Below are 72089 nucleotides of genomic sequence, written 5' to 3'. Positions count from 1 at the left end.
TTTTGCCTTTGGAGTACTAAATTTGGTGGGGGTGAACAATGCTTTACTCATTCCTTTTGATCTGAGAACAAAATTTCAGTTTTCATCATCAACCATCCACAAAGGAACTTGGATATATATTCATTATAGATTTTCCTCTCATAGAGCTCATCCAGGTAAGTATGAGAGTTCAATAGGAACTGTAGGAAAGGTTCAGAGAGAAGGGAAGTGACAAACTTTTATTTGAAGTCACCTGTGAGCCTAATCAGTCTACCCCAGAGTCTAGATATTAGCCACATTTGTTTTCTAAGTTGACAAATTAACTTATAATTCATTCATTTAATATGTTAGAGAATTGTCTGTTGGACTCTGTGACACAGGGTCATAGTTGACAATTTAAGTGATAGGAATTGTAGTCCAGTTGGATGAAACTGAGGAAGGAATTGGAAGCATAAAATGGTTATTAGAGGGGTATTTCAGTTAAGGGAAGTAGAAAATCAGAATATTTGGTTTGAAAGTAAGTGCTGTAATATACACATTTTTTCAGCTTTTTATGGTGGGATGCATTTGAGCATGTTCTGAATTTATTAGAAAAACCTAGGCTCATGAATGTAGATACTACCTTGTAACAGTGTTCCTGAGACATAAATTTCACAGCATGTTCTCTCACACTGGATATTTATATGAAAAAAAATGTTTTTAACATGAAAAATTGTTATGCTAATGAGCTTTACTTTGTAATTCTTCATTAGGAAAAGGTGGGAAAGCAATAGAGTTATTTGCTAGGGAGAAGAAAAAAACCAAACAAATCTCATCATGAGTGATAGTCATTTACTTAGTAACATGAAAGAATTACACTAAGTTCTTTCCGTATATTGACTGAATTTGTCTACCAACTTAGGAGGGTGGATACAACTATCCCCACTAATAGAATAAGGATATTAACATTTTAGATGGATCTCTAGCCTTCCTGAGTTCAAACAGCTAATATATGATACATGAAAGATTCAAATGGTTTTATGATTCAGAAGTTTTGCATTTAAAATCATTTAGAAATTTATATTATGATTTATGTTTTAAAATCCTCATTTGTTGCTGTGCATTGTATATTTTCTTCTGCAAATTGTGGGTTTAATCCCTTTGCTTGCTTTTCTAGCAGGGTATTTAATCAGTAAGCTGTCATGACATCCTAAAGATATGACTCCTCCTTTCTTCTTTGATAAATTGCTTGAAGCTGCTTTATTACGTGTTCTCAGCATCCATGATATAACTGGAGTTAGACTACTGGCAGAAACAAAGGAACATTCTCCTCATTACAATCTCTCAGGGATCACCTGAGCTTATTAGATCTTGTTTTATAGATGTAAGGATTCAGGATGGGGATGCCTATGGAGTACACCACCTGGGGCATTAGATTTGTTCTAGAGAATGAAGTGTCCACAGAACCGAAGTATACATAACCCAATGCCTGTGACCTAGAACAAGGCAACCACTAAGAGGTGAGACCCACAGGTGGATCTTGTTTTCCTCCACGTGTTCCTTTCTTTTTTCTCTGTTTTTAGAACTGCTTTTTAACTTTTCTTTTAAAACATGGCACAGCATGATCATATTTAATGGAGCCCCAAGTCCTTGGGAGGCGTGCCACTAGAATTTTAGTACTATTTCTACATTCTTTGGGGTAAAGATAATTTGATGTTGACAGCTTGATTTATATCATTTATTTTTTAAAATTATTACAGTGTAGTTAATTCACAATCTTGTGTCAATTTCTTCAGTATGGCAAATTGATCCAGTCATATTCCCTTTCTTATATTATCTTCCTTCATGGTCTATCCCAAGAGACTGGATATAATCCCCTGTGCAATACAGTAGAACCTCATTGCTTATATCAGTGCTTTTCTATTTATGTGGCTGGAAGTGAGAAGAGCCAGAGAGTACACAGCCCAGTGAGGCACAAAGGGATGTACATGGTGTGTGTGTGTGTGTGTGTGTGTGTGTGTGTGTGTGTGTGTGTCTGTCTGTCTGTCCGTTCGTCTGTCTGTGTATGTGTGTGTTGTGTGGAATGAGCAGTTCTCTGGGAAATGGTACTTGGGTTGATATACTCCAAAATGTGACCCTTAAAATACAGAGACCACAATGTTTACAAAGAGATGAAAATAAGGAAGGGAGACCTTTCTATTCACATGAGCATTTGAAACAAAGACATATGAAAGTAACAACATGTGAGTAAGGGACTCCCTGTGTCTTGAAGTTTCAGCTGTAGAACGGAGCCCACTTTGTTCCTCAGCACTCTCTGACACCATCTTCTCCTACTTGCTCATTCCCCTTGATACTTTGGCTTCCTTTTGAGTCTTGGTTATTTGAAGAAAATGCCAAACTCAGAGTCTTTGTACTAAGTCTTCCCACAACAGGGCACATTCATCCCCTGTTGTTTTTACCTTTGTTTTCCTTTAGTTCTCTCTGTTAAAATGTCACCAGGTTTTAGGTCTTCCTGAACTCCAGTAAAATATAACAGCTAAATTTGCTCTATTTTATACCTGCTTTTTTCCCCATAGCACTTGTCACTATAAGAAATGATGTATGTGTAATATCACTTATACATGGGATCTAAAATATGGCACAAAGGAATCTATCTACAAAAAAGAAAGAATCATAGACATAAAGAACAAGGGAGAAGGACAGTGGGATGAACAGGGATTTTGGGTTAGTAGATACAAACAATTACATTTAGAATAGGATAGTATGAGAAAAAGAATGTATATATATATATATATATATATACACACACACACACATATATATATATATATATGACTGTGTGTCTGTGTGCTGTACAGTAGAAATTGGCACAATGCTATAATCAACTATAATAGAAAAATATTTTAAAAATAAAACAGAACCTTCAAAAAAGAAATAGTATATGTTTTAATTAGCTAATGTGTATTTTTTATTCATTATTTGATTGTCGGGAATTTCGTCCTCAGGAGCATGTTCTTTTTCTCTAGAATATGATATTATAACATCTTCAAATGCATCAAATTACTCAAATGCATGAAAGAATTTTGCATCATAATTCTATAATACATCAACTCTTGGGGGAAAATCTGAGTCTGGACAGGACTTTAAAATAACACATCACAGAAGATCCTTTAAAATGACTCCAAAATATAATTTATAGCATTTTACTACGTTAATGCTAATCACATATAAATTCATCATGTTATTTTTTCTTTCCTAGTAGTGGGGACGATTACATGGTTCCAGGCAATGACACACAAATTTCAGCATTTATTCTTCTTGGATTTTCAGAGGACCCACAACTGCTGCCTCTCATATTTGGGCTTTTCCTCTCCATGTACCTGATCACTGTGCTTGGAAACCTGTTCATCATCCTGGCTGTCAGCTCAGACTCCCAACTCCACACACCCATGTACTTCTTCCTCTCCAACCTGTCCTTTGTGGACATCTGTTTCATCTCCACCACCATCCCAAAGATGCTGGTGAATATACAGATTCAAAGCCAAGTCATTTCTTATGAAGGCTGCATGACCCAGATGTATTTTTTCTTACTCTTTATACAATTGGACATCTTCTTTCTGACTGTGATGTCCTATGACCGCTTTGTGGCCATCTGCCACCCGCTGCACTACACAGACATCATGAACCCTATTCTCTGTGGAATTCTGGTGCTAATATCTTGGGTGATAGGTGCACTTAATTCCTTATTACAAAGCTTACTGGCTTTGAGGCTGTCTTTCTGTACATCCTTGGAAATCCCCCACTTTTTCTGTGAATTAAAACAGATGGTCCAAATTGCCAGTGGGGATACCTTTCTTAATAATGCAGTGATGTATTTTGGAGTTGGGCTGTTTGGTGGTGTTCCCCTTGTTGGGATACTTTACTCTTACTCCAGGATAGTTTCTTCCATACATGGAATCTCATCAGCTTGGGGGAAGTATAAAGCATTTTCCACCTGTGCATCGCATCTCTCAGTTGTTTCCTTATTTTATTGTACAGGCTTAGGAGTGTATGTTAGCTCTGCTGCTACCCACAGCCCACAGTCAAGTGCAACAGCCTCGGTAATGTACACTGTGGTCACACCCATGCTGAACCCCTTCATCTACAGTCTGAGAAATAAAGACATAAAGAGGGCTCTAAAAATATTATTTAGGGTAGCAGCAATAAAAGGGCCAATTGTCCTATGACTGAAGAAGTGCCCATGACCACAAGACTCAGCAGGTTAGTGGCAGAAATAGTAATTCTTTGATTTGATAGTAGAAATAGCACTTGCTCTTTATATTTATTGCTGAATATTTCCATTTCTTTGATTTCAGCCTCTCTATATGATTTAGGTAACTCATTTGATTAAACTTTTCATCTGTTTGATATAGGTAGAGTCTCCCATTTTTCTGTTTTCCCAAGTTTTTCCCAACCATGGATGAGAAATATTTGGAAATTTCCATTTCCTTTATGGGACATATTTGCTTTTGTAAAGGTGATTTTTTTTTCTCTGAAATGACATTTATCTTAACAAGTAAGCCTTTATTTTTTTTTTTGCTGAAAGAGTGGTCATGAGTTTTATCACTCACATTGAAAAAACTACATGTGACAGATAAAGCCACTTATATAATTATAATTGCATAGGAAAAATCTGAAACTAATGTTTTCACTTTGGATTTGTAATTCTGTGTCACTACCTTAGTTATTGCAATAATACTGACTTTATTCATATTTATTTATTCATTCATTCATTCATTTATTATTTCATTTTTCTTCCCACTGTACAGCATGGGGCCCCAGTTACACGTACATGTATACATAATTTTTCTCCCATTGTCATGCTCCATTGTATTCATGCTACAGAGTTTTATAACTGGTCTTTTGGTATTATATAATTATTCACCCTGGGTCCCCAATACCCACCACCATCATTGATAAAAATTTATCACCAATCCCAGTGGAGTCTGAATTGAAAGGCAAGTGTGAATAAACAAAATAATATGTTTTTTTGTCAGAGATGACCTTAAACATAGCAAAATTTAAGCCTCACATTTCATAACTGTACAAAATATTTATTTACTCTTTATATCTACTCATCAAAGTATGGAAGATTGGTGTCCACATGTGAGAGGGTTTTTACTTTGAAGTGAATGACTGGTTGGTTTTCTGTTATTTATATGTTATATGTTAACATATGACCAACAGGTAATGAAAAGACGTTCAACATCACTACTCGTCAGGGAAAGGCAAACCAAAGTCACACTGAGATATTCTTACATCTGGTATGAATTGTATTACCCAAGTGACAAAAGATAACAACTGCTTGCTAGGATATGAAGAAAAAAAAATACCTGAACAACGCTGGTGAGAATGTAAACTGGTTTGGTCAACAAAAAAAATAATATAGAGTTTCCTTAAAAAAATTAAAAATAGAACTACCATATGGTTCAGAAATCTTGCACTGGGGTATATACACAGTGGCAACAAAATCACTACCTCAAAGAGATATATGCACCTTCACCTTCATATGTTCATTGAACTATTATTTTATAATAGCCAAGATATATATAAAAACATACTGTCTCCATCAATGAAAGAATGGATAAATAAAATGTGATATATACAATATGTGATGTATATAATTATATATGATATAAATTACATATATAATTAAAATATTCATTTTAACCCTGAATTATTTCAAATATTATTCAGCATTAAAAATAAAGGAAGAATGTCATTTGCAACAACATGTTGAACATAAGGGCATTATAAGAAATGAACTAAATCAGACAAAGAAGGACAAACCTGTACAAGCCCTCTTATATGTGGTTATCTAAAAAAAGCCAGACTTATAGAACAAAGAGAAATGTATAGTTGCCTGGGACTTAAGGAGTAGGGGGAAAAGTGGAGATGTTGATCAAAGTACAAACTTCCAGTTATAAACTATAGAAATTCTGGAGATCTAATGTACAGAATGGGGAATAGGTTCAACAAGACTATATTATGTGTTTGAAAATTACTAAGAAAGTATATATTAAATGTTCTTACCACAAAAAAGGAATTATATGAAGTGGTGGATATATTTACTAATGATATTGTGGCAATAATTTTACAAATTATATCTGTATCCTATCATCATGTTGTGTGCTTTAAAATCGCACAATGTTGTGATTGGCCAGTGTGGACCTGCTGTATAGCACAGAGAACTCTACCCAATATTCTGTGATAATCTGTGTGGGAAAAAGAATCTGAAAGAAAATGGATATGTGTATATGTATGACTGGCACACTTTGTTGTACAGAATAAATTATCACAACATTGTAAATCAACTATACTTCAATAAGACTTTAAAAATTAAAAAAACCAAATACATCAATTATATCTCAATAAAGCTGGAAAATTCATTTAAAGTCTCAAAGCAAGGATTGGTAATGTACAATCTACTTGGGTGTAAAAAAATAAAATTCTATATGGGGCAAGTGGACACACAAGCATTTCCTACTTCTTTTCATAAACACATTTATAAGTTATATGCTATATATAGAAGTAAAACAAGGGAGATACAAAGAGTTAATAGAATAATTTGTTTTTCCAAGAAACAGCAGCTTTGCAGATATTCCCAAGAGTGGAACATAGGAACATAGTAACATAGCCTGAAGATTCTAAAAATTCTTACTGTAGCCCCTTGTACCCAATGTGAGGGGGTCAGAGGTTATATCCCTGAGTGCACCTAATGGTGGCCTCTCAAGCACTCTTCTCCGTGTGTGGGGCCCTGGGGGAGATGTTTCTGCAAGATGATAGCTCATTATCTTCCAGGAACAAGTCAATGTTTGACTCATTTTCAGACCTGAGTGATCCTCTGATGTCATGTAAATCTTAGTAAATGAAGAACTGGGACATAGTCACAATAGTTCTTCTTGATTGAACATCTGTTCTGTTCAAAGTCATTTTTATCAGGTCTAAATTATTACTAACTTTGCACACCAATTCTGTAGCATGGGTGGAATTTCCCTATTTATAGAGAAGGCACCAGAGTCCTAAAAGATTCATTTCCTGTCCTGAAAGAAACACTCAAAAAACACACATAAACTGGAACATGCAGAAACTGAGCCATACTTTGACCAAGGTCAGACCTGAGGTGGACAGGGGGGTTTCTTGCTGGAGAAGGCCTTAAAAAATATGACTGTAATACTGGACCACAGTCTCTACACTGAAAGAATGGTCCATAGGTCTGCAGCCTCAACCTCAAGTAGCAAATGCAGAAAATCTGGGCCCATCTTAGACCTACTGAATCAAAATCTTAATCCAGAAAGAATCCTCAAGTGATTCTTGTACACATTGATGTTGGAGATGTTCTGGTCTAGCATAGTATTTCCCATCTTCCTACTGTTCACATTTGTGCTGGATGATTCTCAGGAGGCCATCCTGAGCATCACAGGATATAGAGAAGCATCCCTGTCCTCAAACCACTAGGTGGCAGTTAGCACCTCCCAGGTTGGGGCAACCATTATTTCTGGACAGTGACAGGTGTTCCTTAGAGGCAACATCACTCCAGTGGATACCTGTTGGCCCAGAGCATGAGGACCGAAAAATTCTTGATGCAGTTCTAATCAAAGCTCATCCCTTACTCAGTTCATATCTTTGGACGTATCCCTTCACCCTTTTCAGACCCATTTCTGGAAATGTAGAATAAGGTACATAACAGTACAGACATCAGAAAAGGTACTTTTGTGAAAATAAAAGAAGACAATGCATATAAGATTCTAAGCTAATTTCATGGTGCATAAAGTATGTAAATATATCTTATAATTAACATTATAAATGAAGCACAGAATGACAGCTTTTAATATGTGTGCTAAGCATGATTCTCCTAATAGACTTGTCAAAATCATCAAGACATGATTATAGTACCTATATACCTATAGCAAAGGAGCACACCTCTACCCCTTGTTGTAAAAGAAAACAGCAATTTTTTGAGCTCTCAGGAGATGTTCCCACTGCAAGATAATACTTTGGGGGTTCATGAGACCTATTTAAAAAGTTTCCTCAGTTTCAGATTTTGAGAAACTATTAACTAAAGATTATGATAAAGCGCAATGTTAGACTTCTGGAAAACATGGAGAAAGTGTAATAAAAACTGAACTCATGTGTCTTCTGAGCTAATCTCCTGGGAACAGAGAACCAATGGGAAAAACTATCTTCTGTCCATACCAGGATCCCAGAGGATAATGATGTGCACAGAAGTGGGAGTAACAATGGAAGCATTGCCTAATAAGCCAACATAAGGATCTGTAAATAGCTCCTCTGCTACAGCCCCACAGCAAGTACAACCTTGGATGGGCAGGACATTGTTACTGCTTTTGGAGTCCTAAGTCTGGTTGGAAAATCAGTGCTTCACTCCTTTCTGCTGCCCTTTCTGGGAACAGACTTCAGTCTCCATCATTAACCATCCAGGGAGGAACTGGGCTTTCACAGTGAGACCTTCCAGTGACTCCATCCAGAAGAATCTGACAGTCCAGTAGGAAGTTCAGGAAGGATTCAGAGAAAATGTAGGTGGAGAACTTAAAGTCACCTGAGAGCCTAACCAGACTAACCCAGAGCCAACAGATTAATTGCCAATAACGGAGAAAGCAAAACCAATGAAGTAAATGCTTGTATGACCGAGGGTTGACAGGGATAAATCCAATAAAGAAAGGGGGTAGATTGTCATGGAATATGCAGGATTTTATAGAGAATGGTCTGAGAGGGTCACTGCCATGTTGGATGAGGGACAGAACCAGGATTAAATTGTGTCCATGGGATTTGTCCAAAAAGAGATCAAAGCCCAAACCACAAAAATAAGAGAGGCAGGAATACTACAAAGAACAGCAAGAGATGGGCCAGGCTTATCCCACTACTGGGACACATAAAAACAAGTGTGGTGATACAAACATGGAACAAGTACAAGACTAACAGATCAGGAGCCTGAGGTGGGTGCTGTGATGATGCTAGTGGAGCCATCAGTGTGTGGTCCCTTGAGCCTGAGGTGCCATCAGTACCTACACTGCTGTCTTTCTCTCTGCAGCCTGCCTCTTTTGATGGGCCCTTCCTTCATATTGCATTTCCCTCAGAGCATAAATATGCCTTCTTTTAAAACAATTTTTTCTTTACTGCAGCAAATTTCTAATTTTATGACTGTATGCAAAATCAAGCATGTCTTTTACATTATTGGCCACCAAGTATACACATGCAAACATACAAATACACATAACTACACACACACACATGATTAAACAAATAGAGTAATCGCCAGTAATATTCATTCATATACTCACAGGAGGGAATTACGTGAAAATTTTCACATATGTTGAATAAACCTATTTACCGCCTTAGGAAGTTGGATACCACTCTTCTCACTATTTCTATAAGTATATGAACATTTAGAATATTCATTGTCTCTATACATTCAAACTGATAATATAAGGTAGATACAAGATTAAAAATTCATTTACTGATTCCAACATGTTGCATTTAATAGCATTCAGAGAAATATTTTTAATGTTCCATCACTATTTTTCTCCATTGTAGGTTTCTTTTTGTAAAATGTGCATGTATTCATTTTTCTCATATTTGCTTTGCTCATATTTCTAGCAGGTGTCCATTTGTTGTCTTGACATAGTAATATATAACTCCTCTCTCTTTCGTATAAATTGTTTTTGCTGCTTTATTAGGTATTCTGGGAATCAAGGAGATATAACTGGGGCTGGAATGATGCCAAAATCAAGGAAGCTTTTTTTCTTTACCATGTTTCAGGGGCTACCTGTGCTAATTAGATCTTTTCTCTGCCCCATGTCCATTTCTTTCCTTTATCTCTATTTTTAAACTGAGTTTTAACATTTATTTAAATGCAGATCAGAAAATGGTCATGTTAAAATGCAGTACCAAGTTCACATGTCCATTGTAGGCTCATCAATTAAAATTTGGACACTATTTCTTCATTCTCTAGAGTAAAGGTAGTTTAACACTGACCACTTGATTTGTATCTTTTCTTTTCTAAGGAATTTGTCTGGGGAGGCAGTGAGAAGAGCCTGGTAGTAACATGGTCCCAGATGAGTGTGTGTGTGTGTGTGGGGGGTGAGGAGCAGTTCTGAGAACTGAGGTAACTGACTCCATATATTCCAAGGTGATCTTAGACAGAAACCAGAAGTACAACCAACACATGAAAATAAGGAGGGGATCCTTGTCTAGTCTCAAGATTCCTTCAAATTAAATTTAATAAATTCTAAGACACAGAATGTGAAGAGGGGGCTTCGTGTGCCTTGAAGTGTCAGCCACCTCTTTCCTCAAAACTCTTCTGACATGACCTCTCACCATTCTCTCTTGCTCATTCTCTTTGTACCCTGGCTATATTTTGAGCCTTGAACATCTGGAATAAGAACCCTCCTCAGGGCCATTGCACTGGCTCTTTCCCCTTCAGAGCACACATTTCCCCAGATAACCTCCTGTCTCCCACTCACTTTTCTCTGAAGTCAATATTCAAATATCCCCTTGTTTTTAGATCATTCTGAACTCCCAGAAAACGAACACAGCTATCCTCTTTCCCTTATACTTGCTTTTTTCCCCCCACAGAGCGTTTTAATTGTAGCATATTACTAGTGCCCACTTATGTAAAAATTAATCATGCTATTATAAACTTTTACTCCTAGTCATTACCACTACCACCACATGGGACCAGGCAATGATACCCGAATTTCAACATTTTTTCTTCTGGGATTGTCAAAGGAGCAAGAATTGCAGCCTCTTGTATTTGGACTTTTCCTCTCCATGTACCTGATCACAGTGTTTGGAAACCTGCTCATCCTCCTGGCCATCAGCTCAGACCCCCACCTCCACACACCCATGTATTTCTTCCTCTCCAACCTGTCCTTTGTGGACATCTGTTTCACTTCCACCACCATCCCAAAGATGCTGGTGAATATACAGACAGAAAACAATCTCATAACCTATGCTGGCTGCATCACGCAGATGTATTTTTCCATACTCTTTGGAGGTTGTGATAACTTTCTTCTTGCTGTGATGGCCTATGACCGTTTCTTGGCCATTTGCCACCCCCTGCACTACACAGTCAAAATGAGCCCCTGGCTCTGTGGACTGCTGGTGCTGGTGTCCTGGATCTTGAGTGTCCTGAACTCCTTGTTACAAAGCCTAATGGTGTTACAACTATCTTTTTGTACAGACTTGGAAATCCCCCACTTCTTCTGTGATCTCAATCAGATGTTCAAGCTTGCCTGTTCTGACACTTTTGTCAATGACACTGTGTTACATGTTTCAACTGGGCTGCTGGCTGGTGGTCCCCTTGCTGGTATCCTTTACTCTTACTTTAAAATAGTTTCCTCTATATGTAGAATCTCATCAGCTCAGGGAAAGCATAAAGCATTTTCCACCTGTGCATCACACCTCTCAGTTGTCTCCCTGTTTTATTGTTCAGTCCTAGGTGTTTACCTTATCTCTGCTGCTACCCACAGCTCAAGCTCAACTGCTGTAGCCTCGGTGATGTACACTGTGGTCACACCAATTTTGAACCCCTTTATCTATAGTCTGAGAAATAAAGACATAAAAGGGACTCTGAAAAGACTCAATGGGATGGTGGGTATGAAAGGGTCAGTTATCCTCGAGGTGAAGAAGTACCCTTGATTGTATGAGTTGAGACCTCGGATCAAGAAATTGTGATTGTTTGATCATTGTGGAATATGTTTTTTCCCATTTATGTCCTGGGACTTATATTTCTTTGAATTAAACCTTTCCATACAATTTCTACACATCACTTTATGATTTCTGCTCTGTCTGATATATAGGCAAGTTTTCTTTTTGTCCATTTTCATACATCCACAAAGTCTTTCTCAACCTTGGATAAGAACTATTTGGAAATTTCCATGTCTTTCATGCGACAACCTCAATGTCTTAAAAATATTTGCTTCTCAAATGACATATATCACGCCATGCATTATTTCCTAGTTTTCCTGAAAGAATAATCATGAGTTTTATTACTAGACGTTTAATTTCATTGTAGGGGAACATATGAAACGACAGGTTTTATTTTGGTTTTGTCACTCTGTTTTATATCACTATATCACTGCCCTTCCTGGTAATGTAGACAGTGTCACTGTCCCCTTTCAGTCCCAGCCAATTGATTCTGATGCTGTCAGATAGGAATGCCTGGGGCATTCACGAGGGTCCATGATACTTGGGATTCTGATCTAAGCCAGCGATTTTTTGTTTTGTTTTTTTCTTTTCTTTTCTTTTTTTTTATTTTTTTCGTTTCTCTTGTATCTTACAAAATAATTTTTTCCCCCGTTGTACAGCATGGGCAGCAAGTTACTCTTACATGTATACATTATTTCCCCCATGCTTTGTTCTGTGGCAATATGAGTATCTCGACATAGTTCTCAATGCTACTCAGCAGGATATACTTGTAAATCTATTCAAAGTTGTATCTGATAACCCCAAGCTCCCGATCCCTCCCACTCCCTCCCTCTCCCATTGGTCAGCCATAGGTGTATTTTCCAAGTCCATGATTTTCTTTTCTGTGGAGATGTTCATTGTGCTGGATATTAGATTCCAGGTATAGGTGATATCATATGGTATTTGTCTTTGTCTTTCTGGCTCATTTCACTCAGTGTGAGAGTCTCTAGTTCCATCCATGTTGCTGCAAATGGCATTATGTCGTTCTTTTTTATGGCTGAGTAGTATTTCATTGTGTATGTATACCACTTTTTCCTAGTGCAATCATCTGTTGATGGACATTGGGTTGTTTCCATGTCCTGGCTATTGTGAATAGGGCTGCAAAGAACATGCGGGTGCACGTGTCTCTTTTAAGTAGAGTTTTGTCTGGATATATGGTCAAGAGTGGGATTGCAGGGTCATATGGAAGTTCTATGTATAGATTTCTAAGGTATCGCCAAACTGTTCTCCATAGTGGCTGTACCAGTTGACATTGCCACCAACAGTGCAGGAGGCTTCCCTTTTCTCCACAGCCCCTCCAGCACTTGTGATTTGTGGATTTATGAATGATGGCCATTCTGACTGGTGTGAGGTGGTATCTCATGGTAGTTTTGATTTGCATTTCTCTTATAATCAGCGATGTTGAGCATTTTTTCATGTGTTTGCTGGCCATCTGTATATCTTCCATGGAGAAATGTCTATTCAGGTCTTTTGCCCATTTTTCCATTGATTGATTGGTTTTTTTGCTGTTGGGTTGTATAAGTTGCTGATATATTCTAGAGATTAAGCCCTTGTCGGTTGCATCATTTGAAACTATTTTCTCCCATTCTGTAAGTTGCCTTTTTGTTTTCTTTTGGGTTTCCTTTGCTGTGCAAAAGATTGTCAGTTTGCTTAGGTCCCATGGGTTTATTTTTGCTCTAATTTCTATTGCTTTGGGAGACTGACCTGAGAAATTATTCATGATGTTGATGTCAGAGAGTGTTTTGCCTACGTTCTCTTCTGGGAGTTTGATGGTGTCCTGTCTTATATTGAAATCTTTCAGCCATTTGGAGTTTATTTGTGCATGGTGTGAGGATGTGTTCTAGTTTCATTGATTTGCATGCAGCTGTCCAGTTTTCCCAGCAATGCTTGCTGAATAGACTTTCTTTTTCCCATTTTATGTTCTTGCCTCCCTTGTCAAAGATTAATTGACCCTAGGTGTCAGGGTTTATTTCCGGGTTCTCTATTCTGTTCCATGGGTCTGTCTGTCTGTTTTGATTCCAGTACCACACTGTTTTGATGACTGTGGCTTTGTAGTATTTGTTGAATTCTGGGAGAGTTATGCCTCCTGCTTGGTTTTTGTTTCTCAGTATTAAGCCAGTGTTTTGACTGGACCAGCCCTTGTGTTGTGCATGTTTCATTTATTGAAATGGAACTGACATAACATACTAGTTTCAGTTGTACAACATAATGATTTGATATTTGTACCTATTACAAAATAATCACCAGCATAAATCAAGTCAACTTTCATCACTATACATAGAAATTTTTTCACATCATGGGAATTTTCAAGATCCTCTCTCTTGGCTAAATTAAAATATGTTACAGTTTTCTAACTATGGTCCCCATGCTGTACATTAAATTTCCATGACTTATTCATTTTATAACTGAAGTTTTTAACTTTTGACACCATTCATCCATGTTGCCCACTCACCATCCCCCACCTCAGGCAGCCATCAACCAGTTCTCTTTCTCCATATGCTTGGAGATTCCAGATAAAAGTGAGATCATACAATATTTATTGTTTTTGTGTCTGAATTATTTCACTTTTCGTAATGCCCTAAAATCTATCCATGTTTTTGGAAATACTAAGATTTCATTCTTTGTTATGTCGGAATCATTGATTATGACATTATATATATATTTATGTATATATGTACGTATGTATACATACATAACACATATGTATACATGCATACATGTGTATTTATATACATACATATGTGTATATTCTTTCTCTTGTTGATTCAGGTGTAAGTTTATTTTGTTTGAGGTTTTTTTGTTTGTTTCCTGAGGTAAGATTGCATCACTATAAACTTCCCTCTTAGCTCTATTGCCCCCAAATGAACCCCATTTGACTCCCACCTCACCAGGACACCCTCCAAGACCCACAGGTAGGTCTAGCCTAGATTCCTGTGGAGTTATTGCTTTGTGCTGGGTCCCAATGCAGGTGACACACTGTGTGCACCCTCCAAGAGTGGAGTATTTGTTTTCCTCATTTATGTGCAGGCTTCTGCACTCAAGGCCCACTTGCCTTCAGAGCCAAATGCCCTGGGAGTTTTTTTTCCTGATCCCAGACCCTCAGACTAGGGAGCCTGATACAGGGTTCAGAACTCTCACTCCTGTGAGGGGATCTCTGCGATAAAATCAGTTTATTGGTCACCCATTCAGTGGGTGTGGGATTCATTTATGTCACAAAAGCACTCCCACTACCATCTCTTTGGGGCTTCTTTTTTCCTTGAAAGAAGAAAGTCTTTTTTGGTAGGATCCAGTCTCTTTTGTCAATGGTTATTCAGCAGTTGTAATTTTGGTGTTTTGTTGAGGTGAGTTCAAATATTTCTACTTTGCCATCTTGTCCTGAATTGAGGGATTGCTTTTAGTTTGGGTGCTTGCTGCCTCTTCCAATATCCATTTGACATGGAGTGTGCATGTGCAATGGCCCTTGTGTGTTCTGGGTCAGAAAGGAGAGGGATCCATGGCCACTGGCATGTCCCCAAAAGGGCAAGTGGCCCCTGCACATTCCCAGGACAATGGGGGAAGGCTGTAGCACTCACTCACATATTTTTTCAGTGATGGCTGGCATTCACTCCCTGGACAGAAGGGGCAGGACTCAGTGCCTGCTAGCAGGTCTCCTAGCAGCCACCAGCCTATGGAGCTTGCAGAGACTTATGAAGTATATACATAAACGTCCCTTGATGGAGAACACTAAACCTATGTACACCTGAAACTAACAGAGGACCGCAGCCTTGCTAGCCAAACTGAGATCTCCAGACCAGGACATGCACCATAAACTATACCTGTGCCTCATTAGATACGCAGTCCCTGGAGTTCCCATCATGGCTCAGTGGGAACTAATCTGACCAGCATCCATGAGCATGCAGATTCAATCCCTGGCCTCACTCAGTGGGTTAAGGATTTAGAACTGCTGTGAGTTGAGGTATAGGTCACAAACGTGGCTTGGATCTCACGTTGAGGTGGCTGGGACGAAGGCCAGAGGCTACAGCTCCAATTCGACCCTCAGCCTGGCAACCTACATATACCGCGGGTGTGGCCATGAAAAGACAAAAAAAAAAAAAGGAAGAAAAAAAAAGAAAAAGAAAGAAAGAAATGAGGTCCCTGGGCCCTCCAGAGGCCTGATGCATCAGAATTTGTATTTAAACACAAGTCAGAATTTGCATTTAGACCTTTGTCATTTGTATGCACATGTAATTTATGGATTTTCTCCTCTAGAATAGGTTTTCTCAAAATCTTATTCTTGAGGAGTTCCTGTCGTGGCACAGTGGTTAACGAATCTGACTAGGAACCATGAGGTTGCAGGTTCGATCCCTGGCCTTGCTCAGTGGGTTAGCAATCTGGCGTTTCCCTGAGCTGTGGTGTAGGTTGCAGATGCAGCTTGAATCCAGCATTGCTGTGGCTCTGGTGTAGGCCAGCGTCTACCGCTCTGATTAGACCCCTAGCCTGGGAACCTCCATATGCCACAGGAGTGGCTCTAGAAAAGGCAAAAACACAAAAAAAATCTTATTCTTGACTTTGGGGAAGAATAAATATGCATATTGGATGCTATTCTGTGGTTTATAGGAGATTAGTACCACCCCTTCAGATATTTCCAAATATCCCCAAAGACATAATCATCTCAGGTTGCCCTAGAGTTCAAGAACTAAGAGCACCCTGACAGATTCCAATCAAGACTCCATCCTTTCTTGGGTTACCACTTTCAGGAGAACATTAAATCTCTCTGAGTCCCATTTTTGCAATGGAGAATGAGTTCATAAAAGCACTACCTCATAGAATCCATTGCTGTAAAAATTTGAAATTTGACAGTGTCTATGGAATGCTGGCTGGTGGTGCATAACAATATTTGCATCTTTTAAAGTTACAAAAGTGTGTCATGAGGGAAAATATTACAGCTTGAAACTTCTGATATAAGTGGGAAAAAATTCTAATAGTCTTGGAAAAATTATCATGAATCTAAGGAGTATAATACTCATGATTTTATATTAGAAGGGCAACTTATCTCCCCTTTGAAGAAGTGAATAGTATTTTTTAGAGATATCAGTGCCCTTATACAATGCACATTGAAGTTTTGATGACCCATGGACTGATTTAAGATAATTCCTCAATATCATACTTTTGAGAAAATTTGAATTCAGGGATGTGATGAGGTGCTGGGGGGCTTAGAGCTTTGGAAGCAAGAGAGTTAAAGGAAAAGGAGCAATAAAATGAATTCACCTGACTTGTAATCTCCTAGGAATAGAAAATCAGCCGGAAAAAAATCCATTCTGTCCATACCAGTGTCTCCGAGGGAAATCATGTAATTAGAGGTTTAAAGTAACAAGAAGGAAAATAGGCCTAATAAGTAGACATAGGACACTAGATTCTCTTCTGCTTCAGTCCCTCCTCATGTGCAAATTTTGGTTGGACATAGTCCTTGCTGTTGCAGTCCTAAGTCGGGAAGGGAGACCAGTGCTTGATCTTTTCCTATTTTCTTTTTTAAGAGAAAACTTTAGTCAGAGTCACCAATCATTTAGGGAGGAATTTTGACTTCTGCAAGGACGGCTTCCTCTCAGACTACGTCCATAGGTAAGTCTGAGAGCTGAACAGACACTGTAGGAGAGGATCTGAGAAGATGGAATCTGAGAACATGTACCTGAGGTCATCTGAGAACCAACTTCACACTGCCCACATGCCAAAGTTCACTGGGGTTGTTTGCTGGCTTTCCTGATAACACATTTATTTATGATGCTGAAGACTGAACACTGCACTCAACAATGAAGTGCTGGTATTGACAATTAAATGTTATTTGTGGAAGCTCAATTTGAGAAAGGAGTGAGAGGCATAAACTGCTTCCTGTAAAAGTAGGACATAAGTCCATGAATCTTATTAATTAACAGGATTAGACAAATAGAGAAATGTATCAGGAAAAATGTCATCTACTGCTTCATAGACAATACACCCAAGTTAGTCATATGTTATATATTTCCATTTTCTTAAATCTTTTGTTTATGGCCCTCTTTATTTTTCTTCAGGATATTTGATCTATAAAGTGTTTCACATCATTAAGATACTGCTGTTTTGGTCCCAAATAATTTTCTTCATTATTTTTCCTTAGCACCAAGAAGAAGTCACTGGAATTGGAATGTTGTTGAACTATGCAGACTCATTGTCATCACAATGTGTCAGGGGCCATATGAGCTTATTAGATCTTTCTCCTCTAATGTCCATATATATGTCCACTTCGTGTCTCTCTGTCTCTCTTTCTCTCTGTTTCTGCTACTCCCCTTTCTATTACTATTTTTTATTTTTAAAATACTGAGCAGAAGGTGGACTTACCAAAGTAGAACCTTGAGCTGATTTGTCCATGGGAAGCTTATAAACTGGAATTTCTGAGTACCATTTAAACGTTCTTTATGGGAAAGGTAATCTGATTTGAACGGCTTGAGCTCTAACTACTCATGGCCTAAGGAAGGTGTTTCTGGGTAAAAAATGGACGGTAATAAAGCAGCCAAGGAGGAGGCCATGGGGTGTGTGTGTGTGTGTGGGTGTGTGTGTGTGTGTGTGTGGGTGTGGGTGTGTGTGTGTGTGTTCCTGCCTGTGCCTTGTGGAGTGAGCACAATTCTCAAAGCAGAGCCACCTGGACTGTATAATAAGGTAACATAATATAGAGGCCAGAATTCAATCAAAACAGATGGTACAATGAAGGGGATCTTCTTTAATTTAAAGGACACCTTTGCAAAAAAAGAATAAAATGGTAGGAGCAGGATATGAATGGGGGATTTTCTGTCTACTGAAGTTGTATCTTAAACAGAGAGGCCACTTTGTTCTTCAGCATCCTCTGACACCATCTCTCATCACTCCTTCTCTTGCTCATTCCTCTGCCCAACTAGCTTCCTTGTTTGGATTTGTACATATCAAACCAGCATTCTCCTTAGGTCTTTTGCAGTGGCCCTTCCCTTTACCAGGCATACACTTCTGATAACATACTAAATCTTTCTCTCTTTCTTGAAGTCTGTGTTCAAATATAACTTTGCAGACTTTGAACATTCTTCACATATTTCACTTTCTGACTCATTATGGAATATTTTTATTTGAATATTTGCAATCCTTGGATTGTGGGAAAGCTGTTTTTCACCACTCTCTGTTTATTCCTTATTTGTGCTTGGAACCTGGTTGGCATCAAAGTATGTTTCTCAAATGCATGAAATAATTTCTCATTAAAAATGTGTAATAAAAACCTCTTAGGAAATATGCCAATAATGGGACAAAAATTCACAGTCAGAAATGAAATGAGGAATAACCTCAAGGAGATCTTTTCTGTACATAAAATGTTAGCATCATTTTTTTTCCCAGCAAAATAGAAATTGAAGTATTTCAGTTATGTGAGCTATACCAGTTTGTGTGAAAATTGGTCATGTTATTTTCCTTTTTTCCCAATAGTCTCCTCTACATCATGGAACCAGGGAACAGTACACAAATTGAAAAATTTCTCCTTCTGGGACTTTCAGAGGATCCAGAACAGCAACCCCTCATATTTGGGCTCTTCCTCTCCATGTACCTGATCACTGTGTTTGGAAACCTGCTCATCATTCTGGCTGTCAGCTCTGACTCCCACCTCCACACACCCATGTACTTTTTTCTCTCCAACCTGTCCATTGTAGACATTTGTTTCACCTCCACCACCATCCCAAAGATGCTGTGGAACATTCAGACCCAGAACAAAGTCATAACCTACAAAGGCTGTATCACCCAGATATATTTTTACATACTCTTTGCAGGATTAGACGATCTTCTCCTGAGTGTGATGGCCTATGACAGGTTTGTGGCCATCTGCCACCCCCTGCACTACATGGATATAATGAACCCTGGATTCTGTGGACTGCTGGTTCTGCTGTCCTGGATAATGATGGTCATGTATTCCTTGTTACACAGCTTAATGGTGTTGCGACTGTCTTTCTGTCCAGATTTGGAAATCCCCCACTTTTTCTGTGAACTCAGTCAGGTGGTACAACTTGCCAGTTCTGACAACTTTCTTAATAACCTGGTGATGTATTTTGCAGCTGTCCTCATGGGTGTTGGTCCTTTTGCTAGTATCCTTTATTCTTACTCTAAAATAGTTGCTTGCATTCTTGGAATCTCATCAGCTCAAGGGACGTATAAAGCATTTTCCACCTGTGGGTCTCACATCTCAGTTGTCTCCTTATTTTATTGTACACTCTTAGGCACATATCTTAGCTCTGCTGCTACCCACAGCTCGCACTCAAGTTCAGTCACCTCAGTGATGTACACTGTGGTCATGCCCATGCTGAACCCCTTCATCTACAGTCTAAGAAATAAAGATATAAAGAGGGGTCTGAAGAGATTCTACTTGATGCCATGTATAAAATCGCCAATTATCCTGGGGGTGATGAAATCCCCTTAGTTGAACAACTCAAATTCTCAGAACTAGAAGTAGGGATACTTTTATCTTTGTATAATAAAGTTTTCTACTTCTATTTATTTTCTGGGATTTCTATTTTTTGGATTGGCCTCTCTATATAATTTCAGTGCATCCTTTATTAAGCTTTTCCTCCCTCTGGTATATAGGTGGTTTTAATTTTTTCCCACTTCAAAATTTTCATACCTTTGAATCAGAAATATTTGGAAATTCCACTTCTTAATTGGGGCATCCTAGAACTATTAAAATAATTACTTCTCAGATTATATGTGTTCATCCCAAGTAATTTTTCTCTTGCCTCTCTAAAAGAATACTCATCAATTGCATTACTCTATAAAAAATATAGTTGACAATGAAGGCAATTTACATTATTTTAATAAGGTTGGTTGAATCTGTGGATATGGAGAAGTGACTCTAAAGTTATATGAGGATTTTTGACTTAGCAAAGGGTGTGTGCCCATAATCCTCATGTTGATGAAGGGTAATTTGTACATACATATCTAAATACATATATGTGTCCTCATCATTGAAGGATGGATGATGAGAGAGCTCAAAGGCCTGTGCACTCATGTGATTCTTTTATTTCTGTAGCTATACAAGATGATAGAGGTTAACTAAACTTGTGATAATAATTTCACAAAATATATGTCACATCATTATGCTGTTTGTATACTTTAAACTTAAACAGTGCTGTATGTCACGTACATCTTTTTAAAATATAAATAAAGCACATGCACTGTTTGTTTGCTTTTATCTTCTCTTTTCAGCCAACATTAAGTCCATCAGAAGAGTCCCACTAACTCAATATTTGCAATATGTCCAGAATTTGTGCATTATATCTTGAAAAATCTGGAATAAAAAGAGAGCTCTGAAAAAATTCTTTGGAATGGCAACTGTAAAGAGACATACTTTGACAGATATATAGGGCTGAAAAAGTGCCCATTTTTGCAGGATGCAAAGCTTTGGGGACATAATTTGACATTATTTGATGGGATTGTGAAGGTAGAACTTGCTCCTTTTTATTTCCTGTAAGTTTCATTTCTTTGATTCAACTCATCCTTCGATTTGAAGTACCTCACTTTTTTGAGTTTGATAGGGACAGTGTTAGCTGTTTGATAGGACAGTTTTCTCACATGTCCATTTCCTACTTTCTTAATATTTTCTCCAAATCTCATTCAAAATATTTAAAATGTACAATGATTTCATGGATTAATATAGATTTCTTTTTTTTAATAATGATTTTTTATTTTTTCCATTATAGATGATTTACAAAGTTCTGTCATTTTTTACTGTACAGCATGGTAACCCAGTTACACATATACGTATACATTATTTTTTTTCACGTTATCATGCTCCATCACAAGTGAGCAGTTACCAGTGCTATACAGCAGGATCTCATTGCTTATCCATTCCAAAGGCAATAGTTTTCATTTATTAACCCCAAATTCCCAATCCATCTCACTGCCTCCCCCTCCCCCTTGGCAACCACAAGCCTGTTCTCCATGTCCATGACTTTCTTTTCTGGAAAGGTTCATTCATGCCATATATTAGATTCCAGATATAAGTGATATCATATGGTATTTGTCTTTCTCTCTCTGACTTACTTCACTCAGGATGAGAGTCTCTAGTTCCATCCATGTTGCTGCAAGTGGCATTATTTTGTTCTTATTTATGGCTGAGCAGTATTCCATTGTGTATATATACCACATCTTCTTAATCCATTCATCTGATGTTGGACATCTTGGTTGTTTCCAGGTCTTGACTATTGTGAATAGTGCTGAATTGTTTTAATTTAATGTGACTACTTGGATATCCACAAATGAAACTTTGCTTTTCCCAGTTAGAAGAGATATCTCATACCCCAATTTGGTGTGACTCAGCTGTGTGCTCCATGTAATACCCTGGCATGCACCCTAGAGTTTTAACATCCTAATATATTTAATAAAGCTTAATAGTAAACAATAAATTGTGCTCATTGAAGTGTAGAAATTGAAGAATTTTTAAAGTCATAAAAATTTACAGTACACACTGACTGGTTCGATTTGTATGTAAACCAAAAATGTGTACAATAAATTTTCTGCCTTGTTTGGTAATTGTTATAAATGTCATTCCCATAGATTTACTTTTGAAGACAATGCAGAATAATAAACACAGCTTCTGCAGTATGTTTTGAGAAAAAAATGAAATTCGTAAAAATACTTGTATAGTCCAAAGAATGCACTCAAGTGTAATGGGTATGTGTGCCTGTGTGTGTATTATTTTTATATATTTGATCTTAAAAACACATTCAGACACATATTTGTATATGCACACAGACCCATTTATAATTCTATAATCTTTATAGAAAATTGTAAATAAGAAAATAAAAATGTCTTTATTAATATGAAATTCAAGGAATGTGTACATTTAGATAATCAGATATCAAATAGAATGTGAGACCTTACTTTTGAGATGAGTTAATTTTCCTATCTTATGTCCTCAAAGTAGAATAACATTTATATTCATGCAATGAGGAATTTAACAAACCAGAAAATAAGTCAAATACCTCTAAACTGCTTCTAATTTTCATCTTTTTTTTTAAAGTGAGGTTCTAACACAACACCTTTATCCAGGGGAAACTAAATATTTGAATTTAGAAGGCTAAACTTAGCTATTCCAAACCATTTTTATGGGTTAAATGTGTGTATTACATTCCTATTGCACATCACTACACTAGCGGCTTTAAGAAAATTAAAGTTCTAGGGATCAAATATTCCTGTCATTGGGATGAATTTAAGATGTCTGGCAAAAACTGCGATCTACTTGGACACTCTAGAGAAGAATGCATTTCCTTCCTAGATTAGTTTCTAGTAGGCACCTGCACTCCTTGTCTCATGGTCCTTCCTCCACCTTCAAACCAGTGGTTTAGCATCCTCAAATCTCTCTATAATTCCAATTCTTCTTCCTCTCTCCACATTAGAAATTCATTGAAATTATTTATACCAACCTGGGTAATCCAAGTTAATCTTGTAACCTTAAAGACAGAGATTAGTTTATTCATTTTATCTGCTAGCTTTATTCCTTTCTATGGAAGCTAACATAGTCAAAATTTTGAATACTTCATCAGAACCTTAAACGCCTCTAAGTCCAGTTTTAAAATGGAGAATGTAGTGCATAATAGTCCTACCTCACAGAATGAATTTATTTAAAATTCAAGCAGATAATCCCTAAAATGTGCTAAGGTAGGTTATGGAGCTTAAATATTAAATATATCTATTGTAACTTAACAAGCATTTTATATTGAGGGGCTAAATAACAGCTCTTAACTTCAGATATAACTATGGAGTTTGTAATATTTTAGCAGAAGTGTCAGGAAACCAGGTATTGCATTGTGTAATCATTAAAGAAATATAGTAGTTCCTCTTATAAAGATGGGAATAAAAATCTTCCTAAGGTGTGGTGAGATGTGTCCCCACAAAAAGTCAAGGCATGGACAGTTCCAGAGACCTAGTCAAGACAGCTGCCTCAGCCTCGATCTGGAGAAAACTTAAAATCAAGTTAGGGATAAGATATTGATGGTTTAGACCTTTAAGGAAAGAGAGTTAATGGAGAAGGATTAATAAAAACTGAATTCACCTTACAGCCTGGTCTCCTGAGAACAGAGAATCAGCAAGAAAAATATCTCTTTTTTTGTCCAGACAAGTATCCACAGGGAAATAATGTGCTTATGGGTCATTATAACATGAGGGAAATGTACCTATTGAGTAGACATAGAGAGCTGTAAATATCTCCTCAGCTGTATTCTTGAGCTTGTACAACCTGGGCATGGACAAGTCAGGTTGTCTTTTGGAGTCCTAAGTCTCCACTTAGGTGGTGAAAGGGCAAGTGCTTGACCCCTACCTGTTTTCTCTTCTGAGGACAGCTCTTCAGTCTCCATCATAAACCATCTAGGAAGAGATTCAGATTTTCACAGGGAGCACTTACTTGCAGAGTTCTCATGCAGGTGAGTTCCAAGAGCCAAAAAGACACTGCAGAAAATTATCAGATAAAATGAAATAAAAAAAATATTTATCAGATGTCACCTGAGAATCAATTCAGCCAAACTTAGAGCTTAGAGACCACTGTGGTTGTTTACTTGCTTTATTAAAATATCAGTGTATTTTAATGTTGCTAGAGATAAATCAGTAAGGCAATGTTCAATGATGCTAATAAATGATAGGAATGGAGGCAAATATGAAAGAGGGATGAGAGGCATAAAGTGCTTTCAGTAAAAATAGAATATGTGTCCAGATAGCTTATTAAGTAACAGGAGTAGAGAAGTAGGGTATAAGCTGGACAGATATAAAATGACATAAAAGAGTTTCTTAAAGACTGGGCACATTTGACTGTGTTTTCATATTAATGGGAAATATGTACATCAAGGAATATATGCAAATCTCTTGAAACAGCAGTTACAGGGGAAATATTTTCCACAATATCTTCTGAGAATAAAATTAAAAATTTAAATGTGAAAAGGGGTATGCTAATGAGCTTTCTTTACAATTACTTCAGTATCTCTGAGGCTGAATATGTATATGGATGTGTGAGCCATTTACTTCTCTGTCTCGAACTATCTGTGAGTCCTTTGCTTTTCTTTAGAAAAGTACTGGAGAAAGTGAATTCCTATTTTAGACTGTAATCTTTCAAACAATGAGTTTTTTTCACAAACTAACCATTTGCCATCTCATTCTGTTATTATGTATAGACATATTTGAGGGGAATTGTGAATCTATATAAATTTTGTATAGTTAAATCTCTCAATCGGTCATAGTGTGCTTTCTCCACTGCTTTTCTGTTTTATTTTTTTGGCTGAAAGAATTGAACTCTCACATTATTGTTCTTCACTTGCAAGTTATTTCTAAGCAAAAAGATAGTGAAAGTCCTGCATCTTTAGTCCTAATAAATCACCCTATATACTTTCTACAAGAAGTTTTACATCTTGATCTGATATTCCTTTATTTCACCTTTTGTTATTAAATCTATATCTGAAAGTTGAAACACACGTGGCAATCACTTAGAAGGCATTCTTCTTCACCCTTTGACTCAAGATCTCCTGTACCATTTTGAGCATATTGAAAACAACAAATCTTTATGTAAAATGAAATTATAACTTAGGTATGTTTTTCACCCAATGTTATAAAAACTCTTCTTTTATATCCTTTTCTTTCCAAGTCATTGACAATTTAATATTATATTACTGACCCATGCTGATATCATTAAATTATTACTATTTCACATTTCATGTAACTTACAGATTATTATTTAATTTTGTTACATACTGTTGTTTTGAAACCACTGAACTTAGCCTAATTTCATTCTAACTGAGGTTTTTGTCCCAAAAGATGTTAATGTCTTTTTTTCTTTCTTTCTTTTTTTGGCTGCACCTGCAACATGTGGAAGTTCCTACACCAGGGATCGAATTTGAGCTGTAGCCATGACCTATACCACAGCTGAGGCAAAACATGATCCTTAATCCATTGCAACACAGTAGGAACTCCAAGATCCTAATTTTTTTTTTTTTTTTAATTCTCTTCTCTGGAGTTTCCTGGTGGCCTAGGGGTTAAGGGTTCAGTGTTGTCACTGCTGTGGTTCAGTCCCTGGCCTAGGAACTTCCACATGACATGAGCATGGCTGGAAAACAAAACAAAACAAAATTTATCTTTCTATATCATACATACATACATAATCAAACACTTTTATGCAAATGCATGAATAGGATCCTGTACACATGGTAAATGCTCTTATGTTGTAGCATTATCACTTTTCCTACCTTTTCCCCCCTTATCTTTTTACTTAATAATTCCTCATGTATTTTCCTGCAATCATTAGTATAATTTTTTAAAATTTTTTTGACTGTTTAACATGTTATGATGTGCCTGCACTCCTCTAATTCTGACAGTCTTATAGTTTATCATTAAGTTACTTTATACCAAATGTACAAAAATGTGTTGAGACACTGAAGTTCAAACCATGGTTCTAACTGTGAATGATTTTTTCCCTCAGGGTATATTAAACAATATCCAGGGGAGTTTAGCTGTCACACAGGAAGGGATCAGTAGGTGGCAGAGATGCTCTAGACCCATACAATGCACAGGAGAGAGACTCCACCAAAAACAATCATCTGACCCAGAATGTCAGTTATGCCAACACTGAAGAATACGAGTAAAAGAATATTTGACTACTTATATTTATCTTCAGATTTTTCCCTACAATATTGTAACACTTCACATTTCTGCCAGAAAAATCTAAGAGTACTCCCTTGCTACTAGTTCAAAAGTACTCAGTCTAAATTTGACAGATTTTTAAGTGTTTCCACTGGGTGATGGTATGAAAGTGATTCCTTATTTTCTTAAACTATATACTGAATTAGTACACTTTGGTCACCCAATTTGATTTTTCTGTCATTATTATATACCCATATAATATATGCCCATTTTTCTATGGTAAACAGACTTTCAAATAATTTTTATAAGTGATTGTTTTTTTCAACTGACATCAAGGGCATATTTTTGGGCACAAATTTTATTTTAGTTAAATCTGTTTATCTCCTTATTTCTGAGCTTCTTGCCTTATTTAAGATGATTTTGCCTACTCACAGATGATTTCAAAATGTCCATCTAACATATTGGTTACTCTTACACTGAGGTTATAATCTCTCTTATTTTGTGTAACATGTTTGAGGGAGGTGGAAACTTCATGTTCTTGCAAGACAGACAGATATTCATACCACCTTTTATCAATGATTCTCTTTCCAAGTAAATTGAAGTCAAACCTTACCATGTGTTAAACATCCGTATATCATGAGACCAAATCCTGATCTCCTCAGCAATGATAATTTAGTATGTTCTCCTATCAGAACATTCTAGGAACACAATTTATTATATTATTTATTTTTAAATTTTTTTATTGTTATTTCCCCAACACAATTTTTTTCCACTGTACAGCATAGGGACATATATTACATTATTTTATCTATATGTCATTATATTATATTATTTTATCTAGAAGTCATTGTTACCTTCATTAATCCATACTGATATCATAAAGTATTGTTATTTTACTCTTGTTTAAGTAGTTTTCAATGCTTCAGTTAATTCTTTTTATTATGCTTTTTTAAAAATTGTACTGTTTAACCTGGTTTAATTTTCTTTGTCTTTCTTTTCATTTCCCAACTTTACATTTTTCTAAATTTATTTTTGTAGAAGTTCATATATATTCACATACTTGGTTAGAACACATAGCTGAAAAAAAAAACAAAAAACAAAACAGGTGATGTACCCACTTGTTTGGATTGAGCATTTTAATTGAGAAGACAAAATACAGTGAGAGAAATGTGTGTATAATACAATGTCCTTAGACAGGTAACATGAAGAAAGTTATTCAGCAAAAAGTTTGGAATTGTCACAGCATGTATAGGTGTTATGTGTATAGACCACATAGATTATTGATAATACGGCAACTATCAGAACTAGGACTAGAGTTTGCCTATGGCTAATAAAACAAGCAGTCGAAACTCAAGAATAGCAAAGAGTAGATGCCACGTATAAAAAAGGAGATAGAGGCTTACCTCCTCTGCTATCAGACCATGTAAAACCAATCATTTGAATAAATATTGCACAGGCATGGGAAAAACAAGTTTTGCTGCCTGATCTTAAAAATTACAAACTTTCATTTTCCATTCATTGTACTTTATATACACCCTTTTATGAAGCATTGGTTTATTTCCTTGCTCATTTTTTCTCTTAGACTGTACAACTTTGTGTTTTAAAACATGGAGATATTGCTACTTTTTCCTTTGGATGTATTTATTTTTGCTTTTTAATTGTTTTTTTTTTCTGGAAATCACAGAAGGATAACAGCACATGAAATGTCACCAGAACCAAAGGAGCTTTTCTTTCCAGTCTCTCAAGGACCATTTGAGCTTATTAGGTCTTTATTCTCTCTCTTGTGTCCATTCTATCTCTCTCTCTCTCAATATATGCATATGTCTTAAAGTCCATTTTTGAGAAAGGTTATAGATATGTACATGTATAAATATACACACATCTAATCACTGAACATATTTTTATGTATCTTAAATACAGGAATAAGTTGGTCATACTCAAACTGAGCACCAAGTTTACTGATACTTGGGAAATTTATAAGCTGGAATTTCTGGATACTACTCGTACATTATCTGATGTAACCAACTCAAGATTTATCAACCTCTAACTTAATCAAGTGTTTATGTGTGAAAAAGACGTAGAATTAGCACAGCCTAGGAAGCCAAGTTCTACTCTATGTGTATGTGTCTTTGTTTTCATGCCTTGGATATATGAGAAGTCATCAGAACAGCATATGAGCCTGTTATATTCCAAGGTGACTCTAATGCATAGAGGTCAGAATGCAATCAATATAAGAGATCCATTATACATACAGGCTACCTTGCAACGATTTCATAAAGTGCTAGAAGAACATAATATGGACCAGCGACTCCTGTGAGTTGAAGTTTAGCAGCAGCAGGGAGACCAGCAGCAATCTCTGACAACATCTCTCCTCATTCCCCTCCTGCCTATTGCCCTCCCCAAACTGAATATCTTAAACAAGTACCTTCCGAGGGCATTTGCAAGGGCTCTTCTCCCCACTTGGCACACATTTCCCCTGATATGACCACAGTTCTTGCTCTCTCTTCCTTGAAGTCTCTGTTCAAATGTTACCTTCCTTTCATGTCTTGCCTGAATACCAATAAAAAATAGCAACCTCTATTTTTTCTTTCCTGATAGCTGCTTTCAAATTTCTTCACTGCATCTGTCATACCCGCGAATATATATGTGTGTGTGTGTGTGTGTGTGTGTATAGGCAGATATTATATATATTATCTATATATCTGTTATTTATGCATAATATATGCCTATATATTTTTTCTCAATGACTAGATTATAGAAGTGTTGTTTATTTCTTGCTTTTCTTTTTTTTCATGGCTGCACCCATGGCATATGGAAGTTCCCTTGCTAGAGATTGAATCAGAGCCACAGCTGCAACATACTTCACAATCATGGCAATGCTGGATCCTTTAACTCACTGTGCTCAGCCAAGGATTGAATCCACACCTCAATAGCAACCTGAGTTGCTGCAGTATGATTCTTAACCCACTGTGCCACAGTGGAACTCCCTAGGAGATTTTGTTTTTTACACCTGATAGTCACCTAACTACCACCCGATGTTGTTTTTTAGCACCTGACTTAGCACCTAAACAGCACCTGGAACATTGATGGCACTCAATTTATATTCCCCAATAGAATGAAAGAATTATGCCAGGGATGCAGACAACAAATTTGCAAAGCATTTTTAAAGATTACTTTAAAACATTATTTTTAATGTTTTAGGAATTTTAAGAAGTGCATAATTTTCAGGTGTCTGGAATTCTATCTTCATTCCTAGAAACTGACTAGGAGATCTAATAAAACTAAGATAAAAGCTATAATTCTCATTTCAGATGTCCACGTGGAACATTTAGTAAGCTTATACCAGTGTTTTAACTTCTTTAAAATAAAGATTAAGGTAGATTGCAGCAATGAACACAAGTCTTCTGTGTCCATTCCCCTTGCATTTCTCATTAAATGTGTGACATACATGACAATATAAGACAACTTGAGAAAAACACTAAAAGTGGAACAAGTTTACTGATTAGAGATATATAGGTAATTCCCAAAGGGAACAAAATCCATGAACAAAATATTGAAATTAATTAAGCAAATATAATCAAATATAATTAAATATATCTAAGGAAAATGTAAAGAGTCATTTTTTAACAATGTGAGCATTGTCCATTTTGTGGAAAATTTATCATTGTATTTGGCTCTTTCTTTGTAGTCACCTCCACCACAGGCACCAAGGAACCTAACAAATGTTTCAGAATTGCTTCTTCTGGGATTTTCAGAAGAACCAGAACTGCAGCCCCTCATATTTGGAATTTTTCTCTCCATGTACCTGATCACTGTGTTTGGGAACCTACTCATCATCCTGGCCATTGGCTCTGACTCCCACCTTCACACACCCATGTACTTCTTCCTCTCCAACTTGTCCTTTGTAGATGTCTGTTTCATCTCCACCACCATCCCAAAGATGCTGTGGAACATCCAGACCCAGAGAAAGGACATCAGCTACAAAGGCTGCATCATACAGATGTACTTTTTCCTACTCTTTGCAGGGTTGGATGACTTCCTGCTGACAGTGATGGCCTATGACCGCTTTGTAGCTATATGCTATCCTCTGCACTACACGGTCATCATGAATCCCCAGCTCTGTGGAATTCTGGTTCTGGTTAGTTGGATCATCAGTGTCCTAGATTCCTTGCTACAAAGCCTAATGACCTTAAGGCTGTCCTTCTGTAGACAGTTGAAAATCCCTCATTATTTCTGTGAACTCAAACAGTTAATTCAACTTGCCTATTCTGACAAACATCTTAATAACATGATGATGAATTTTGCAGCTGGGCTGCTGGGTGGTGTTCCCCTTGCTGGTATCATTTACTCTTACTATAAGATAGTTACTTCCATATGTGGAATCTCATCAAGACAGGGGAAGTGTAAAGCTTTTTCCACCTGTGTATCTCACCTCTCAGTTGTCTCCTTATTTTATTGTACCTGCTTAGGTGTGTACCTCCATTCTGCAGGGACCCACAACTCACATTCAACTGCAGTGACCTCAGTGATGTACACTGTGGTCACACCCATGCTGAACCCCTTCATCTATAGTCTGAGGAACAAGGACATAAAGAGGGCTCTGCAAGCATTCTTTTAAATTGTAGCCAGAAATAGGCCAATTTGGGAGCTCCTATTGTGGCTCAGCAGATTATAAACCCAACTAGTATCCGTGAGGATGTGTGTTGATCTCTGGCCTTGCTCAGTGGGTTAAGGATACAGCATTGCTGTGAGCTGTGGTGTAGACTGGCTGCTGCAGCTCCGATTTGACCCCTAGTCTGGAACTCCCCTATGCAGATGGTGCAGCCCTAAAATACCAGGTTGACTCACCAGGGCCTTGGCTGGGACATTCAGGCTCTGCTCCACAGGTCCTTCCATCCTCTGAATGGCTCACCTGTATCTGTTTACACATCTGATCATATTTCCAGAAGAAATAAACAGAAATGGACAAAATGCTCTTAGGAAACATCACCATTTTCTTCATATGAGTTTTACAGATTCAGGTCTTATGTTCAACTGAGTTGAGTCTTTTATATAATGTGATATAATGGTCTAGTTTTGTTTAATTTTATAAGGCTTTCCAAGTTTCTCAGCAGCATTTATTGAAAAGGCTATCCTTTCTCTTTTGTATGTTCTTTGCTCCTTTATGTAAATTAATTATCCATTTATTTGTATTTATATCTGGGCTTTCAATACTGTTCCATTCATCTATGCATCTATTTTTTCTGACAATGCCATAATGTTTCCTTACTATGGCTTTGTAATATAGTTTGAAATCAGGGAATGAGAAACTTCCAGCTTTGTTGTTTTTCCTCAGGATTGTTTTGAATATTTGGGTTTTCTTGTGGTTTCATGCTAATTTTAGATTTTTTATTTCATTTTTGTGAAAAATGTCCCAGGAGTCTTGATAGGAGTTGCACTGAATACATGGATTGCTTTCAGTGATATGTGCATTTTAACACCATTAATTCTTGCCATCCATGAGCAGGGAATATCTTTCTATTTCTTTGTGTCTTCTCCAGTTTACTTCAGAATGTCTCCTAACTTTTAGTTTACACGTTTTTCATCTCCTTAATTAAGTTTTTTTCTAGGTATTATATTCCCTTTGTTGCAATTGCAATTTCTTTTCTTCTTTCTTTCTTTCTTTCTCTCTCTCTCTCACTCTCTCTTTCTTACTTTCTTTCTTTTTTGTCTTTTTAGGGCCACACTCATGGCATATGCAGGTTCACAGGCTTGGGGTCTGATCTGAGTTGTAGCTGCCAGCCTACACCATAGCCACAGCAATGCCAGATTTGAACCACATCTATGACCTGCACCACAGCTCATGTCAATGCTGGATATTTAACTCACTGAGTGAAGCCAGGAATTTAACCTATGTCCTCAAGGATACTAGTCAGGTTTGTTAACTGCTAAGCCATGACGGGAACTCCAGGATTGCTTTTCTTAATTTCCTTCCTTTTGGCTCATGGTTAGCATACAGAAATTGAAGTCATTTTTGCATGTTGACTTTGTACCCTGAAACTTTACTATGTTTGTTTACTATTTATAAGACTTTTTGGAGAAATCTTTAGGATTTTTAAATATAAAAGTTTGTAGGAGTTCCCGTCGTGGCGCAGTGGTTAACGAATCCGACTAGGAACCATGAGGTTGCGGGTTCGGTCCCTGCCCTTGCTCAGTGGGTTGACGATCTGGCGTTGCCCTGAGCTGTGGTGTAGGTTGCAGACGCGGCTCGGATCCCGCGTTGCTGTGGCTCTGGCGTAGGCCGGTGGCTACAGCTCCGATTTGACCCCTAGCCTGGGAACCTCCATATGCCGCGAGAGCGGCCCAAGAAATAGCAAAAAGACAAAAAAAATAAAATAAAATAAAAGTTTGTAATCTGCAAATAGTGCCAGTTTTACTTCTTTCCAATTTGAATGAATTTTACTTTGTTTTCTCCCTAATTGCTCTTGGTAAGACTTCCAATGATATGATAAATGAGTGAAGAGATTGGGTATCCTTGCCTTATTCCTAATTTTAGAGAGATAGCTTTCAGTGTTTTAGCATTGAGTATTCGATGCCATATTTTCATTTTTATTTATTAGCTGTGAGTTTGTCATATACAACCTTTATTGTGCTGTATATCTTCCTTCTAACCACCTTGTTGGGAATTATTATTATTATTTTTTACTTATTTCATAAATTGCTACTGAATCTTGTCAAATGCTTTTAGTGAATCTGTTGAAATAATCATGTTTTTTTTATCCTTCATATTTGAATGTGGTGTATCACATTGACATTTGCAGATGTTGAACCATTCTTGCAGGCCTGGTATAAATTCCACTTGATCGTAATAGTCGATTCTTGTCTTTAGCTTTATAACATTTTCTTAAGGATTTTTGCATATTTGTTCATAAGAGATATTGTCCTACAATTTTAATTTTGTGTGTTGCTTTTGTCTGGCTTTAGTATCAGAATAATGTTAGACTACTAAAATTCATTAGAAAGCATTATGTCATCCTCAATTTTTTTCAAATTTTGAGAAAGATAAGTATTAAATCTTCTTTGAATTTTAATCAAATTCACCTATGAAGACATTTGGTTCTATACTTTTATTTTTCTAGAGCTTTCTGATTACTGTTCCAACTTTTGCTTTAGTGTTCATCTCTTCAGAATTTCTATTACTTCATGGTTCAGTCTTAAACACTGTATGATTCTAAGAATTTATCTATTGCTCTGTTTTTTTCTATATATTATCGTATAGCTGTTTATAACATCATCTTATAATCTTTAGTGTTTTGTGGTACTTTAGTATTTCTTCTCTTTCATTTCTAATCTTATTTATCAGAGCCTTCTCTCATTTTTTTTTAGTGAGTCTAGCAGAATAGTTTCAATTTTATTTATCTTTTCAAAGAACAGCTTTTATTTTCATGAATCTGTTCTTTTGTACTTTAGTCTCTGTTTCATTTATTTCTGCTCTGATCTTAGTATGTCCTTCCTCTTACTGATTTTAGGCTTCATTTTTCCTAGTTATTTTAGGTTAAACCATAGATTATTAGGAATTTTTTTTAGTTCCAGTTTTGCCATTTCCCATGTATTTTTCGATGCCATATTTTAATTTTTATTTGTCTTCAGGTAATTTTATGTTTCTTTTTTGGTTTCTTTGTTGACCCAAAACTTTTCGAGTAGCATGGTGGTCAGTCTACACATATTTGGATTTTCTCAGCTTTTTTCCTGGAATTAATTTTTAGTTTCACTTTTATGATCAGAGGGGATGCATGATTTGATTTCAAGCTTCTAAAATTTATTGAAACTTGTTTCATGTCCTAACATATGGTCTCTCTTTGAGAAAATTTCATGTGCACCTCAGCAGACTGTATACTCTGCTGCATTGTTCTGAATTTTCTACACAATCTATGAAATCTCTCTGATCTAATGTTTTATTTAGCTGCTGTTTCTTTGCTGAATTTCTGTCTGGATAATTTATCCATTGATGTAAGTGGGGTGTTAAAGTCCAAAACTGTTATTTTGTTGCTGTCAATTTCTCCCTTTAGGTCTGTTAATTATCATTTCATGTTTTAATGCTCCTAAGTTAGGTACTTATATCTATAACTATTGCATCTTCTTGATGAACTGTCTCTTTTAAGTATTGTCTGTCTTTGTCTTTTTTTCTCTTTTAGGCACGCAATCTATTTTTTTTTTTTCTGATATGAGTATGGCTATACCCTCTTTTGGTTGCCATTTTCTTGGAAAATTCTTTTTCTATCACTTCAGTTTAAGCCTGTGTTTGTCTTTAGAACTTAAGTGAGTCTCTTTGAGGCAGGATGTATTTGAGTCTTGTTTTTTAATCCATCCGGGCACGCTGTGACATGTGATTTTTGTGTTCAACCCCTTTATGTTTAGGATGGTTATTGATATTGATATTGAGAGGACTTAGTAATGCCATTTTATCTTTTGTGTTCTGGTTTATCTTTTGTATTCTGGTTGCTCTATATCTGCATTTTTTCTTTTTCATTGTGTTTCTGTCTGGCACTAATTTGGTGAATTTCTACAGTGTGTTTTTCAGTTTCCTCTTTCTAATTATTTAGTCTAGATTTATGTTTTGTTATTGCCCTGGGTTAGTGTAAGATATCTCATAGATTAAAAAATAATCCTTTTTCACACCGATAGGAGCTTATTTTCCTTCTTTTATGTGGGTTCCATTATTTTCCTCTTCCTCTTTGTGTTTTCATTGCCTCAATCATCCCATTTTACGTTGAGAGTTTGTTACCTAATTGAAGGAGTCATAATTATATTTTCTGCATTTTCTCCCTTTTATATTTTAAATTATAAACCTATTCTCCTAGTATTTTCCAATTTTCTGATTCTGTTTGGTTATTTATCACCTTACTCAATGTTTTTTGAGCTTTTGCCCTTTTGTTTCTGTAGAATAGCTCCTTTCAATAGATTTTGTTTTTTTTGCAGGTCTAGGGTTGATAAGCTCCCTCAGCTTTTGTTTGTCTGGAAAAAGTCTTTATTTCTCTTATATCTTAATGATAAGTTTTCTAAATAGGATATTCTTGGGTGACAGTTGTTGTCTTTCAGTATTTTGTGAATGGCATTCTACTCTCTCTCGGCCTCTAGGTTTTCTCTCTGAAATCTACCGACGGCCTAACGGGAGTTTCATGTATGTTTTCATCGCTTTCTCGCTGTCATCCTATAAATTCTTTTTTCTATTGATCTTTGACAATTTTAATGTAATAGGTCTCGTAAAAGGTCTTTGAACACTGAGGTAATTAGATAATGTTTAGCTTCACAGAATTGTATGTCCAGTTACTCCCCAGGTTTGGGGAATTCTCAGTTATTTTTTATTTAAATAAACTCTCTGTTCCCCTCTCCTTCTCTCCTCTTTCTGGTATACCTACTTGTTATCCCAAGGTTGCCCTTCATAAAACATTCACATGGGTCCTGTTGAATTTCCTTATTTTATTTTATTATTTATTTATTTATTTATTTTTGGCCACACTTGAGGCATGCAAAATTTCCCAGTTCAGGGATAGAACCAACACAACATTAGTGATAATGCTGGATCCTTAACCTGCTGAGCCACCAATGAACTCCAATTTCCTGATTTTAAATATCTAATTTCTCTTTCCTCTTTTACGTATCACTTTGGATTTCTGTCTTCAACCTTGCTAATTCTCTCTGCTTTATTTCCAATGATTTCTAGTGCTTTAATGTTTTCTTCATCTTTGTTTTTTTATTTCTTCTTTTTTTTGTTTTGTTTTGATTTTTTTTTGAACTTTTGAATTTTTGTTTTGTTGGATTTTAAAGTTTTAATCATTTAGGTAAAGTATTCCTTCTGTTCATTAATTTTATTTCTAAGACATTAACCGACTTCCTGAGTTTTCTTATAGCTCATTAGCTTTCTATATGAAGGCTACCTTGAATTCTGTATCAGTTAGATAGTAATAATCCAAACTTTGAAGTTTTGCTTCTGGATGATTTTATTTTCTTTTATTTAATTAGTATTTGGCCAAGCCTGTGGCATGTGAAATTTCCCAGGCCAGGGATTGAATTGGTTCCATGACGGTGACCCAAGCCACAGCAATAACAATGTGACATCCTCAACCACTAGGCTAACAGGAAATTTCTGTTATATTCTCTTTTTTCTGTTGTTGCTGTCATGTTTTTGTGCTTCTTCTTAGTATTTGATGATTTGTTCCTCTACTGGTGCAACCTGAGGCAGGAAACACTTTTCTCTGTTTTAAAGGATTCTATGGATTAGAAACTTGATGCATTTCTTTCATTTTCCAGTAGGTGACGACATAGCAATCAAAAATTGTTATACCTAAACTGTCTCTGGCTATGAGTCTGCACTTTTCCACTCCATCACCTCTGTCAGAGGTATCACTGTGAGCCCTAGTTATTTCTTCTCGTGCTTCTAGGGTCACTGACTATCTGTTGCCAGTATTGCTGATGTGCTGCCTGGAGCACTGGGTTAGGAGCTTTCCTGATGCATCTGGGATTCCTGAGTCACAGGCTTTGCTGCCATAGGGGTAAGGTGATGGTGAGTGGTGGGGCTGGGGCTGTGGGAATGCCTGTGCTATGTCCAGTGTGGTAAGGTCCACCAACTCTGCAACTGCAAGTGTGGAGCTGGGGTGGGAAGAGTAATGGGCACCTAAATGGCTAGAGGAACAGGGTCTCATGCCCCACTGCCACCTCTGCTCAGTTGCCTATGGCTGCAGGCACCACACAGAATTGTGTCTGCCACCTCCCCTGCTGATACCAGGTTCTTTGGGGCTGAATCCATAAAACTCTAGAAAAAAACAGACAATTTTGACATTGGTTTTAGCAATATCTTTCTAGATCTGTCTCCTCAGTCAAGAGAAACAAAAACAAAAATAAACAAATGTTACTACATCATACTTAAGAGTTTTGCACAGGAAAAAAATAACAAAATGAAAAGAGAGCTTACCAAAAGGGAGAAGATATTTGCAAATGATCCGTCAGTTATGAGGTTCATATTAAAAATATACAAATAACTCATACAACTTAAAAACAACAAAAACGGCAACAAAACAACAGATTTTAAAATGGGCAGAGGAACTTAATAGATTTTTTTCCAACAAGACACACAAATGGCCAACAGACACAGGAAAAAAATGTTCAACATCACTAACTATTAAGGAAATGCAAATCAAAACCACAATGAGATATCACCTCATGCTTGCTCCAGTGGTATTATCAAAAATGCAAGAAATAAGTTCTGCCAAGAAAGTAGGGAAAAGGGAAACTTATTGAAGAGACTGTCATTTTTCCATTGTGAATTCTTTTGTCTTTGCTGTAAAATAATTGTCCATATATGTGTGTGATGTTGGTGGGAATGTAAACTGGTACAGCCACTATGAAAAACAGATTAGAGATTCCTCAAAAATTTAAGAATGAGACTACCATAGGACTCAGCCATCCCACTTCTGTGTATCTATCTCCAAAATACAAAAGCACTGATTTTTTAACTCAATGAATTTTATCCCATTTATAGGTGTACAATGATCATTTCAACTCAATTTTATAGAATTTCAACCCCCAACCCCTCAGACTGTCTCCTTTAGAAACCATAAGTTTTTCAAAATCTGTGAGTCAGTATATGTTCTGAAAAGAAGTTCATTGTGTCCTTTTTTTAGATTCCACATGTAAGTGATAGATAGCATATGACATTGGTGTCTCACTGTCTGACTAACGTCACTTAGCATGATAATTTCTATGTCCATTCATGTTGCTGCAAATGCCATTTTTTCTTTCCTTTTAATGGCTAAGTAATATTCCATTGCATATATGTACCTCCTCTTCTTTATACACACCTATGTTGATAGACATTTAGGTTGCTTCCATGTCTTGGCTATTGTATATAGTGCTGCAATGAACATTGGAGTACCTGTATCTTTTTGAGTCATGGTTTTCTCTGGAGAGATGCCAAAGAGTGGGATTGCTGGATCAAATGGTAATTCTATTTTTAGTTTTCTGAGGACTCTTCATACTGTTTTCCACAGTGGTTGCACCAATTTACATTCCCACCAACTGTGTAATAAGGTTCCCTTTTCTCCACACCCTCTCCAGCACTTATTGTTTGTAGACATTTTGATGATGGCCATTATGACTGGTGTAAGGTGGTACCTCATAGTAGTTTTGATTTACATTTCTCTAATAATTAATGATATTGAACATCTCTTCATATGTTTTTTGGCCATCTGTTTGTCTTCTTTGGAGAACTGTCTGTTTAGATCATCTGCCCATTTTTCAATGTGGTTGTTTGTTGTTTTGAAATTGAGCTGTTGGAGGTGTTTATATATTTTGGAGATTAATCCCTTGTCAGTCACTTTCTTTGCAAATATTTTCTCCCATTCTATGTGTTGCCTTTTCCCTTTTATTTAGGGTGTTTCCTTTGCTGTGCAGAAGCTTTTAGAAAACATTGATTTTTAAAGATGCATGAACCGCTAATTCATCACAATATTATTCTCAATGGCCAAAATATGGAAAAAAACCTAAGGCCTATCAACAAATGAATGGGTAAAAGGGATATGACATGTATATTTGTAAAAAGTATATGCATATTGAATTTGCAATTACATGGGTGGAATTTGAGGTTATTGCATTAGGTGAAATAAATCAGATGGAGAAAGACATATACCATGTGGTTTCACTGAAATGTGGAATAGAATCAACAAATCAGCAAACCAAACAAATGAACAAACCAAATGAAACAAAAGAGAACATGTATACACAGAGAAGAATTCTCTACCCAAGGGAAAGGTGCCTGAAAGGAGAGTGAAGTGGGTAAGGTATCAAATATATGGTGATAGATACAAACTTAAACTTTTGGTTATGAAGCTGCTCTCCTGTACCCAGAAGTATAAATATAAGTTTGGACACACAAAATTACTTAATGTAATAAACCAACGATATCTCACTAAAAATAATTAAAAAAAAAACAGGAGTTCCCATTGTGTCACAGCGGGAATGAATCCAACTAGGAACCATGAGGTTGCAGGTTCTATCCCTGGCCTTGTTCAGTGGGTTAAGGATCCAGCGTTGTGGTGAGCTGTGGTGTAGGTCACAGATGCAGCTTGGATCTGGCATTGCTGTGGCTGTGGCGTAGGCCAGAAGCTACAGCTCTAATGAGACCTCCAGCCTGGGAACCTCCATATGCTGTGGTTGCGGCTCTAAAAAGACAAAAATAAATAAATAAATAAAAATTTAAAAACATGAAAAAAAACAAAAACGAAAACACATGTTCATCAGTCTCACTCTCCTTCCTAAGATCACTCATCTGCTGAAAATAGAAGTGGAAATAAAATGTTACTGAATTGAAATTTATTCTTCTGTGAGATCATTTGTAGACTTGGCCCCAATTCACCACCTTTTGCTGTGTCCATGTTTGCAATGTGACAGCGAAACCTTCCATCAGGGCAAGGAGTTTATTGTTCTACCTTTGTAGCTGTTCTGGACTTAGGGTTTTTTATTTGTTTTCACCCATGGAATGTGGTGGAAATTCTGATGTGCCTTCAGATGACTTGGCACATTTCAACTGATCTCTCTGGGTACTCTACTCTAGAAATGTGAGCAAATTCAGGTAGGCCACTCAGAGGATGAGAGAACTTATGGAGCAGAGCCTGACTGTCTTTGCTAAGGCCACAATACATTAGACTTCAGCTAGCTGAGTGTCCAGTATGTTAGAATGCTCAGCCAAGATCAACAGAGCCTCCTCAGCTGACTTTCAGCTGAGGTTCCTAGAAGAGATCTGAACAATTCACAACATACAATTTCATTTTAGTAAAACAAACATATCGTTAAAGCATTGGCTTTCAGACTGGCTTGCTGTACAGCAACAGCTTACTGATACAACAATTAAAATGAGTAGAAGGGAGGGCAATTATAAAAAATTCCTTTTTTAAAAATTTCTGACATTAGCTTTGGTATTGAGACAATATTAGTGATCATTCCATTATTCAAGCTTGCCTCAGAAAACTGTACTAAGATGTGACTCCACTGAACATCCATTTCAGGTAACCACAGTTGATTGGAAGGAAACAGATGTTTATGGAGGAAAAAAAAATGTGACTCTGAATCACAGGATGAGGCAGGAATTGAACCTCTCTTGTGAGTCACTTGTTGATTATAAGGATGAAGATATTTCTGATCAGAAAGAGAATATAGAGTGGATAAAATTTATATTATACTTCCATTGCTCCTTAAATTATTATGACTAACTTTAGGAAAGATGAAAATGTTTCATTTAAAGCAGGAACAATTCATGTGTTAATAGCACTAGAGTTTTTCAAGCAGAAACAATAAGATAATCTGATAAAAACCATGTAAAACAAGCCATCAACTCCTTAATTCCAATGTAAAAACATCGCCCACATGAAAATATGTCTTCCAAAACTCAAGTAATAGATGTCCAACATGGAAATCATATATATATATATATATATATTTTGCACAGTAATATGAGGTATATTGTAACATTTTGCTTCATAATATTTTGCATATTTATAACATCAAATGATTTATTCAAATGTGTGTTTTCTTGGAAACTCCATAAGGAGACATGTATAGGATAGTGTGGTCTTGACAGTGCCTATGGTAGTTATTGTCGGAACAAAAGTGAATAAGACAATAGAATCCTAATGAGGAGAATAAAATTCAATGACACCTTGCAAAGCACTAAATGTTAAAGTCCAGAATATTATGAAGAGCCGTTAATCTAGTGGTGCTCAAAGGAAGGATGTACACAAAAGTCAAATTCTGTGGTCTGAGATTTTCCTTGTTATAAACACATGAATGGCCATGCAGTCCTAGACTAAGTAGTTTTCCTCTCCCCACATGACTCAGTAGAACACATAACTACTCTCTTTTAAAAAGAAAAAAAATTGGTACTATAGGTTTTATTTGAGAATGATTTGTTTTAAGAAATCCATCTAGTCATATTATAAACAGTAATTCCCAAATTGTTCAGACTCAAGTTTAAGAACAAATTTAAGAGTGGGAAATCCTAAAGGAGAACAACTATTGAATATGAGAGAAAATACTAAGCTTAATTATGTGAGTTACAGCAATTGTATGGTAATTGCATTTCTTTGACTTCAAAGAAGAAAATCCCAAAAAGTCAGAGTCAAAGAAATGAAAATAAATAGAAAGAGCAAGCTCTACTTCCACAAAGACTGGCAATTTTGGCTCTGAGGCTTTGGAGTTTTCAAAAAATGACACTTCTTCAGCTCCAAACAATTGGCCTTTTTATGGCCATATTAAAGAATGCTTGCAGAGTCCTCTTTATGTCTTTGTGCCTCAGACTGTAGATGAAGGGGTTCAGCATGGGTGTAACTACAGTGTACATCACTGAGGTGATTGCCCTTGAATGTGGGCTGTGGGTAGCTGTAGAGCTGAGGTACATGCCTTAACAGGTACAATAAAATGAGGAGACAACTTAGAGGTGAGATGTGCAGGTGGGAAAGGCTTTATACTTCCCTTGAGATGATGAGATTCCATGTATGGTATAAACTATCCTGAAGTAAGAGTAAAGGATACCAGCTAAGGGACCACCACCCAGCAGCACAGCTGAAAAATTCATAATAACATCATTACGAAAGCTGTCAGAACAGGCAAGTTGGACCAGTTGCTTTAGTTCACAGAAATAGTGTGGCATTTTCACCACTCTACAGAAGGACAGCTGCAATGCCATTAAGGTTTGTAAGAAAGAATCTAGGACACTGATGATCCAGCTAACCAGAACCAGAAATCCACAGACTTGAGTGTTCATGATGACTGTGTAGTGCAGGGGTGGCAGATGGCTGCAAAGTGGTCATAGGACATCACAGTCAGGAGAAAGTCATCCAACCCTGCAAACAGTGTGAAAAAATACATTTGTGTGATGCATTCTTCATAGGCAATATCTTTTCTCTGGGTGTGGATGCTCTGGAGCATCTTTGGGATGGTGGTAGAGATAAAACAGACATCTACAAAGGACAGGATGGATAGAAAGAAGTACATGGGGGTGTGGAGGTGGGAGTCTGAGCTGATGGCCAGGATGAGGAACAAGTTTCCAAACAGTGATCAAATACATGGAGAGGAAAAGCCCAAATATGAGGGGTTGAAGTTTTGGTTCCTCTGATAATCCCAGAAGAAAAAATTCTGAAACATTTGTTAACTTCCTTGGTGCCATGTGGTAGAGGTGCCTTCAAAGAAAGGGCCAAATAAAATGACCTATTTTCACAAAAGCAGACATTGCTCACTCACATTGTTGGAAAAAATTATTTATATTTTGCTTAATTACATTTTCTCAGTTAATTTCAATATTGTATTTATGAGGTCAGTTCCCTTTAGGGGAGTCCCCATGTCATCTATAATTCATAAACTTCTTCCACCTGTAATTTTTTTTCCCAAGATGTCGTGTATTCCAGAGTTTTAGTGTGAAATTATTTCATTCATTGGGGGAACATAAAGTTGTCCCAACAGGAGTTCTTGTTGGTGGCACAGCAGAACCAATTCCGACTAGGAATCATGAGGCTGTGGGTTCAATCCCTGGCCTTTCTCAGTGAGTTAAGGATCTGGCATTGCCATGAGCTCTGGTGTAGGTTGCAGATGCAGCTCAGATCCTGTGCTGCTGTGGCTGTGGTGTAGGCCAGTGACTACAGCTCCGATTTGATCCCTAGCCTGGGAAACTCCATATGCCACAGGTGTGGCCCTAAAAAGCTAAATAAATAAATATAAATAAATTAAAAATAAATTAATTTTAAAAATTTCCCAAAAATGTTTCAAGTGCTGTCTAGACTATGGATATAGGGTTCCAAAAAATAAGAGCACCAAAAATTCAGTCATGGTGACAGAAGCTTTGGATAAATTTAAAAGCATCTATAAGGGAAAGAGTAAAGATCAAGTGCTGCTTCTTACCATTATTTAGGCAAAACATGGAAATAAAGTGATTTGAACTTTGATCTCAAGAACGAGAGAGCAGGAGCCATGAGCATTCAGGCAATGTGTGCCTTGTAGGGAGAAAAGACCTTGCAAAGGCTCTGAGGCATTTGTTTAAGATATTCAGGGTGAGGAGAGTAAAGTGCAGGCAGGAAGTGAGGAAAGAAGGTGTCAGAGATTATTTAGGAAGATGACCTCCCTGCTTCTGCTAAACTGCAAGACACAAGGAATCCCTCATAGACATGATGTTTCTCTAGCACTTTATGGAACCATTGCAAAGGTGGCCCATATGTTTCAATGAATCACTTCTGTTATAAAATTATGACCTCTGTATGATTCACCTTGGAAAATATGAGTTCATTACCCCTGCTATGAGGACTTAGCACACCTCACAAGGCATGAACCAAACACACACACCCCTCCCCCCCCCACACTAGACCCTGGCTTCCGGGGTTGTGTTACTTCCATGCATTTTTTTACCCTTAACCACCCTGATTGAGTTAGAGGCTCAAATGGATCAAGTAAGATAATGTACAAATGGCATCGAGAAATTCTAGTATAAATATATGTAAATGAATATGTACACATTCTTTTTTATTACCTTGGTTTTAAGATATATGTATATACTGGAGGAGAGAGAGAGAGTGGTGGTGGGGGGAGAAAGATACGAGAGTGAATATAAAGACCTAATAATATTGAATGGTTCCTGAGAGACTATGGTAACCAAAAAAATTTCTTTGGTTCCTGTGACATTTCATGTGCTGTTATTTGTTCCCTTGATTTCCAGGAAACATAATTAAAAATTGAAAATAAATGTAACTAAAGGAAGACATAGAAATGAAGCACTTGCAGATTGGATAGCCTGAGAGAAACATGAGAAAACAGAGTACACCAACACTTCACAGAAGGATGATTATCAAGTGCAATGAATGGAAAATGAGAGTTGGTCATCATTAAGATCACACAGCAAAACTTAATTTACCTGTGTCTTGTAGACAGTTATTTGACTAATTGGTTGTACATGGTCTGATAGCAGAGGAAGCAAGCCTCTGTCTACTTTTTCATAGGTCAAATCTTCTCTTTGTTATTTTTGGGTTTTATCATTTTCCTGATTAGCACTATGAGCACGTTTTTGTCACAGTTCTGATCTTTGTCCAACCGTCAATGATCTGTACAGTCTACACACATAGAACCTACTCAAACTATGACAATTCTAAATTTTGCTGAGTAACTTTCTTCTTGTTAGTTATTTGGGGACATTGTATTATACACGTTTCTTTCAATGCACTCTGTATTATCAATTATAATGCTAGATCCAATCAGGCAGTTAGTTCATCTGTTTTTTTTTTTTTTTAACCTGTGCTATCTTAACCAAGTATGTAAATATATGTGCACTTGTATAAAAATAAAAACAGACTTGTGGTTGCCAAGGGGAGAGAGGAGGAAGTGGGGTGGACAGGAAGTTTGGGATGGTAGATGCAAACTATCACATTTAGAATGGCTAAGCAATGAGGTCCTACTGTACAGCAAAGGGAACTATATCTAATCTCTTGGAATACAACATGATGGAAGATAGCATGCAAAAAAGAATGTATATATGTGAATAACTGGGTCATTATGCTGAGCAGAAATTGGCACAATACTGTAAATCAACAATACTTAAATTAAAAAAAAGAAAAATGGAAAATAAAGACAAGGAAAATGAAACCAGATTAAATAGTATGGTTACAAAACAAGTGTAGTAAAAAGAATTAAATGAAATTGAAAACTGATTGAACAATATATAAAATGACAATTTTGACATCATACAGACTAATTAAACTGACAATGACCTTGAGATAAAATAATATAATTTTATATTATAGGAATATATTATGTTCCTAGAATGTTCCCCCATGTAGCCCATGCTCAGCTGTTATTATTGAATAAATAAGGAATATGTCTAATTACATGTAGTTGTTTAACATACAGTGAGGTTGTATTTTATAGAAAGATAAAATTGTTGATAAAAGCTGTATCTATCTTGAAACAAAAGGAAGTTTCACCCTCCCTCAAACATCTTACAAACAAAATTAGATGATGACCTCAGTGTTAGAGTAGCGAATACATTATAAATGAACAACTTGAAGTCTATATATGAGATCTATGAGTGAGCAAATCATCTTAAGGCAAGAAGCTCAGAAGTAAGAAAACAGACATGTTTAATTAAAACATTTTGTTAAGTCTGTGGCCAAAATATACCCTTGAAGTCAACTGAAAAGTAATCATTTGTAAATATTATTTGAAATTCAGTTTATGGTAGAAAAATGGGCATATAATATATAGGTGTTTAATAATAACAGGCAAATCAAAATGGTGACCAATTACATAAAATTTTGCACAACTCAGTATATGGTATGAAAAATTAGCAAGGAATCTCTTTCTTCAATATTGTCCTGTGGAAAAACCCAAGAATCTGTCAAATTTGGACCAATGACTAGTAGCAAGGGAGTGCTCTCTGATTTTTCTGGCAGAAATGTGAAGTGTTACAACATTTTAGGGGAAAATCCAAAAGCAGCTATAAATATTCAAAGTATTCTTTTACTCAGGTTCTTCAGTGTTGGCACGAATGACATTCTGGGTTAGATCACTGGTTTTGGTGGAGTCTGTCCCGTGCATTGTAAGGGGTTTAGAGCATTTCTGCCATCTACTGAGCCCTTCCTGTGTGATAGCTAAAAATCTAGACATTGTTCAATATCCCCTGAGGGACAAAATTATTCACAGTTAGAACCACAGTTTGAACTTCACTATCTCAACACATTTTTGTAGCTTTGCTGTAATAATAACTTAAGGATAAAGAATATGAAAGACCATCAAAGTTAGACTAGCACAGGCACACCATAGTGTGTTAAACAGTCAAAAATAATAAATCATTATACTGGTAGATGGCAGAAGATACATGAGGAATTACTAAGTAAGAAGCACAATGGGGCAAAAGTAGGAAAAACGACTATGCTGCAACATGAAGAGAATTTACCTTGTGTACAGGATCTTATTCATGCATTTGCATAAAGTGTTTTGAGTATGTATGTGTGCATAATATGGAATGAGAAATTTTATTTTGTTTTTGTTTTCCAGCCATGCCCATGGTATGTGGAAATTTCCAGGTCAGGGGTCTGACCCCAAGCCACAGCAGTGACAACATCATATCCTTAACCTCTAAGCCATTAGAAAAGTCCAAACAAGAAAATTTTTAAAGAAACTAAGGGAGTTCCCGTCATGGCTCAGTGGTTAACAAATCTGACTAGGAACCATGAGGTTGCAGGTTCGATCCCTGGCATCACTCAGTGGGTTAGAGACCCAGCACTGCAGTGAACTGTGGTGTAGGTCACAGATGGGCTCAGATCTGGCATAGGCCGGCAGCTACAGCTCCGATTAGACCCCTGGCCTGGGAACCTCCATATGTTGCGGGTGCAGCCCTAGAAAAGGCAAAAAAGACCAAAAAAAAAAAAAAAAAAAAAAAAGAAAGAAAGTAGGAAACTAATATCTTGGAGTTCCTTCTGTGGTGCAGTGGATTAAGGATCCTGTGTTGCCACAGCTGTGTGTAGGTCATGGCTGCAGCTCATATTTGATCGCTGGCCTAGGAACTTCCACATAGTGAAGATACAGCCAAAACAAAAAATGAAGAAAGAAATAAATTAAGATCTTATGGGACAAAATGTCAATTAGAATAAAATTATGTTAAATGTAGTAGCTTCAAAACAACTGTATGTAACATAATTAAATGAAAATATGTAAGTCATATAAAATATGAAATAGTAATAATTGAATGATATCAACAGGGGTCATTAATATAAAATTAAATTGCCAGAGACTTGGAAATAAAAGGATATAAGAGAAGAGTTTTTAAAACATTGGGCAAAAACCACACCTAAGTTATAATTCATCTGACATGAAGATTTGTGTTTTTCAATATGCTTAAAAAAGGTACAGGAGCTCTTTAGTCAAATGGTAAAGAAGAATGCCTTCTAAGTGACTGCCACATGTGTAGCAACTCTTAGATATGGATCTAATAACAAAAGGAAAAATGAAGGAATATCAGAGATATAAAAAATTATTGGAGAAAATATATGGGGTGTTTTATTAGGATTAAAGATGCAGAACATTCATGATTTTATTAAAAAGACTTGGCAGACTATTGTAATTGCTGAATGCTTTCAGATAAAACAAAAACATAGAAAAGCAGTGGAGAAAGCACAATATGACTGATAGTTTTGACCATAAAAAATTTATATAGACTCACAATTCCCCTATACATAATAAGAGAACTTGATGGAAAATGGATAGTTTGTGAAACACAAAACAAAACAAAAAAAAACTCCATTGTTTGAAGAATTGCATCTAAAATAGGAATTAACACTCTCCAATCCTACAATAGGAAAGTGAAGGACTCACACAGATAGTTGGAGATAGAGAGGTAAATGGCTCACACATCCACATGTATATTCAGCCTCACAGGTAATGAAGTAATTGCAAAGGAAAATCTAAGTAACTATTGAAAATACTCCTTTTTAAATTTTTAAAAGTATAGTTGATTTACAATGTTGTGCCAATTTATGTTATATTGAATATATTTACTAGTCTAAAATCAAAATAGTTAAATTAAATTCCATTTTGTGTCTTCGTTATAGAGGTAGAAATGCAGCAATTACAAACACTTTGTGTGTATTATGGAGTTGAACAAATGAGAAATAATTGTTGATAAGCCAGGCTCCCACTGAGAGAATGAAGATAGAAGTACGGATTGAGCAAAGGCAAAAAAGAACCCTTCACCATTGGATTGGAACTAGAGGTCAGTATAAACACATAATTTAATATATCATTAAATCATTAAATCATTAAAATAACTCATTAGCATACTCTTTTTCACCTCTAAATTGTTTTTATTTTTTTCACAGAAGATATTGTGAAAAATATTTATCTGGAAACTGCTGTTTCAAGATATTTGCATACATTCTTTGCAGACATATACCTTTCTCATAAATATGGAAATAAGGTCAAATATGCCCAGTATTAACAGTAAGAAAGAAATTCATTTTATATTCATCCATCCTATCATTTAATTAGCGTCACTAAACATTGACTTACTGAGTTCAATATTCATTTCTCTCTAGTATCATTAAAGTGCATTGATATTTGGAGTTCCCGTCATGGCGCAGTGGAAATGAATCTGATTAGGATCCATGAGGACCCAGGTTCGATCCCTGGCTTCACTCAGTGGGTAAGGATCTGGCATTGCCATGAGCTGTGGTGTAGGTTGCAGACATGATTCGGATCTGGTGTTGCAGTGGCTGTGGGATAGGCCGGTGGCTACAGCTGCAATTCAACCCCTAGCCTGGGAACCTCCATGTGCCATGGGTGCAGGCCAAAAAAGCAAAAAAAATAAAAAAAGGTTTTTTATAAAGCAAGTAAACAATCATGGTGGTCTCTATGCTCTTATATAGGCTAAGTTGGTTCTTAGGTGACCTCAGATTAATATTTTTTAATTTCATTTTATCTCACCTTTTTTCACAATGTCTTTTTGGCTCCTGGGCTCACTTACATGGGAGCTCTGAGTGGACGGTCTCCCTATGAAAATATGAATCTCTTTCTAGATGTTTGATGATGGAGACTGAAGCTCTGTCCCCAGATAAAACAACAGGAAGGTGTCAAACATTGATTCTTTAGCCAGACTCAGGACTCCAAAAGATACAACCTGTGTCACTCATGTCCACATCGTACAAGCTCAGAGATTGCAGCAGAGGATACATTTACAGGTCTCTATATCTGCTCATTAGGTACATTTCCCTCGTGTTACAATGACCTATAAGAACATGATTTCCCTGTGGACACTACTCTGGACAAAAAGGATGTTTTTCCTGATGATTCTCTGTTCCTAAGAGACCAGGTTATAAGACAGGAGAATACAGTATCTTATCCCAACCCTGATTTTAAGTTTTCTTCAGCATGTGAGACTGAGACAACCATTGACTAGGTGTCTTGGAATGTCCATGCATTGTTTTTGTGCAGATACAGCAATGATACCCTAGGGAAATATGTATTCCCCTCTTTTTAAGTTTTATTCTTATCTCTATTTCTTTAATGTAAAATATATAGGAGTGCAGTGCTTGATTTCCTGACACTTCTGCTAAAATTTTACAAATTTCCTACTTATATTTAAGGTTAAGAACTGTCGTTTAGCACCTCATTATAAAATGTTGTAAGTTATAAGATTTATTTAATATTTTAAATGCTGTAATATACCTTAGCACTTTATAGGGGTTATCTGTTTGAATTTTGTAACTTTAATTATGTTTTTTTTATTAAAATACTGTTGGTTTACAATGTTGTGTCAATTTCTGCTGTACAGCAATTGTAGGGAAGTTCTTTCTGTGAGGTAGTGCTATTATGCCCTCCATTCCCCAATTTAGAGATGAGTCTTAGAGGTACTTAATGTTCCACTGAAAATTTTAAACTTTTGAATATGTTAGCTTCCATAAAAAGGAATGAACCTATCAAATAAATTAAATTAGCTACTCAATGTCTATAATATGAGGTGATTAACTTGGATGACCCAGATTTACATAAGTAATGGCAACAACGCTCTAATATGGAGGAGAGAGGAAGAAGAATTGGAGTCAGATATTTGAAGATGCTGTGCTACTGGATTTGAAGATGAAGAAATAACCATGAGATAAGAAATGTAGGTGGACCCTAGAAAGTGATTTAGGAAAACATTGCATTCTTCTCTGGAGTGTCTAGGTGGCATTTACCAGGCATCTTAAATTCAGGCCAATGAGAGGAATATAGACTTCTGATCTCTAGAACTTTAATTTTCTCAAAGCCATTAGTGTAGTGATGTGCAAAAGGAATGTAGTACACACATTTACCTAATCAAATGTAGTTTGCAGGAGCAGAGTTTAAGCTTCTCAATTCAGTCATCCTGGATACGCTGGATAAAGATGTTTTATGTTGCAACCTCACTTTAATAGAAGAAGAAAATGAGAGGCAATGCAGAGATATTTGCCTCATTTATTGGTTCATTGAATTTTTCACTTCATAAATATAAATGCAGTTCTATTTTGAGGACTTAAAATAGGAAAATTAATTCATAGTGAAAGTAATGTCTAACATTCTATTTTAAATTTTATAGTCTAAATTCTATAGCCTTTGAATTATGTGTTAGTACAAACATTCATTATTTTAATTTCTTTACCCTCCAACTTTCTACAAGGTTACTTTCAAAATAATAGATTGAATTCTAAAGGAGTCTGTGTGAAGGTTCATGTACATGTTCAAATGTGTCTTAAGATAAAATATATACAAATAACACACACACACCTTACCTTTGAATTTTCTTTGGACTGCACAAGTATTTTTACAGATTTCATTTTTTCTCACAACATCCTTCAGAAGTTATGTTTATTATTTTGCATTGCCATCTGAAGTAAATCTATGAAGGCTAAATTTATAATAATTACAAAACAAGGCAGAAAACCTTACTGCATACCTTCTCTAGTTACATAAAAATAGAACCAGACAGTATGTATTATAAATTGTTATGAATTTTAAATTTCTTCAATGTATACACTTTCATTTGCACAGTTTATTATTTGTACTTATGCTTTAGTAAATATATTAGAATTTTAAAAGCCAGGGTATTACATGGAGCACAGGCAGCTGAATCCCACCTAAAATGGTGTGAGGTAACTCTTCTAATTGGGAAAAATCAAAGTTTTATATGTGGATATCCAAGTAGCCACATTAAATTAAATGATTCATATTGAATTAACTCAAAAAAGGGAGTTCCCTGTGGGGCCTAGTGGAAATGAATCTGACTAGGATCCATGAGGAAGCAGGTTCAGTCCCTGGCCTTACTCAGTGGGTGAAGGATCTAGCTTTGCCATGAGTTGTGGTGTAGTTCACAGATATGTCTCAGGTCTGGTGTTGCTGTGGCTGTGGCATAGTCCAGTGGCTACAGCTCTGATTTGACCCCTAGCCTGGGAACCTCCATATGCTGCAGGTGTGGCCCTAAAAAAAAAACCAAAAACATGAATTAACTCATTTACCCCTGAAAACTAGAAGATTAGCCTACTGTATAAAAGAGGTAAAATGACAAACATTAGTTCAAGCACAAGAGCCATGAGCCTCTCATGGATGAACCTTCAAAACACAATGGAGAGATTCATTTCTGACAACAGATTCATAAGAATCCTTGCAGATATCAGAACAGCTTTCCCCACAACATCACATTTGATAAGACAGAGGTCACACTAATGAATTTTTATCTCAGGAAAGACTGTATGAATCAACACGTGATTCAATTATTGAATTGGACGGAACTGAGAAAAATTGTAATAATCTGATTTGACTTATTCTAGGCATTTGTTCTGATATTTAAAGAAAGTATTCATGATTAGTCTGTTATTCAAGTTTATTCTGTATAATTGTGTGTGAAAGTGGCTACACTGATGCTCCATTGATTTTCCTTTCAGGTCACATAAAGAGGTTGGAAAGACATGGATATTTGAGCAGTATTTGTGACCCTGAATCATACACCTGAACAGGCATTCAAGATTTGAAATGTGTCATCCTTTGATGAGGAGGATGATATATGAGAAATATTGACATTGAGTTTTTGCTATCCCTTTAATGGTTATGACAAAACTTTGAATGGTGGCAGATATTCAATTTAGAGAAGTAAAAGAAATAAAATTTTCCAGAAGCAAAATTTCTAGAAATTTTCAAACAGAAACAAGAAAATAATTTAATGACAAACCAAACTATGCATCCAGTCATTCAGCTCAACGAATGCAATGTACAAATGGACATTGATATTCCACACTTCAATGAGAGGAGCTGGCTGAAAATTAAATATTTTGCTTAGTAATAAATGCATGATTTAATACATTGCTCTGTGATACTTAAGGTCATCTCATTCTAAAGCCTTATGTCAATATATTTTTTTATATTTGTTTTTCTATGTAGATTCCTCTGAGAGATACATATTTTATTATCAATGTTTTCCAGTAACTATGGTAGACATATTAGACACAAGCTCTATAACAGACTGAGATCCTAATGAGAAGAAAGATATCCCACATCAGTGAAAACAACCAGTATGTTAAGATTTGGACTATCAGAAAGAGCAATTAAGGTAGTGATATGCAAAGGAGTGATATTCACAAAAGTGAAAAACACTGTTCTCATAGTTTTCTCTTTAATAGCCTTATATAAATAGGTGTGGTTGTCAAGAAGCGTTTTTTTCTCTTCCCCATAGGAGTACAAATCATCACTATTCTTTTAGGCAAACAAAAGAATACAATCATAAGATTCATTTCAATTGATAAGAAATTATTCTGAAGAGATCCATTTACTCCCTTGAGATAAAGGAGCATTTATAGATACTTCACAGCCAAGACTGGGATTACATTTGGGAGAGAAGGAAAATGATGAAGGGGAAAACATCTTGGATGTCATAGATATTAAAAACCTTAAACGTCAGTCACATAAATTGTGTAAGAAATCAAAATAAAAATAGAAATTTTGATAAGAAGCAGAAGAGGCACATTCTACTTCTACAGTTTTGTCAAAAACTGACAACATTTGGCTCAGGCTTAAAGCTTTGTAATCATGGGCATTCCTTAAGCTCTAGGGACAATTGTACATTTTATAGATGACTTTCCAATGAGTATTTTCAGACCCCTCTTTATATCTTTATTTCTCAGACTATAGATAAAGGGGTTCAGCATGGGTGTGACCACAGCGTACATCACTGAGGCTATTGCACTTGAGTGTGAGCTGTAGGCAGCAGAAGAGTTAATATATTCTCCTAAGCATGTACAATAAAATAAGGAGAAAACTGAGAGGTGAGATGCACAGGTATAAAATGCTTTATATTTCCCTTGAGATGATATTTCATGTATGGAGGAAACTATCTTCCAGTAAGAGTAAAAGATACATATGAAGGAATCACCAGCCAGCAACATAGCTACATGTTATTGAGAAAGGTGTTGGAATGAGCAAGTTGGATCATCTGATTGTGTTCACAGAAAAAGTGGGGGGTTTTGAAGATTCTACAGAAGGTCAGTCTCAATACCATTAAGCTTTCTTTCTAACAAGGAATGCGGGGCACTGGTTGTCCAAGACACCAGAATCAGCAGTCCACAGAGCCAGGGGTTCATGAAGACTGTGTAGTGAAGGGGATGACAGATGGCCACAAAGCATTCATAGGCCATCATGATCAGAGGAAGGATGTCCAATCCTGCAAAAGGTAGACAAAAAATATATTTGTGTGCAGCAGTATTCGTAGGCTATGACTTTGCTCTGGGTCTGTGTATTTATCAGCATCTTTGGGATGGTGGTAGAGGTGAAACAGATGTCCACAAAGGACAGGTTGCAAAGAAAGTAGTACATGGCTGTGAGGAGGTGGGAGTCATAGATGGTGACATGAATGATGAGCAGGTATCCAAATGAGATACCTTTAGAGAAAAATAACAAATAAGAGGGGTTGCAGCTCTGGTTCCTCTGAAAATCCCATAAGAAGAAATTCTGTAACTTCTGTTAAGTTCCGTGTTGCCATATGGTGGTGATAACTAAGAAGAAAAGGGAAAATAGCATAACAAATTTTTCCATAAATTGAGGGTTATAACATTGTTGAAATGCTACTATTTTTATCTTGCCATAAACATGTAAGTCCAATATTTTGTTCATTGATTCCATGCTTTTTAGGGAGTGTCCTGTGTCATCCCTAATTAGCAACCTTCCCAACTGTTACCATTTTCCCCCAGATGTCATGTATTTACAGTTCTAGTCAGAAATTCTTTCACAAATTAAAAAAATGAATTGGGACAATTTTTCAGGTGCTTTCTATGCAGAGAGCTTAGGGTGCTGAAACATAAACACTCTTAAAATCCATTTATAAAGATAGAATATAAGCAAATAAAAATCATATAGCATGTCAGATGGTTACAGGTGTTATGAAATAAAACAAGGCAGATATAAGGAGAGAGTAAAGAGGTAGTACTATGTTGTTCAGGTTTGGGCAAGAAATGTTAACAAGATGATATTTGAACAAATACCTCAAGCAAGGAGTCAGGGCCATGAGAAAACCTGGGGAAGTCTGTGCCTGGCAAGGGAACAGTTAGTGCAAAGTCCTCAAGGTCAGTGCTTAAGATGTTCCAGTCCAAGAAAAGGCCAGTCTAGTGAGGGATGTGAACAGGAGATAAAGGGAGGAAACATAGTGTCAGAGAATATTGAAGAAGGAAGTTCCCCCCACGATATTGCTGAAAATTCAAGGCACAAGAGGTAACTTGTCCATAGTAGATATCTTTGGCACTTTGGAAAAATCAATATAAAAAGACTATCTGAAAGAAAACAGAAGGAAAATTCAAAAAATAAGCTCTAAAAGAAAAGATATACAATAGTCAGATATTTCAAAGACATTAGTGTGTGTCCTTAATTCAATTTTAGACTACCAAAGTTTTGGATGTAAAAGAATATGACAGAGATTCTTTTAAAATGAGACGAGGAAACTGTACTTGAGTTATACTTTTCTCTTTCATAGAGGCATATGTATTGAAATATACATATGTGTGATAAAAATTATCTTTAGTTAACTATAAAGAAGAGTACCTTCCAGATAGTGGTTGAAAATGATGCAACTTTTATAAATAGATCTAATTATAATAGAATAAATTAAACAATGAGGGATAAGCTATATGGAAAGTAAATATAAATATGTATAGAACATGATTTATTAACAGAAAACACTCATGTTCAATTCTCTTTAAGGCAAAGATTTGCAAGTAAAGAATATTTAAGTGACAACTCTATTTCTTAAGTTAAAAAAAAATTAGAGCAATGGAGAAAACATAAGATGATTGACACAGATTTCACCACATAAAATTTATAAACTCTCCGACATTCTGCACAAATACTTGTACCCACACATAAAATGACTCAGTGGCAAACAGCACACTTGAAAAAATTACAGTTCTTATTTGAAAGAGCACATTTTAAAAGAGGAGTGCAAACATGCTGGATTCACCATACAAAAATAAAGGAATTCAACAGGAAAGTCTCTATGTTTTGGTTTGAGCTACTGCACAGACAACGCCAGATCCTTAACTGCTGTGTCACAAGGGAGTGCTAAATCTCTACTTTTTGATAGAGAAATCTGAAAATATATTCAGCTTTACAAGAAATAAAACAATTTCAGATTAAATTCATTAACACACCTCTTTTTACACAATAAATATTTTTTCACTTGAGTGCTGAGAGAGGAATTAGTGTGAAATGTATATATCACGAACTGCTGTTGCTAGGAAATGTTTCCAGCATTCCTTGGTCTGGATATTCACATCAGATTCAAACATGCTCCACATTAGGAAAAAAAAAAGATCTTATGTCTCTTACATTCCTTCACAGCTAATAGACTATATCTCTGCTCCAGTTAATTGCGAAGTCCTTGGACATAGGTTCTACTTTTGGTGGAAGCATTTAACACCTCCTGTCCCCTTTTCTAATTGGGCTTCCATGTCTTTCATTTGACAATTGACAGTGATCTTTGCATTGCTGAGTTCAATATTCACTTCTATTTTGGGCATTAAATTAATAAATTAAGTAATTAATCAAGCAAACAAACAGCTGCATTGATCATGGCTCTGGCTTAGCCTGGACTGGCTCTCGGGTGAACACAGGTAAATGTCTTTGCTGTCATTTTCTTTGTCCTTCCAAAGTATTTACTGGGCTCTTGGAACTCACCTGGGTGGAGTCCCTGAGAGGAAACTCTCAATGTAGATGTCCAAATCTTCTTGGGTGGTTGATGATGGGGTAAAAGCTCTGTTATTGGACAAGACAGTGGGATGGAGTTAAGCATTGGTCCCCCAGACAGAATTATGACTCCAAAAGAAACAAGTGTGTCCTGTCCACACCGAGGTTGCACAGGCTGAGGGACTACAGAAGAGCTATTTATAGGTCCTTATATCTGCTCCTTGGCAGGTTTACCTCTTTTTACTACAACCTCTAATAATCGATTCCCCTTAGAGACACTGGTCTGGGTAGATAGGAAATTTTCTGGCTCATTCTTTGTGTCCAGAAGGCAATGCTACCAACCAGAGAAATTCAGTGTTTATTAATCCTGTTCCATAATCTCTCCTGTGTTTCATAGGAATAAACCTTAAGGTCCCAGTCCTTTATATCAACCAGGAGTTCAAGTTTTTACTGAAGTCTAAAATTGAGGATTTTTTTCTGAATTAAATCCTTATGAAAGCATTGATTCCTTGTGTGTCACAGCTTCTCCTAGCTCTAGAAAATTGCTTTACCATATTCAAAAGTGGAACAACTTTGTTCCTTTAATATGAAGCCTTAGGCTGTGCACTGCTTGGATTCATCACAATATTACCCAAATAATTGGGAATTTCATAATTCTAGCATGAATTAAGACTGGCTGTTTATTCCCTCATTAGAACATATTTGTTACTTATAAAAGTTATTTTTAGATCATAGGATCTTATGGGGATTGTACTATTTAATTTTTAGAAAACTCCATTCTATGAGAGGGTACTATAAAGAACTCCATTTTCCATTGCAGTAATGGGGTTTGTGTGGATTAGTGACTTGCCAGTTTTAATCTGAATAAGGCATGAGACCTTTATTGGAATTCTGTCAGGTTGTTTCCAGTTTTCAAATTCTGGGCCAGTGGTTCTCAATCAGAGATGTCTTTGCCCTGGGTGATATTCAGTCATGTCTTAAGGGAAGTTGTTTAGGGCCACACACATGGCATATGGAAGTTCTCAGGGTAGGGGTCGGATAGGAGCTGTAGCTGCTGGCCTATGCCAGAACCACAGCAATGCAAGATTCTGAGCCTCTTCTGTGACCTACACCACAGCTCATGGAAACACCTGATCCTTAATCCACTGAGTGAGGCCAGGGATTGAACCTGTCCTCATGGATAATAGTCAAGTTCATTACCACTGAACCACAATGGGAACTTCCAGTGTGCGTATTTTTGTTTTGCTTGTTCATTTATTTATTTTTATACCACATGAAATTGAAATGATATGTTATTTGTCTTTTCTCATCTTATTAATTTCAATAAGCACAATACTGTCAATGTCTATCCATATCATATCAAATGGCAAGATTTTACATTTTTATAGCTAAGTAGTATTCCATTGTATAGATAGAACCCATCACCTATATCCATTCTTCTGTCAATAAGCATTTAGGCTGTATTCATATCTTGGCTGTTGTAAATGTGTGTCAATTAACATAGAGATACTTCTTAATTTTTGTTTTCATTTACTTCTGAGAAATACTAGAATTGCTAGATCATATGCTAGTTATATTGTTAATTTTTGAGGAAACTCCACTCTATATATTGTAGTGCACTAATTTACATTCCCATCAACAGTGTGCAAGAGTTCCCTTTTCTAAACATCCCCTCGAACGTTTGTTATTTGTAAATGTTTAGATGACTATCATCCTGGCAAGTGCAAGGAGGTGATATCTCATTCTTGTTTTGACTAGTATTTCTCTAAAATTTAACAACATTGCACAACTTTTCATATGATTGTTAGCTATCTGCATGTCTTCTTTAGAAAAAGTATCTATTTAGTTCTTCTGCTCATTTTTTGGTTGAGTTTCCTTTTTATATTAAAGCATAGTTGATTTACAATGTTGTGCCAAATTCTGTTGTACAGCATAGTGACTCAGTCGTATATGTATATATGGCATATATATGTGTGTATGTGTCTATTATTATTCTAATATTATCTTCCATTATGTTTTGTCCCAAGTGATTGTATAAAGTTCTTTGTATTATGAGGTAGGACCCCATTTCTTATCCATTCTAAATGTAAATGTTGCATCTACTAAACCCCAAACTCCCAGTCCAGCACAATCCCCCCTGCCTTGGCAACCACAAGTCTGTTCTCTATGTCTCTACATATGTTTCTGTTTTGGAGATAGGTTCTTTTGTGCCATATTTGAGATTACACATATAAGTGATATCATATGGTATTGCTTTTTTCTTTCTGACTTACTTCACTTAGTATGAGAATCTCTATTTGCATCCATGTTACTGCAAAACTAACCCTATCACTAATATAATTTGCAAATATTTTCTGTCAACTCATAGATGATCATTTCACTTCTCAGATGGTTTCCTTTGCTATGAAAATTCTTTTGAGTTTAATTAGGTCCTTTTATTTACCTTTGTTTTTATTTCATTTGCCTCAGACACAGATGCCAAATAATATTGGTATGATTTATGTTAACAAATATTCTCAATATGTCCTCTTCCAGGAGTTTTATGATTCAGGTCTTACATTTAGGTCCATAATTGACTTTGAGTTTATTCTTTATATGGTGTGAAGGAATATCCTAATTTCATTGCTTTACATGTACCTGTCAATTTTTCCCAGCACCACTTGTTGAAAAGACTGTTCTCTATTGTATATGCTTGCCTACTTTGTAATTGATTACCATAGAATGGATTGCTTTATTTCTGGGACCTCTAATCTATTCCATTAACTTATGGGTCTATTTTTGTGCCTGAACCATGCAGTGTTTTTTTAATATATAATGATTTTTACTTTTTCCCAATATACCTGGTTTAGAGTGTTGCATCAATTTTCTACTGTACAGCATGCTGACCCAGTTACACATAAATGTACACATTCTTTTTTCTCACATTATCATGCTCCATTATAAGTAGAAATACCATATGATCCAGCAATCCCATTCTTGGGTGTATACGCAGACAAGACTTTCCTTGAAGAAGACACATGCACCTGCATGTTCATTGCAGCTCTATTCACAATAGCCAAGACATGGAAACAACCAAGATGTCCATCAACAGATGATTGGATTAGGAAAATGTGGTGTATATATACACAATGGAATACTACTCAGCCATAAAAAAACCAAAATAATGTCATTTGCAGCAACATGGATGGAACTAGAGACCCTCATCCTGAGTGAAGTAAGTCAGAGAGAGAAAGACAAATACCATATGATATCACATATCTGGAATCTAATATACAGCACAAATGAACCTTTTCACAGAAATGAACCATGCAGTTTTGATTACTGTAGCATTGTACAATATTTTGAAGTATGAAATATTGTTCTTGCCCCCCTACCTTTGTTCTTTTTTCCCAAGGTTGCTTTATCTATTCTAGGTCTTTTGTAGTTCCATGTGATTTTTAGGATTTTATGCTCTAGTTCGGTGAATAATATAATGGGTATTTTGATGTGGATTGTATTAAATTTTCAGATTGCTTTTGGTAGTGTGGCCATTTTAACTGTATGAATTCTTCCAATCTAAGAGTATAAGATATCTTTTCATTTTTCATATCATCTTGATTTTCTTCATCAATGTTCTACATGTTTTGGAGTATTGGACTTTCACTTTTTTTGGTTAAGGTTATTTGTAAGTATTATATATATTTTTTTAATTTAAATGATTTTTAATTTTTCCATTATAGCTGTTTTACAGTGTTCTTCCAGTTTTCTACTATACAGCAAAGTGACTCAGACACACATATATTCTTTTTCCCTCATTATCCTCCATCATGTTCCCTCATAAGTGGCTAGATATAGTTACCAGTGCTATACAGCAGGATCTCAATGCTTATCCACTCCAAAGGCAATAGTTTTCATCTATTAACCCCAGACTACCAGTCCATCCTACTCCCTCCTCCTCCCCCTTGGCAACCACAAATCTGTTCTCCAAGTCCATGAGTTCCTTTTCTATGGAAAGGTTCATTTGTGCTATATATTAGATTCCAGATATAAGTGATATCATATGGTATTTGTCTTTCTCTCTCTGACTTACTTCACTCAGGATGAGGGTCTCTAGTTCCATCCATGTTGCTGCAAATGACATTATTTTGGTTTTTTTATGGCTGAGTAGTATTCCATTGTGTATATATACACCACATTTTCCTAATCCAATCATCTGTTGATGGACATCTTGGTTGTTTCCATGTCTTGGCTATTGTGAATAGAGCTGCAATGAACATGCAGGTGCATGTGTCTTCTTCAAGGAAAGTCTTGTCTGCGTATACACCCAAGAATGGGATTGCTAGATCATATGGTAGTTCTAAATTTAGTTTTCTGAGGTACCTCCATAATGTTTTCCATATCAGTTTTATCAATTTACATTCCCACCAGCAGTGTAGGAGGGTTCCCTTTTCTCCATACCCCCTCCAGTATTTGTTATTTGTGGACTTACTGATGATGGCCATTCTGACTGGAGTGAGGTGGTATCCCATAGGCATTTTTATTTGCATTTCTCTAATAATTAATGATGTTGAGCATTTCTTCATGTGCTTTTTGGCCATCTGTTTTGTTCTTTTTCAGACGATCTTAACTAGATTTTTTTTTTAACTTTCTCTTTCTGATCATTTTTTGTGTCTAGAAAAACAATAGATTTCTGTGCATTAATCTTTTGTCACCTTTCTGAATTCATTGACTAGTTCTAATTTATTTTTGGTGGAGACTTTAGATATTTCTTTTTTCTTTTTATGGCCACACCTGAGGCATATGGAAGTTTCAAGGCAAGGAGTCAAATTGGAAATGCAGCTGCCAGCCTGTACCACAGCCATGGCAATGTGGGATGTGAGCTACATCTGTGACCTACATCTGGTGAGCTTGCAGCAACACCAGATCCTTAAACATTGAGAGAGGCCAGGGATTGAACACACATCCTCATGGATACCAGTTGGGTTTTTAACCCATGGAGCCACAATTGGAAATCCTAGATTTTTCTATATAAAGTATTTTGTCTTCTGAATTATGGCTTAATGAAATGCTCCTTTCATCTCACCTCTTCAACTGACAACCAAGAAAACACCCACAGCACAACCAAGGTGCCTTGGCACAACACGCTAGGACAACAGAAATCCACATGTGTATACCTCTAAGGAGGGTGAACTGGAACACATAAAGGAGGTGGAACTGGGAGGAACATCAGAGGCACCTCTGTGACCTCAGCTCCTCCACTTGCTCACCCCCTACAGGAGAGCACCATAGCAACCACAGAGGCATAAGAAATTATAAATATGGTACAGGGCGACATCTCTGACAGAGACAGTGGAAGGTGGGAAATTCAGACGCTTGAATATAAGCAGTGAAGCTCTGGTAAGAGAAACTGAAAACAGGCTATCTTGCAACCCATTGATCAATGAAAGAAAGGTATCAAAATTTAAGCCTAATGAATAGTTTGAAGAAAATATAAAGCTGTTACATATTTCAAAAGCACTAATTGAGGAACAACTCATCAAACTCTGGGAAGAACCAGTCTAAGTGTTCTCTGCTCATGAATAGATTTTTAAAAAATAGTTTCTTCTATAAAAAAGAAGGAAATACTGCTGTTTGTGACAAAATGGATGGATTTTGACAACATTATGCAAAGAGAAATAATTTAGACACTGAAAAACTAATGCTGTATTGTATACATATACATAGAATCTAAAAAAGCCAAATTTTTAGATCAGATAATAGAATGGTGGTTGCTAGGACATGGGGCATTGGAATACTGCATAGTAACACTACCACAAAGAAAGAAAATAACGGTTGTTCAGAAAGTAAACTTCCATCATGCAGTATTTCAATCTAACTGATATAGAATTCAAAAGAGCTTTCATGGCATTCCCATCGTGGTGCAGGGGTTAACGAATCTGACTAGGAACCATGAGGTTGCAGGTTTGATCCCTGGCCTTGCTCAGTGGGTTAAGGATCCAGTGTTTCTGTGAGCTGAGGTATAGTTTGCAGATGCAGCTCAGATCCCGCATTGCTATGGCTCTGGTGTAGGCTGGTGGCTACAGCTCCGATTAGATCCCTAGCCTGGGAATCTCCACATATGCCATGGGAGTGGCCCTAGAAAAGGCAAAAAAAAAAAAGAAAAGAAAAGAAAAGAAAAAGAGGTTTCATGAAAAAACTCAATTAAAGAAAACTAAGAAGGGCAGTTCCATGACTTAGGGAAAAAATTAATGAACAGAGAAATGCTTTACCAAAATACTGATACTTTAAGATTGAACCAAAGTGAAATTCTGTAACTGAAAAAAAAAATCAGTAAGACAGATGAAGAATGCATTAGAAATCACTGGCAAAAGAGAAGAGAAAATTGGGAATCTAGATGAGAGAAATGAGATATTTTTTAAATGAGGAAATTTAACAAGAACTATCTGACTCTTTTAGGAAGTTCAGAGTTGCGGTAATGGATATCTTAGAAGGAGAAGAGAGGAAGAAAATGTGGGGAGTTTACTTAAATAAATAATAAGAACTTGCCAAACCTGGGGGAGGAACTGGATTATGAGTCCATGAAACTAAAAAACAACTAATTACCTAAATGTAAAACAATCTTCTCCAAGACACATTAAATAAAATAGTTGAAATTCACTTAAAAAGTATTTTAAGGCAATGAAGAAATGTTTAAAAATGATACCACACAAAGAAACCCATATTAGCCTATTAGCAGATTGAGCAGACAAAATTATACAGACAAGAGGGTGTGGAAAGACTTTCTCAAGATATTGAAAGATAAAAACTCTCACCCAAGAATATTCTATCTAGCAAAATTACAATTCAGATCTGAAGGAGAAATAAAGGCTTTGCCACATGAGCAAATGCTGAAGGATCCCATCACTGCTAGACCTGTTTTACAATAAATGTTGAAAGGAGCTTTTCTGCCAGAATAGAGTGGAACACACAAAACTCTGGGTATGATGATGAATAGGCAGAATCAGAAAACTGAAAAACACTATCATGATGTGTTTTGAAACACTTTATTATAACATAAAGTTTAAAGTGGAGAAAATACAAAAAAATATGGCTACTTCAATTTGGTACCAATATCAGAACATAAAAAGGGATAATTTGAGGAAACTTAAACATGAAAGGGAAAGGGAAAGAATGGAACCTATATATAAAAGAAGATAAAATGCTATCAGCAGAAAAAAGAACTATTTTTGTCTGTGAGATGCTTAACACCAACCCCATGTAACCATAAAACATAAATCTAGATTAGAGACTCAAAAGACCAAAAAAAACAGGGAACAGAGGAAAATATTAAAGAAAACTATAGACAGAATCACAAAGAAAAAGAAATAATAGAGGAATAGAGCAATAGAATACAAAGAGAAAACGGCCATCTATCTGGTCTATCAATAATTACCATAAATTTAAATGGATTATATACACCAATCAATAAATCAATAGATACAAACTGCCTGGATTGAAATGCAAGACCAAAATACATCCTGCCTCCAGGAGACTCACTTCATCTTTTAAAAAACACTGACTTTAAGGCTGTTTATATTTTGTAAGTTCTTTTTTTTTATATTTTTTTTTATTTTCCCACTGAACAGAAAGGGGGTCAGGTTATCCTTACATGTATACATTACAATTACATTTTTTCTCCCACCATTTGTTCTGTTGCAACATGAGTATCTAGACATAGTTCTCAATGCTATTCAGCAGGATCTCCTTGTACATCTATTCTAAGTTGTGTCTGATAACCCAAAGCTCCCGATTACTCCCACTCCCTCCCCCTCCCGTCAGGCAGCCACAAGTCTCTTCTCCAAGTCCATGATTTGCTTTTCTGAGGAGATGTTCATTTGTGCTGGATATTAGATTCCAGGTATAAGTGATATCATATGGTATTTGTCTTTGTCTTTCTGGCTCATTTCACTCAGTAGGAGATTCTCTACTTCCATCCATGTAGCTGCAAATGGCATTATGTCATTCTTTTTTATGACTGAGTAGTATTCCATTGTGTATATATACCACATCTTCTGAATCCAATCATCTGTCGATGGACATTTGGGTTGTTTCCATGTCCTGGCTATTGTGAATAGGGCTGCAAAGAACATGCGGGTGCACGTGTCTCTTTTAAGTAGAATTTTGTCCGCATAGATACCCAAGAGTGGGATTGCAGGGTCATATGGAAGTTCTATGTATAGATTTCTAAGGTATGTCCAAACTGCTCTCCATAGTGGCTGTAGCAGTTTACATTCCCACCAATAGTGCAGGAGGGTTCCCTTTTCTCAACAGCCCCTCCAGCACTTGTTATTTGTCGATTTATGAATGATGGCCATTCTGACTGGTGTGAGGTGGTATCTCATGGTAGTTTTGATTTGCATTTCTCTTATAATCAGTGATGTTGAGCATTTTTTCATGTGTTTGTTGGCCATCTGTATATCTTCTTTGGAGAAATGTCTACTCAGGTCTTTTGCCCATTTTTCCATTGATTGATTGGTTTTTTTGCTGTTGAGTTGTATAAGTTGCTTATATATTCTAGAGATTAAGCCCTTGTCAGTTGCATCATTTGAAAGTATTTTCTCCCATTCTGAAAGTTGTCTTTTTGTTGTCTTTTGGGTTTCCTTTGCTGTGCAAAAGCTTTTCAGTTTGATGAGGTCCCATGGGTTTATTTTTGCTCTAGTTTCTATTGCTTTGGGAGACTGACCTGAGAAAATATTCATTTGGTTGATGTCAGAGAGTGTTTTGCCTATGTTCTCTTCTAGGAGTTTGATGGTGTCTTGTCATATATTGGAGTCTTTCAGCCATTTGGAGTTTATTTTTGTGCATGGTGTGAGGGTGTGTTCTAGTTTCATTGCTTTGCATGCAGCTGTCCAGGTTTCCCAGCAATGCTGGCTGAATAGACTTTCTTTTTCACATTTTACGTTCTTGCCTCCCTTGTCAAAGATTAATTGAGCATAGGTGTCAGGGTTTATTTCTGGGTGCTCTATTCTGTTCCATTGGTCTGTCTGTCTGTTTTGATACCAGTACCACACTGTTTTGATGACTGTGGCTTTGTAGTATTTCTTGAAGTCTGGGAGAGTTATGCCTCCTGCTTGGTTTTTGTTTCTCAGGATGGCTTTGGCGATTCTGGGTCTTTTGTGGTTCCATCGAAATGTTTGGATTGTTTGTTGTAGTTCTGTGAAAAATGTCCTGGGTAATTTGATAGGGATTGCATTGAATCTGTAGATTGCTTTTGGTAGTATGGCCATTTTTACAATATTGATTTTCCCAATCCAGGAACATGGAATATTTTGCCATTTCTTTACACCTTCTTTGATTTCTTTGATTAAAGTTTTATAGTTCTCGGCATATAGGACATTTACCTCTTTGGTCAGTTGTATTCCGAGGTATTTTTTTTTTTTTTGAGGTGCAATTTTAAAAGGTATCGTATTTTTGTATTCCTTTTCTAATATTTCATTGTTGGTATACAGAAATGCCACTGACTTCTGAATGTTAATCTTCTATCCTGCTACTTTGCTGAATTTATTAATCAGTTCAAGTAGTTTTTGGGTTGAGTCCTTCGGGTTTTCTATCTATAGTATCATGTCATCTGCCTAAGTTCTTTTGTGTCATTTTTTATTAGACTCCACATATTAGTGATGTCATGTTATTTGTCTTTGTCTGACTTACTGTACGTAGTATGATAATTTCTAGATACACCCATGTTGCTGTAAATGGCATTATTTTATTATTTTTATGGTCAATTATTATTCCTTTATATATATCTACCACATCTTCATTATCCAACAGTGTTGATAGATATGTAGGTTTCTTCCAAGTCTTGCCTATTGTAAACAGTGCTGCAATGAACATCAGGTGCATGTATCTTTTGGAATTATGGTTTTCTCCATGTACACATTACTATATAAAATAGATATGCAACAAAGACCTAATGTATAGCACAGGAAAATCTCACTACTGCGTGATAACCTCTTTGGGAAAAGAATCTGAAAATCAAAGGAAGGTATATATATATATGCAACTGATTTACTTTGTTGCATACCTGAACCTAATACAACTTTGTAAGTCAACTATATTCCAATAAAATTTAAGAAACCTAGACCTAAAATGAAATGATAGAAAAACATACTACAAGAAAATGGCAATCAAAACTGGTATAGGCATATTCATACCCCCTAAAATATATTTCATATCAATAAAGGGAAACAAAAGACAAAGATGAACAGAATATAATGATAGAGGGAAGAATTCATCAATATACATAATAGTTTTTAATGTATATGCACCAAAACATATAAAAGCAATTAAAGGATTAAAGGGAGATTCCCTTTTCTCCATAACCTCTCAAGCATTTGTTATTTGTAGACTTAATAGTTATGGACATTCTGACCAGTGTGAGGTGGTACTTCATTGTATTTTTTTTTTCTCGTCATATGGAGACTCCCAGGCTAGGGGTCCAATGGGAACCATAGCTGCCAGCCTACACCAGAGCCACAGAAATGCTGGATCTGAGCTGTGCCTCTAACCTATATCACAGCTCATGGCAATGCCAGATCCTTAACCCACTGAGACGAACCAGGGATCAAACCCCTGTCCTCACGGATGCTAGTCAGGTTTGATAACTACTGAACCATGATGGGAACCCCTCATTGTAGTTTTGATTTACATTCTCTAATAATTAGTGATATTGATCATCTTTTCATGAGCCAATTTTCTATTTGTATGTCTTCTTTGGAGAAATGTCTAGGTTGTCCACACTGTTGTTGGAAATGTAAAAATTGGAACAACCACTATGGAAAACAGCATGGAGATTTCTCAGAAAACTAAATATAGAACTACCACATGATCCAGCAATACCACTCTTGGGCATATATCAGGACAATACTGTCATACATAAAGGTACGTGCACCCTTATGCTCATAGTAGTACTATTCACAATAGCCAAGCCATGGAAACAATGTAAATGCCCATTGACAGATGAATGGATTAAGAGGTTTTGGTACACATATACAATGGAATATGCTCAGCCATAAAAAGGACGAAATAATGACATTTGCAGCAACATGGATGCAACTAAAGATTTCCATTCTAAGTGAAGGAAATCTGAGAGAGAAAGACAAATACATATCATATTACTTATATGTGGAATCTAAGACATGGCACAAATGAACCTATCTACAAAACAGAAACAGACACAGAGATGGAGAGAAGAGAATTGTGATTGCCAAGAAGAAGGGGGGAAGGAAGTGAGACGGATTGCTAGTTTGGGGTTGGCAGATGCAAACTATTACATTTAGAATGGATAAGCATTGAGGTCCTACTATAAAATGCAGGGAACTATATCCAGTCTCTTGGCATAGAACGTGATTGAAGACAGTATAGAAAAAATATATAATATATATTTTATGTATATGTATATATACACATATATATTATATGTATATATGTATACGTATATGTATACATATATATACATACACACATATATATATACTATGCTGTATAGCAGAAACTGGCACAATACTGTAAATTAACTATACATTAATAAAAATAAATTTTAATTAAAAACATTAAACCTTTCCACAGAGAAGAAAATCATGGACTTGGAGAATAGACTTGTGGTTGCCAATGGGGAGGGGTATGGAGTGGGATGGATGGGGTGATTGGGGTTAATAGATGCAGACTGTTGCCTTTGGAATGGATTAGTAATGAGATCCTGCTCTGTAGCACTGGAAATTATGTCTGGTCACTTATGATGGAGCATGATAATATGAGAAAAAAGAATATATACATATATGTGTAACTGGGCCACCATGCCGTACAGTAGAAAATTGACAGAACACTGTAAACCAGCTATAATGGAAAAAAAATAAAAATAATAAAACATTTTTTAATCACTAAAGGGAGAAAATGAAGCAAGAAAATGATAGCCCATGAATTTAACACCACTGTTACAAATGGACAAATCATCCAGAGAATGTCAACAAATACATAGCAGCTATATGAAATATAAGACCAGTTGGATTTGATGTATTTTTACAGAACATTCCAACCAAATGCAGCAGAATACATTTTCTCAAGTGCAGGTGGAATATTATCAAGAATAGATCATATCTTGTAACACAAAGCAAGCCTCATCAATTTAAGATCAAAATTTCATCAAGCATCTCTTCTGATCACTTCGATATGAAACTACAAATCAAATAAAAGAGGAAAGATGTAAAAAATACAAAAAATATGTGGACACTGAACAATATGTATTGAAGAATAATTATGTAAGAAAATAAAGTACTTGAAGACAAAAATTAAAAGCATCACATACCAAAGTCTATGGGATGCAGAAAATCTGAACTAACGTGGATGTTTATTGGGTAATTGCCTTACTCAAAAAACAAGAAAAATCCCAAATAACAATATACACTTACAACTAAAGAACTAGAAAAAAGGAACAAAGTCTAAAGTCAGTAAATAATAAATATCAGAACAAAAAGAGGTGAAAAAGAGATAAAATAACTGAACAGATTAATGAACTTAGAGCTGGTTCTTCAAAAAATAAACATAATTCACACATCTATCATCTCACTCACAAGCAAAAAAGAGAAAAGACTCTTAAAAAATAAAATCAGAAATTTGAGAGGATAAATAACAAGTATCAAAGAAAGACAAAGATTATAATAGAATATTACGAATAACTACACACTCTTAACAAATTGGAAAACCTAGAAGAAATGGATAAATCCCTAATCATACAACCTTCAAAGACTGAACCATAAAGTAACTGAAAATCTTAGTAAATGGTCACTAAAACAAAGAGTGTAATGGTCATTAAAAATAACCAGGAAAAAAAATCCAGTCCCAGATGGCTTTACAGGTAAATATTCTAAAATATTCAAAGAAAATTAAATACTTATCCTTCCAAAAAACTGAAGAGATGGTAATGCCTCTGAATGTATAGTCTGAGGACAATACAACCCTTATGAAAAACAGAGAAGGAAAATAACACAAGAAAAGAATATCTTAGGCCAATATCTCTGAGGAATATAGATGCAAAGTATACTGGCAAATATACTCAAAATATACTGGCAAACCAAATTTACCAATATATTACACCGTGATCAAGTGAGATCCATCTCAGGGATGCAGTATGGATTGACATTCCCAAAAGAAGGATGATAGTTGTTTGAAGGACCTTTGTAATGTTTTCCACAGTAGCTGCACCTGTTTAAAATTCCACCAACATAAGACATATTGTTTTGGTCAGACTGGCATTTCAAAATCATTCACGTGCTGAATGTGGAAGTAGATTTAACACTTAATTGAATGTTTTCCTTATATTAGACTCTCTATATAGAGGGCTCCATTTCCCCACCTTTCTCTGTATGCATATATTTGGCAATATGGCAATGAAAAACTTTCCATCATGTCCTGAAATATATTTTTCCACCTTTGTATCTATTTTGGGCTCAAGGATTTTTATTTCTTCTGGTCCATGGTATATGGTGAAAATGATGGTGTGTCTTCAGAGGACTTGCTACATTTCTGCTGATGTCTAATCAAACTTTGATTCAGAAAACAAGAAACCAATCAGAGGACAAGATAACATGTGGAGAAGAGTCTGACTGTCTCAACCAAGGCCATGATACATCAGCCTACATGTAGCTGAGAACCCAGGATATGTGAATACTTAGCCAACATCAACAGAGCCTTCCAGGCTGACATATAGGTGAATAAAGACACACAAGGATCCCAGCAGAGATCAGAACAATTCAGCTCCATATCATTCCATTTCAATAATTAACTGAATGTCAAATCATTGGCTGTCAGGATGGCTTGTTGTGTAACAATAGCTAGTAATACAACAATATAAATGAAGGCAATTATAACCTGCTGTTTCTTATTTTTGACATTTGCTTTGATATTGAGACTTTAATGATGACTCTGTTATTCAATTTTATTTCAGAAAAGAATATTAACATATGACTCTATCGAGGTTCCCTTCCAGGTAAGCAAAGGAGTTTGGAAGGAAATGAGTGTTTACAGAGAAAAATTTCTGACCCTGAATCACAGGAATAGATACAAATTCAACCTCTCTTGTGAATCTCCCTTTGATCATACTCACTGAAGTGATTCCTGATCACAAAGAGGACACATAGCGGGTAATATTTTTGTATATTCATCTCTCATTTTATTACTATGACTAACTTTAGAAAAGAGAGAAATATTTCTTTAGGGAAATGGGAAAATTCATATGTAGGTAACACTAAATTTTCAAGCAGAAACAGGAAGATAATCCAATAAAAAGAAACAAAACAAGCCATCAACTCCTTCATTCCAACGTATAGTCTTCCTTTCACATAAATGTGAAATTCCATAATTCAAAGAGTAGCTGTATAGTACGTAAAACAAATATCTTAGTAATATAAAATGCATTTAAGATTTTTCTACATTCTATTTCACTTATTTATTATTTAAATCTCTATTCTTATTTGTTTTACCTGTTATCCAACTTATTTATTTAAATGATTGGTGTCATTTAAGATCACCATTTCCTTATTGATTTTCTGTCTGGATGATCCATCTACTGATGCAAGTGGGAATGTAAATTGGTAGAGATACTATTGAAAACAGTATGGACATTTTTCAAAGAAATAAAGTGTTCAAATTCCACAATCTGATCAAAGTTTGCCATTTCTGACTGTGAGTCTCTGGACCCTTAAGTCATGTGCTCTTCTTCAGCCCAGTAGAATCCATATGATCAAGGATTATACTCCTTGGAATATATCCCCAAACCACAGCAAAACAGAAATTTGAAAATATATATGCACCTCAATTTTCACTAAAGCACTATTTATAATAGTTAAAATATGTAAGCAATCCAGATGCACATCAAGATTAAAGTATAATCAGAGTTCCCATCATGGCAGGGATTAATGAACTCGACTAGTATCCATGAGGATGGGGGTTTGATCCCTGGCCTTGCTCAGTGGTTTAAGGATCCAGCATTGCCATGAGCTGTGGTGTAGGTTGCAAATGTGGCTTGGATCCAGCATTGCTGTGGCTGTGGTGTAGGCTGGCCATTACAGCTCTGATTTGACCTCTCACCTGGGAACATCTGTATGCCACAAGTGCGACCCTAAAAAGACAAAAGACAAAAACAAGATTAATGTATAATTAAGATGTGATATAAATATTAACCCTTTGCCAAAAAAATTCAGTAATTTTCAGCAACAAGGATGGACCTAGAGATTATTATGCTTAGTAAAATAAGTCAGACTGAAAAAGATAATGTAAAATATAACTTATATGTGGAATATTCAAATAATACAAGTAAGAGGTTCACACATACAGAAAACCAACTAGAAGTTACCAGATAGTTGAGAGAATGGATGATGAGCAAAGTAGGGGTATAGGATTAAGAAATACAAACTGCTGTGTATAATATAGACAAGAAACAAGGATATACTGCATAGCACAGGGGTTTATAGCCATTATCTCAAAATAACTTTAATGGAGTATAATCTGTAAAAATACTGAACCACTATGTTATACACATAAAACTAGTAAAACATTGTAACTTAACTATATTTCAAATAAAAGAATAAGTAAAAAAATCAAAAATTGTGTTACTTTGGAGGTGTCACAGGGACATGAACTTGATAATTTGTTTTTGCCAGTGAATATAGTAGGTATTAAGGACCCAGAGCTGAATAAGGTATTATGACACCAAGAGGAGAATAAAATTCAATGGCACATTACAAAATGCACAGTAAGCTAAAATCCAAATACAAGGAATAGAAGTTAAGGGAGTGACATTCAAAGGGATAATATGACAATATGACAACTCAAAACTCTGTGGTCTGAGATTTTCACTGTTATATAAATAGCCAGGGGTGACTAGAGTAATTTTTTTTTTCATAGAAGCAGTTCAACTCATGACCCTACTTTACTGAAACAAAAGAAAAATACTTGGTACCGTATGCTGTATTTTAAAATAAATTGTCCTTAAGAAATCCATCCATTCC

At 36.1% G+C, this 72089-nt stretch overlaps 3 protein-coding genes and 3 pseudogenes across 3 annotated transcripts; 4 read left to right on the top strand and 2 right to left on the bottom strand.

Moving 5' to 3' along the window:
- Positions 1 to 3212: 3212 nt before the first annotated feature.
- On the top strand, positions 3213 to 4202 carry LOC100521949 (olfactory receptor 7A17-like; annotated as a pseudogene).
- Positions 4203 to 10622: 6420 nt separating this feature from the next.
- On the top strand, positions 10623 to 11655 carry LOC100620209 (olfactory receptor 7A17-like). The gene has a single exon (XM_021085499.2). The coding sequence runs from the start codon at positions 10687 to 10689 to the stop codon at positions 11653 to 11655; it is 969 nt and encodes a 322-aa protein (XP_020941158.2). The 5' UTR covers positions 10623 to 10686.
- Positions 11656 to 19168: 7513 nt separating this feature from the next.
- LOC106504264 (olfactory receptor-like protein OLF4) lies at positions 19169 to 20137 on the top strand. The gene has a single exon (XM_013994649.1). It carries the CDS (start codon positions 19169 to 19171, stop codon positions 20135 to 20137), a length of 969 nt encoding a protein of 322 aa, XP_013850103.1.
- A 6705-nt stretch (positions 20138 to 26842) lies between these two features.
- On the top strand, positions 26843 to 30952 carry LOC100522853 (olfactory receptor-like protein OLF4). The gene is made up of 3 exons (XM_085011699.1): positions 26843 to 26925; positions 28255 to 28351; positions 30023 to 30952. Exons 1-3 carry the CDS (start codon positions 26843 to 26845, stop codon positions 30950 to 30952), a joined length of 1110 nt encoding a protein of 369 aa, XP_084867825.1.
- Positions 30953 to 41581: 10629 nt separating this feature from the next.
- Positions 41582 to 42529, bottom strand: LOC146405460 (olfactory receptor-like protein OLF4; annotated as a pseudogene).
- Positions 42530 to 52940: 10411 nt separating this feature from the next.
- On the bottom strand, positions 52941 to 53878 carry LOC146405459 (olfactory receptor-like protein OLF4; annotated as a pseudogene).
- Positions 53879 to 72089: the final 18211 nt, after the last annotated feature.

This window comes from Sus scrofa, chromosome 2 (assembly GCF_054392235.1).
Source record: "Sus scrofa isolate SSC_HxYL_T2T_F1_AM1 chromosome 2, Sscrofa_HxYL_maternal_Yorkshire_Landrace_v2.0, whole genome shotgun sequence".
Taxonomy (NCBI): Eukaryota; Metazoa; Chordata; class Mammalia; order Artiodactyla; family Suidae; genus Sus; species Sus scrofa.
This window is presented reverse-complemented; position numbering and strand designations above follow the sequence as displayed.

Excerpts from the sequence above, each read along its gene's own strand:
- LOC100620209 (XM_021085499.2), top strand. The coding sequence starts at position 10,687 with ATGGGACCAGGCAATGATACCCGAATTTCAACATTTTTTCTTCTGGGA.
- LOC100522853 (XM_085011699.1), top strand. The coding sequence starts at position 26,843 with ATGTTTGAGGGAGGTGGAAACTTCATGTTCTTGCAAGACAGACAGATA. Across the intron at positions 26,926-28,254 it reads ATCAATGATTCTCTTTCCAA|GAATAAGTTGGTCATACTCA; the intron begins GTAAATTGAAGT and ends TCTTAAATACAG. Across the intron at positions 28,352-30,022 it reads CTACTCGTACATTATCTGAT|TCACCTCCACCACAGGCACC; the intron begins GTAACCAACTCA and ends CTTTCTTTGTAG.
- LOC106504264 (XM_013994649.1), top strand. The coding sequence starts at position 19,169 with ATGGAACCAGGGAACAGTACACAAATTGAAAAATTTCTCCTTCTGGGA.